Source organism: Pleuronectes platessa, chromosome 15 (genome assembly GCF_947347685.1).
Source record: "Pleuronectes platessa chromosome 15, fPlePla1.1, whole genome shotgun sequence".
NCBI lineage: Eukaryota > Metazoa > Chordata > Actinopteri > Pleuronectiformes > Pleuronectidae > Pleuronectes > Pleuronectes platessa.
In genome coordinates this window covers 2,135,074-2,204,286 of record NC_070640.1, presented here as the reverse complement: position 1 = coordinate 2,204,286, position 69,213 = coordinate 2,135,074, and the positions used below count along the sequence as shown (strand labels likewise).

The 69,213-nt window shown below is 43.9% G+C and overlaps 7 protein-coding genes across 11 annotated transcripts in view; 4 read left to right on the top strand and 3 right to left on the bottom strand.

Moving 5' to 3' along the window:
- Positions 1-15,153, bottom strand: part of pof1b (POF1B actin binding protein) — a 21,318-nt gene extending 6,165 nt beyond the window's left edge. Inside the window, exons 1-3 of the mRNA XM_053441979.1 lie at positions 14,293-15,153; positions 11,066-11,140; positions 357-405 (exon numbers count right to left, since the gene is read on the bottom strand). Of these exons, the coding sequence (XP_053297954.1) occupies positions 357-405; positions 11,066-11,140; positions 14,293-14,811 (643 nt within the window). The 5' untranslated portion in view covers positions 14,812-15,153. The remainder of the gene's footprint in view (positions 1-356; positions 406-11,065; positions 11,141-14,292) is intronic.
- On the top strand, positions 14,856-22,930 carry LOC128457362 (putative monooxygenase p33MONOX). 2 transcript variants are annotated; one of them, XM_053442024.1, is made up of 9 exons: positions 14,856-15,270; positions 15,888-16,074; positions 17,210-17,391; positions 17,548-17,723; positions 17,803-17,917; positions 18,386-18,513; positions 18,783-18,886; positions 19,029-19,192; positions 20,233-22,930. In XM_053442024.1, the coding sequence occupies exons 3-9, from the start codon at positions 17,367-17,369 to the stop codon at positions 20,442-20,444; spliced, it is 924 nt and encodes a 307-aa protein (XP_053297999.1). In that variant the 5' UTR covers positions 14,856-15,270; positions 15,888-16,074; positions 17,210-17,366; the 3' UTR covers positions 20,445-22,930. The 2 variants fall into 2 exon arrangements, with proteins under 2 accessions (XP_053297999.1, XP_053297998.1); XM_053442023.1 differs by having other exon boundaries at positions 20,230-22,930.
- A 1,653-nt stretch (positions 22,931-24,583) lies between these two features.
- LOC128457620 (rho GTPase-activating protein 22-like) lies at positions 24,584-28,491 on the bottom strand. The gene is made up of 9 exons (XM_053442402.1): positions 28,440-28,491; positions 27,440-27,553; positions 27,057-27,264; positions 26,839-26,971; positions 26,631-26,704; positions 26,413-26,534; positions 26,128-26,326; positions 24,937-25,896; positions 24,584-24,824 (listed from the first exon to the last, which is right to left on the bottom strand). The coding sequence occupies exons 1-9, from the start codon at positions 28,489-28,491 to the stop codon at positions 24,584-24,586; spliced, it is 2,103 nt and encodes a 700-aa protein (XP_053298377.1).
- Positions 28,492-38,469: 9,978 nt separating this feature from the next.
- LOC128457327 (dual specificity protein kinase CLK4-like) lies at positions 38,470-43,478 on the top strand. The gene is made up of 13 exons (XM_053441978.1): positions 38,470-38,517; positions 39,529-39,640; positions 39,875-39,960; positions 40,554-40,704; positions 41,436-41,502; positions 41,586-41,699; positions 41,918-42,084; positions 42,176-42,264; positions 42,377-42,497; positions 42,605-42,687; positions 42,779-42,858; positions 42,971-43,061; positions 43,323-43,478. Exons 1-13 carry the CDS (start codon positions 38,470-38,472, stop codon positions 43,476-43,478), a joined length of 1,365 nt encoding a protein of 454 aa, XP_053297953.1.
- A 2,754-nt stretch (positions 43,479-46,232) lies between these two features.
- LOC128457325 (glucose-dependent insulinotropic receptor) lies at positions 46,233-47,467 on the bottom strand. The gene is made up of 2 exons (XM_053441975.1): positions 47,002-47,467; positions 46,233-46,912 (listed from the first exon to the last, which is right to left on the bottom strand). Exons 1-2 carry the CDS (start codon positions 47,459-47,461, stop codon positions 46,233-46,235), a joined length of 1,140 nt encoding a protein of 379 aa, XP_053297950.1. The 5' UTR covers positions 47,462-47,467.
- Positions 47,468-53,339: 5,872 nt separating this feature from the next.
- slc25a14 (solute carrier family 25 member 14) lies at positions 53,340-63,936 on the top strand. 4 transcript variants are annotated; one of them, XM_053441679.1, is made up of 9 exons: positions 53,340-53,526; positions 54,042-54,149; positions 55,370-55,508; positions 56,609-56,703; positions 58,799-58,884; positions 59,198-59,293; positions 59,626-59,750; positions 60,281-60,494; positions 60,696-63,936. In XM_053441679.1, exons 2-9 carry the CDS (start codon positions 54,086-54,088, stop codon positions 60,735-60,737), a joined length of 861 nt encoding a protein of 286 aa, XP_053297654.1. In that variant the 5' UTR covers positions 53,340-53,526; positions 54,042-54,085; the 3' UTR covers positions 60,738-63,936. The 4 variants fall into 4 exon arrangements, with proteins under 4 accessions (XP_053297654.1, XP_053297656.1, XP_053297655.1 ...); XM_053441681.1 differs by lacking the exon at positions 54,042-54,149 and having other exon boundaries at positions 53,340-53,492; XM_053441680.1 differs by lacking the exon at positions 54,042-54,149.
- A 2,168-nt stretch (positions 63,937-66,104) lies between these two features.
- btg4 (B-cell translocation gene 4) lies at positions 66,105-68,486 on the top strand. The gene is made up of 5 exons (XM_053442068.1): positions 66,105-66,277; positions 67,053-67,190; positions 67,711-68,038; positions 68,181-68,254; positions 68,348-68,486. Exons 1-5 carry the CDS (start codon positions 66,105-66,107, stop codon positions 68,484-68,486), a joined length of 852 nt encoding a protein of 283 aa, XP_053298043.1.
- The last annotated feature ends 727 nt before the right edge of the window (positions 68,487-69,213 follow it).

The following is a 69,213-nucleotide window of genomic DNA, read 5'->3' as shown; positions in this document are numbered from 1 at the left end:
TCAAACGTGGTGAAACCTCATGATTGACAACTGACTGACTCTGACTCGTGATTGGTCGGGAAAATCCTTTTCTTTGTGGATCTGGATCCAGGAAACTTCCTCACACTACAGATCCTCTAACACGCTCAATAGAACCTGGACTGAACCACACAGAAGGTCCCGGGGGTTTCCACCTGCCACAGTCTACACACTTCACCTGCAGATGATCTGAGACGACACACCCCTCGGCTGCTCTTATCTGCATGTAGCAACAGAGTCGAGTCAAACATTCACTGAAGCAAACACTCACACAGTTGCATAACCTGTTATCTGGGCTCGGTGTGTGTGTGTGTGTGTGTTTGTGTGTGTGTGTGTACTCTTCACACAGAGAGCACCTTCACTCTCTGCAAACACCTGTCTGTCAAACTTTGACACACATGACAGGTCAACACCAACAGACCTATATTTGTCTTTTCTTATTTACTGACCAGAGGATATGGCTCCTTGGGGTCTTAATGAAATGTCTGTAACATATTTTGGTCAAAATACCACAAGGATCATATTAAACAGCTCCTTTTCACCCTGTCTAAAACAGCCCTCCTCAAACTGACCTGTTTTGAGTGCCCCGCCCCCCCCCTCTCACCCAATAGAGGAACCACAACAAATCTTGTTTTTGTTTTTGGGCCGGTAGACACACCAGATACCCAAATTAACGTGTAGAAGCACCACAAAAGTTGATTTTTCATAATATGTCCCCTTTAAAGCTGCTCTTTCTGGTCACGTGTTGCACTTTAGGACGAAGCTGGTTGTTAAGAACCTTTATTATAACTGATCCCTCGTCAGTTCCACCCTCCAGACTTCAACCCCCTTGTAGCAACACAACCACCTCGCGTCTCTGCCACCTCAGGTTCTATCTGTGGTTGAGGGAAATCCCCGGTGGGATTAAGTTCTATGAAAGAGTAATGAGAAGTGTGTCAGTAGTTTTCTGTGAGAGAGACAGGTTGGCTGGGTTTGTTGATTCAAGCGTTTGGTCTGATTCAACCTGCTGCGTGTTGAACACATGAATCCGAGGGTGCAGCTGAGGCGCTCGGCCCGAACAGGACTCGACCTGTCCCCGTCCCGTCCCTCTGCTTAATGTCTTATAGGTGAAGAGCTGCTGGACGAGTTCGGTGTGTAATGATTTACTAATCGGTTGAGTCACTGATGAGAGTCATTGATGTTTCTAACAGAAAGTTACTATCTTCAATACACCGCCTCCCTCACTGCTACACAAGCTGGACCCGTCACGACAAAACGAAACAGGCCCAAACACACAATGATGTAACGTGCAGGTAGAATAATCTGCACTGAGTTTGTGTCACACTCCTGATTACAGACAAAAAAAATCAGACGCCAAACATAACACAAAATCATTTCAAAAGATTTTGTCTGAACCTGTCCACATTTTACAACACAACTATTTGCTAACTGCTTTTAGATCAGCTCAAAGCTCAGGTTCACTCCTTTAGACACAATCTAGGATTCAAAGCTCAGCTCGGATCTGATCTTTCAGCTTTGGCAGAGACACAAAGACACAGAGACACAGACACAGACACACAGAGACACAGAGAAACAGAGACACAGAGACAAAGACACACAGAGACACAGAGAAACAGAGACACAAAGACACAGAGACACAGACACACAGACACACAGAGACACAGAGAAACAGAGACACAGAGACAAAGACACACAGAGACACAGAGAAACAGAGACACAAAGACACAGAGACACAGAGACACAGAGACACAGAGAAACAGAGACACAGAGACACAGAGAAACAGAGACACAGAGACAAAAACACACAGAGACACAGAGACACAGAGACACAGAGACGCAGAGAAACAGAGACACAGAGAAACAGAGACACAGAGACACAGAGACAAAGACAAAGACACACAGAGACACAGAGACACAGAGACACAGAGACACAGAGACACAGGGACAGTGGGACACAGAGAAACAGAGACACAAAGACACAGAGACACAAAGACACAGAGACGCAGAGACACAGAGAAACAGAGACACAGAGAAACAGAGACACAGAGACACAGAGACAAAGACAAAGAGACACAGAGACACAGAGACACAGAGACAAAGACAAAGAGACACAGAGACACAGAGAAACAGAGACAAAGACACAGAGACACAGAGACACAGACACACAAAGACACAGAGACACAGACACACAGACACACAGAGAAACAGACACACAGAGACACAGAGACACAGACGCAGAGGGGAAACATGTCATCTGGATTCATGTCTTGTTAAAAACTGGGTGTGCACATTCCACAGGAGCCAGAATTTCACATCCAGAGAAGTTCTCACTGTGGTGCTACTGGAGAAGCCTCAGGCCCCACACAGACCTGAAGCGTTTCAATATACTTAGTTTAGCTGATGATTCTCAGATGAAATCATAAATTTCAGTCTTAAAGGCCTCGTGTTTGAAGCCCTACACCTGAAGTCCACACTAATCTGGAGGTTTTGAGCCCCTTAAACTAAAGTGGTGATAAGAGCTGTCGCCGGTGTCTGAGTGAAAATCAAGAACATCAGGTGATCTCCACAGCGGAGTTATTACATCACTTCCTGTCTCTGTCTGCTGCACCCGGCTGCTCCACCTCTCGCCTGAAGAATGCCGAGGATTTGTTGCTGTGCCAGAAAAACCTCCCTCTGTGTTGTGTACTTGTGAAAAGCAAACACTCTACACAACTCTCCGGAATTCACCCGCATGTCATGTCTGAAAAAGGCTGATGTCAGATTTGAAAAACCTTACAAATGTTACGGCTTTCTTTAAAGATGTGACACTGGATGTTTTTTCACCAGTGTCACCAACACTCAGTTCCTCATCTCCTGTGGTTCACATTGTTCCTGAACACCATGGCCCTTAATGCTTCCTCATGCAGCCGAACCACTGGAAGAAAGACTCAACCATTACCTCATCGCTACCAGGAAACACTGGCACAGGAGCAGCATTGTCCGACAGAGAGAAAGAATAAAACAGGAAGCGAAACAAAAAGGCCTGAAAGCTCACAGATTAAACCAGAGAATAAAAACAGGCTGAAAGGAATTTGACTCCTGCTGGGAACCTGTTTTTTGACTTTGGGCCCAGGAGGAAAAAAGAAACTCAGGTAACGTGTCAAGTCCAATCCTGTGTTTTACATGTGTGAGAGAAACCTGACTACACACAGTGTGTGGGAACTCCAGCTGGAGTGTGACCGTGAAATCCCCACAACAACAAATGACTAACAGTGAATAAAGCTGCATATTTAATTTGGGAATAACCTGAGAAGTTATATTTACTTGAGTCAAAAACTCAAAGTGGACGTTTGGGACCAAAAATCAAACGTTGGAAATTCAAAGGACGCAGAGGAGAGGGAGAGACACGCGGGACAAGAAGCGTCCATGTGTGGTCACATGGAGGTGGGTGTGTTCACATGGAGGTGGGTGTGGTCACATGGAGGTGGGTGTGTCCCAGCGCCACAGGGCTGTGGCTGTTACCACAACATGCCGCTCATTCCTGCAGAGAAAGCGACAGACAGACGTGAAGCCGCCCAGAGAGTAAAGCACTGACAACCGGCTGGGTCACGTTTTCAAACTGCGACACTTTACAGGAACAACTTCTACATGTGATATTCACGACAAGAGTTTGGAAAATAAACAAAATCCGCCTGTTTTTTGAGATTGTAATAATTGTTTCCTTTGAATTAGTCGACAACAACAATGATGAATTTTTAAGGTCCCGCTCCAGCAGCTTCTCACGTCCTCCTCAAACTCTCAAAGTTCATCATGAACAATTTCCCCTTGTGGCCTTAAAGTGACTCATATCTTTTCCTTCCTTCCTCATATCATGAATGGATCTTTGAACATGTTAATATTTACTCACCCTGACTGAATGAGCCCCTCCCACGAGACGGGATTGGCTTATTCTGTAAATTTGTTTTACTCTTTACTGCAGTTAAGGTTGAAATACTCATAATTCACCCAAAATATGCCGTATTAAATAAAAAGGCACAAGGAGGAAACACATTAACTTTTATTTTGGACACATCTTGTCCCCACTGACATCAGACTGCACCTGGACCCCAGGTTTATCTCCATCAAGCCTTTCTGCCTACGATATTAAAATAAGCTGCCCACACTTTAAACAATAAAATCTGATTCCACATATTTACGTGTCTGCAACACTCATGTAACTATAAAGTGAATTGTGGTGGACGGGTTCAGGGTGAGGAGGAAGCAGCTGGGCTCATAGAGGGGCCAACGTGCACATGTATCCAGAGCAGCTCTCAGTCAGAGGTCCTGTCGCTGACTCAGCTCTTTTCTGTTTCTGAGACGTCCTTGTCCTGGTCGTGGGGAATTTGCTGACTCGTGGTTTTCAGGACACTGAACCTGCTTCTGTTGTCACCAGGGTTTGAGTTCGTCTCTGTGTTTACGATGTGAGAACAAAAAAATGTGACTCATATTAAAGAGTTTAATTATTAATTATTAGGGTTTAATATGCAGCTAACCTGCAGACAGACGCTAGATTCCAGGTAGCGACTGCAGCACTGAGCTCGTACTGAGGTGAAGAATGTGAGGGAGGATGACAACGACCTCATGATGACAGGGGAGCACAGTGTGAGTGTGTGTCTGGGGGGGGGGGGGGGGGGGGGGGTTTGAAGGAGAAGCAGCAGGACCAGGTTTACTTCCTTTCATTTGACTTTTGACATTTGACCCAAAGTCGGTTAATAAACCTGCTTTTACAAGCAAGTGTCTGTTTCTGGAGAAAAAAGGGAAAGATTAAGGTTTCACTAGATTAAAGTAGAAAAAGATTTGACTCTAATACCTGAAAAAACTCACCCTGCATTTTAAAAAACGGGCTGAAATGGCAGATTTCATGTTGGCAGAGAAAATAAATAATTTTCATAATCTAAGCTTTGCAGGTCAGATGAGTTTAGTCACGACCAGACTTCAGCAGCTCATTATCAGGTTTAATCATCTTGTTCAACCGACAACAACAAATCCCAACAAATACAAACATGAGGGGATCAGAAGTTCACGGCCCCGAGTGAGTCAGTTCACACTCGGCGTTGGAATGTGTCTCCACTCGTGTCTCGAGTGACCACATGTGAACGTGTCTCACTTCCATGCAACTTCATCATCCTCATCATCCTCATCATCATTGTTTGCAAAGACCAAATGTGTTGGTGTTGTTAGCTGGTGCGACTATAAAAGACAAGTCTGATGTCAGTGTGTGTGTGTGTGTGTGTGTGTGTGTGTGTGTGTGTTGTGGGTCATTGAGCCCGGCTCTCAGGGCTCAGGTGACACTAGTTGCCACTGGAGAGAGAGAGGAGAGTCATTCGACCTCACACAGGCTCTTTGTGTGTGTCCCTCTGAGTGAGTTCTGCAGAACATCTCTTTGTGTGTGATTCACTGTGTGTCGCTGCAGTGGGAACATTCCACTTTTAGTTTCACTCTTCTGTGAACATGTGCTACTTGTACTTTTCTTTATTAAACAAAGAAATTAAGTGAGTGAAGAAGTGTGTGTTTTTCCATTAGTTTAAAAAACAAGGAGAAAGAATTCAGCACCTGATCTCAGACATGTCGGAAACAAGAAAAGAGTTTCAATAACTTCAACAAATTCAACTTAGAAATTGTGTTGATTTATCTTGATAACTTTAAGTTGAAAAAGCTTATTTCTTAAATTTTCTGGGGAACAAAATTGAAAAAAAAACAAGAAAGAAAAATTAAGTAATACCACAACTAACGACACACAGACACACTCACTCGGCCTCACTACGCCAACACAAAATCACAAATCGTTCCCGCCTTTATTGAACTGCAGCGTCAGATTCCAAGCAGCCTGTGGGAGCTCAGACCTGCTCCTCCGCCTCGGAGCTACGTCACATTTGAAGCCTCTCGTCTTTTCACCGTTCACACGATGTGTCGACCAAGACGAGCTTCAAAACCACAAACCGCCAGCAGATGATTACACAACAGCAGAAATCCTTCTGCACACAAAAGGGATCAACCCTTTCCCAAGTTGTAAGTCAATGAATGAAAAGAATCGGAATCATCGGTGATTCATTTTTCTCGTGAACAAATTGAGAAACTGGCTCTAATGGAGCAGAAGCAGGTGATGAAAGGCAGATATCATATCACAGACGTCACCATATGAAATAGAATTCAGCATTGAAAAAAGGGAGGTTATATATTTGTGTGTGAGGAACCGTGGTGTGTGTCGGCAGCAGTGTTAATGTGATCAGTAAATCAGTGAGTTGTCCGCCTGCTGTAATCTATAATATTTCAAATGAGCCTGTTTGAACTTTCTGTCATATTGATTTTTTGTTTGTTTTTTGTATTTTATTTGACTTTTATTTTGGCAGCTGTCTTTTCTCTTCTTGCTCGTTAAACCATGTGATCTACAGCAGCATCAAATTCTGAATATGCAGAGAACGAACATCTAACTCCAGATAAAGAAGGGAACTATAACAACACCAGATAAACACACATCAGCAGGAACACAACTTGTATTCTTGATATTTAAAACGCACAAACAGGGAAATGATGATCGACCTGAACCCTCTACTGAACAACACACCGGCCCGGGTTATCACCACAACGTGACCTCCTCCGCCAGCGTCCTGTCATTAACTGAGAATACCTCACATTCCCTGCAGTGGTGACAAAAGCCTCGTGAAGGAAGCAGCTGATCTCACACAAAAACAGAAATACTTAAAAAGGGAACAACGCTTCAGGTTAAATCCTAAATTACAGTTCTTAACATTCACACAATCCTTGAATCTGCCTCCAAGGTGCAAACGCTGAGAAGTCGGCAGATTTGATCTTCACGGGGGAAAACATGTCCGTCAACAATCCTGCATTATCGCACATGAACCATCAACCCGCTCGACTAACATCACACACCATCACTCAGCTCGTCTGACTCTCTTCACAGTGCTTTTGACCCTGACCCCCACTGAGCTGAAGTGTTTACACTGGGACACGTCTGATGGTTTATGTCTGCAGATGTTTAAAGATGAGAAGTGAAGTGTGGAGAAGTCACAGATCAACACAAACTTCACTGAAGCTCAAACATCAACTGAAGCAAAGCTGCTGAACCTGCTGCTGATGAACAGACGTTATGTTTTCATTTCTGTCCATTTCTTTGTCATTTGTCTTTTCACCGGATTATGCAAAAAATGACTGTTCCATCTTTCAGGTTAGAATCTATTTTGGTTGTTTTACATTCAATCCATATTTCACTGTGTGACATTAACATTTTCCTGTGCAGATGATGAACCTGCTGCAGATCCAGATGTGGCTGTGGCCTGTACAGACGTGTAAACATCTGCAAACAGCTGGAGGCAGAGCTGCGGTCTGATCTGTGGGGAGGGCACCGATTGGTCGAATGTGATGGTGTGGCTTTTTTTATTGGGGTCAATTCAGTTTCTCAAACCTGTTGTTTTTCACTTTATTTCACCTAAACTTCCTTTGTTGTAAATAACGTGTGTTGATTTCATCATCAGAGTTTTCTGACAATGTAAAGTGAACATTTCAACATTTAGTATTTGAATTTATACTTAATAACGTTCAGATGTTTGTAGGTTTGTTTTTATGAGCGTCTTTTTACAGGTAGATTGAAAACTGAGTCTCCTGATACTTTAAAACCTCCAAGAATTTATACGACCTGTTCCCATGCTTACACACACACACACACACACACAAAGTTATATTTATAGCGCCTCACTCCTCCTCATGCAAGGTTCTCTTTTCATTATAAACACATGTTGTAAGAAGACGAGAAAAGTCGAGAACCTCCCGTTTCCAAAAATATTAAATCCATCCCAGAGAAGCTTCTTATGAAGTCAGAAATAAATAGTTGATCATTTAAAAACAACACAAGGAGTTGCACGTCTCTTCCTTTCATCCCTGTAGGAACATCGAGAGGCGTGGTTTCCTAATCACCGGCTTTTAAATCTGACTCGTCCTCAGTGGAGATTAACGGGGCCTTTTGGCAGATGATCCGTCTGACAGCACAAACGATTTCTCTGGAGTTGAACCTGACACGAGGCGGATTAGAGGCAGCGGACGAAACCCAAGGAGGAGATCAAAGGACTAGACCCCACATCGTTCAAGGAGGAAGAAGATAAACACAAAGACGACAGACGATCTAAGAGATGAAAACGAGTTTGGATTCAACCCTAAATCTCCGCCTGATCTTTATCTGCTCCTCACTCCTGTTTACTCTGATCTGTAACGGACGTTTGTATCGAGAGAGTCGTTGAAACACGTTCTCATTGTTTTTAAAATGACCTCATTGGCGAAACTAGTATCACCAGCCTGCAGGTGCACGCCTCCACCCACCAGGGCAGTTTCAGTCTCCAACGGGTTTCATTCGCCAGACTCATCGTGACCTTTGACCTCTGACATCAGCTCAGCTTTGAGTCCAAGTGACAAAAGCTCAAAATGTCCCTAAAGTCAGACTTGAGACATCATGTCCACGAGGCAAACAGGGGTCCGTGTTCCACCGTGACCTTCGACCTTTGACCTATAACCAACCAGATCTAAGTGAGTCCAACTCAACCTTTGTACCAAATTTGAAGAAATTCCCTCAAGGTGTTTTTGAGAAAAGACAGAATCTAGACATCTGAGGCCTCGAGTCAGGATTCCTCCTGAGTGCCTTCTATTGGAGGTTCACTGGGTTTACGTCCCCATGCAGCCGGGAGGAGACTCTGGGGTAGACCCAGAACCCGCTGGAGGGCCTACAGATCCCATGTGGCCTGGGGAACACCTCCCCAGACAGGAGCTGGTAGAGGAGCGTCTGGGAAGCCCCACCTCCGGGACCCGAGCCCGAATGAGTGGAGGACAAAGGATGGAATTCAATGGAATAAATAATAATCTGACATCTAAAACAGTTAAAGTAATCAATTAAAATAATTGCAATTTGCAGCATTGCAGGTGACAAGTTGGGACAAACATTTAAGTTATTTCGACACCTTTGTTTTGTGAATCACCTCTTCAGAAGATAAGAGCGTGAACTCCCAGCTCTGATTTCCCCGGCTGGTTCCTGCCAAGACAAACGGCATCAAAGCCGCGCTGAATCCGAGGACCCGCCCTGTTTAGACAACAGTCGTATACATGACGCTGCAGGTTCCAATGAAGAGGAATGCACCCGCCCACCGGGGGTGAAGGCCTGTGGGAAGTGGCCCGCACCCCCCTCCGGGTTCTACACACGCCCTGAGCGGCTCGGCGGCACCGTGAAGTGCTGTTGTAACACTGTGATTGTGGAGGCAGGGTGTAGCTCCCTGTGTGTGTGTGTGTAAGCGTGTGTGTGTGTGTGTGTGTGTGTGTGTGTGTGCAGCAAAACGCCCCTGTTTGAGCTGAGATTTAAAAAAAAAAAGAAAAAGTCACTAAATGACAGTGATTATTTTGAATTGACGTGTTCAGGTTTCTGCTCAGAACCGACAGAAGAATTCTCTTCTTTCTTTTTGTTTCTCACTTTAAAGGAAAACTCTACATTTCAAATCACAGATCACATGGAGATGAGATCACAGGCTGAGATCAGAGAGAGGAACAAACCTTATTATATACTAGAGTTTAAAAACTGCAGCCCTTTCTGACCCCTGCAGAACAAACTGTAATTTCACACCTGTATATCATCCGCCCTGAATTCTGTGCATTGCTGTTGTCACTGTTATTTCTAAGTTGCCTCAGAACATTCTGCAGGAGCACCTGGTTCCATCAGAGACACAGGAGACGACACTCTGACTGGTTTTATGAGCACGTTACGCCCAAACGCAGCTGGGACTTCAATGCAAACCTTTTGATCCAATGCGCCGGGTGCCACTGCTTTAATTTATGTCTTTTCAATTAACAAAACATTTGGGCACCGCTCATAAACTTGTCTTTATGAGCTCAGGTCGTTAAAATTAGGCTCAAAGACTTTCAGACTGGATTAGGACGACTTTTATGTTAAATATTAAAGATTAGAAACATCTATGTTGAATCCTGAGCGGGATCTTTAAACGTTGTAGGAACAAATACTGAAAACTTGTCAAGTTATGAAAGTAACAGCTGCAAGTCTCATCCAATTCATATTCAGGAAGTTACTTATGATTCAATCTGATCTTAATATAAACAATTTACCGTTTTGCAAACCAGCCTGAAGACTCTTTCAGTTCTTAAAAGTTCTTTCACCAGATTTGGGATTACATTTTTTGTATAATTTTGCTTTGCTTTTGCTCTTTGATGTTTGTTTACTTGTTTTTATTTGTCCTCTCTGTAATAGTTGTATTGAAAAGGTGCTATATAAATAAAGTTAGTATTATTACTATTATTATTAGTGCTAAAAGTATTAGTATTGTTATTATTCATTGCAAATAATCTATGACTAAATGCACACATACATTCATTAAAAATATAATCCCTGAATATGTGTTATCTATAATATCTAAAAAAATACACAACTTTTCAACTAAATGTAAAAGTGTAACATACTTGAAGAAATCATTTTCTGCCTCTGAATTCTGTGGACATCTTAATGATGTGACTCGTGTCTCCTGCCTGCACATCAATCTATATCCGTCTCACATTAGTTCTAAAGGTAATGGAGGAGGCGTTCCTCTGCTGAGTTCAGGAGTTGAACTCTGAAGGTTTTCACGCATTAAATTGTTTTTCCTCTTCACTGATCGGTCGCTGCCGAGCGTCTCACTTTCTCTTATCAGTTTGACTGACGTCTTCGTGAGTGGGATCAACTTTAAACTTGCTGCGACAAGTTACAGACTCGTTTCTCTAGACCTGTTCTAGAGGCCATGGACTTAATTTGCATGTTAGTGGAGTATATACTTAAAGTCGGGACTTTTGTGTTGTTGACATTGGATAATTGGCTTTTTCAGCTCAAAAACACAAGCATGACAAGATACAGCTGCTGTTGCTCCAGTAGAGAAAGACACATATTTGTGTGTTTGCCAGATGTCAAAACGCTTGAATTTGTAGTGTGTGTGTGTTTGTGTGTGTGTGTGTGTGTGTGTGTGTGTGTGTGTGTGTGTGTGTGTGTCCTTGCCTCCTCAGCGCTCGGCTCAGGGCTCTTGACAGGACTGGACGACAGGCTGTACATCGACGACTTCCCGCTGACGCTCTGAAACCACGGACAAGAGGACGGAGAGAAAATTAGGATTTAAACAGAAAGTGATGAAACTCAGTCTGCGAGACACCAACATTATGATTCAGTAGAAAAGAAAAAGACTAACTTATCATAAAACCACATTTAATTCAAAGCAAAGTAATAAAACTGTTAAATATCCTGGGTCTGTGTAGTTTTGTGCAGCTTGATTGGATTTAAGAGACTTTTGGGCCCGGAGGTCCTACTGGGTGACATTCTGGTTTCCTGGTAAAGTTAATGGGATGGAACTGTTGACACTGCTGGTCCATGAAGCACTAAGAGAAGAGAAACTGTTTTAAAAAACGTGACGTCAAGCTTGATGAACTCAGGACCTGCGACATGTCTGAAATGACACAAACCAACTCGGGCAGATCTTGACCTGGTCCTGGTTCTGATCGATCCAAGTTGACTTGTAGTTTTCTTGGATAACTTGAGATTTGACTTGTTTTGGAGGATTTGAGACTTTAAACCACTTGTCCCTGACTCTCCCTCATGTTGTCCCTCTAATCTTCCGCAGCAAAATAATAAAACTGTGCAGTATATGAAGTATGAGTTCTGAATAAGCCGTTGTGAACCACGTCTGACGTGAGTGTTGTATCGAGCTCTGACGCTGATCTGTTCAAACTACACTGAATCATTTTATAACTCCAGATATCTGTGTGTGTCTGTCTGTGACTCATGTGCCTGTGTGTGTTGTTGAGCGCCCAAGAAAGTGCACTTTTGAATTTGGTGCAATTCTGACACGTGATATATTTAATATTAATAAACTTTGAAAACACAGGCGACCGATCTGACAGTTTCAGACCTCACCACAGACCGAGAAATATTCTAAATACAAACAGGCAAAGTTTGTGTTGTTGCTCAACCTCAACTACAGATCGGTATGTAGATACTGAACTGAAAACCAGGGAGCCCTGCAGCCAATCACCATGAAGTATTCTCGCAGGGCTTAATATACTATCCCTGAGTCAATGAACCGGAAGACACCGGGAGGACTCGGTGTCCCCGCCCCTCCAGGCTGGACTCTGTCTGAGTATCAGGAGCCGTCTGACCTCTGATCGCTGCCGTGTAATTCAGCAGAGATGATCCATCCAGGTGCAGGAATGTGTTTGTCTTCAAATGTGAGGGTGTGGCACCGCGGCCGAGTCAGAGCGGGCGTGGCACCGCGTCTCCGCCAAACACTTCACGAGCGTTTCCCTCCCACAGAAAACACTCAAACTGCAGAGTTCACTCGATTCATAGAGATTCTTCATGGGCAGTTTTTATAATCTGCTGAGCTCGGTAGAACACTGAGGTTTGATCTGAGGAAACTTGTTTTTAGTTTCTGTTTTTATCTGGTGAGTCTGAAGCAGGTGCAGAACCCGACTGATCAGTGAAAGTGGAAGAAGGAGCCGAGGCTGAAGCTCATGAACAGGTTGAAGGACCTGCAGCACAGATTGTACTGGTGGTTGTGACCGAACGCCACACATCTCATCTCGGTGGTGACACAGCGTCTGGTGATCGGTCGGGTGGTAAAACACAGGAGTGGCTTTTTACTCCTTCACAGACTGTGAGCAGAGAACCAGAGCTCGTAGAGGCAGGAAGTGAAGAAGAGTTCATTTAAATAAACGACCACAGCTTCAGGACTGATACTCTCAGAAGAATAAACAAGGAGAGGGAACTCCTCCTCCCGTTTCTCTACTCTCTGTTGCATCAGTGTTTTATTGTGTTTAAACTAGGGCTGGGCAACAACTACTATCACTAATCATCGGGATGTAATTTGTAATCATTAGCAAGAGTCCAATATACTGATATATTGCTCAATAATACAGAGTTACAACACATAATTAATCGAGTTTAAAACTACAAACTTCACTCAGGGGCAGAAATCTGTCTTTAAACATTACAGTAATAATAAAGAGACATCTATCATGGTAATAATTGATATGGAATTTGTATCTCAAACTGCTCTGCAACAACAAAGAGAAACTCAAGGTGAAATTACCAGTTTCACCTAAAATGAGAAGAATCTGACCAAAGAAGTCCGACACGATTCTTTCTCCTCACATCGTTAAACTTTGCATTTCTCCATGTTCATAAACCTGCTGTCTGGTTAGAGAGGGACTGGTTTAAGAACAACAGACACCAGTAATGTTACTGTGGCTCCACTGGTTTCATTCTGCACTCGACTCTTACAACTCAAACTGGTTCTGACTGACGAGCCCCTGCTCTACTGGAGGGTGTGTCCCAGTTCACTGGCTGAGGCTGGTGCTCACACACAGAAGCTGCAGATGGTGACGTTTACATCGAGACGACCAGAGTGTGGAGGGCTGCTCACATTCAACTGTGAACTCCAGAGATTAAATATTGATTTTAAAAGATCAACAAATGAAACAAGCTGCTTCTGAATCCACGTTGAGGCTGTTTACACACGAGTGAACCAGGAAACTGAACAATTAGACTGAAACTATAATACTGAGATGTAAACCAACACAAAGATGATAAACCTACAGTACAAGCAATCTTTGAATTCATAGTTTCTCATTCATAACAGACGTTTTTCCTGCTTTAACCAAGTTTCAGCCCAAATTGACTCAATTATCTGCAAATATCTGTTTTTCTTTCACTTAATTTAACTATTTTTAGTCATGTTACCTCATGTTTTGTTCGAAATCGATCAGTAATACTTTGATTATTGATCCCAGTGGAAAGAGGGTTTAGAGGATTACAAGAAATATATAAATATTGATAAAACATAGGCCAACGCAAACATATGTATTTGCATTATCACTTATATACGAGTCTATTTTTCTGTCAATAGATTGTGTACATATTTGTTGGGTCTATGGTGGAAAACCAAATTACTATGTATATTAACATAGTCTATGACATTGATCTTCATAATAAAGCAATTGGTAATTATTTAACTTTTCATAACATGCTAATTAACATATGTATTAATAGAAAGGGTTAATAAAGTGGTTTGGTAAATCTAATTCCTTATTCTGTCTGTTGTTATTCATGATCACTGTTGATGGGAGTATGACTCGTGTAACATTCTGCAGATATTATAATAATAACAGTGATGTGTGTGGTTGTGTGTGTTTGTGTGTGGTTGTGTGTGGTTGTGTGTGGACCTCGGGCCTCACCTCCACGGTCTGCTGCTGCAGGTACAGGTCGGACTCCTGGCTGCTGACGCTCAGCAGATTCCGCTGGCGGGGCAGGGTCTGCACGTACATGGGGGACACGCACCGAACCACCTGCTGCATCATGGGCTGCACCATGGGCTGCATCATGGGCTGCATCATGGGCTGCATCACCTGCTGCGGCATCATCACGAAGTTCTGGTGCTGCTGCATGCCCTGCTGCATCGGCACCAGGTACCGCACCGTCTCGTAGGGGAAGTCGTTCTGCGGGGACACGGACCCGGAGGAGATCAGGGTGCCGGTCACCTGCTGCTGCGGGGCCACGTTCACGGTCCGGTAGGAGGTGGTGGACACCTGCTCCTGCGGGGCCACGTTCACGGTCCGGTAGGAGGTTCTGGTCACCTCCTCCTGCGGGGCCAAGTTCACGGTCTGGTAGGAGGTGGTGGACACCTGCTCCTGCGGGGCCAGGTTCACGGTCCGGTAGGAGGTGCTGGTCGTCTTCTGGCTGGTCCGGAGAGACATGGTGGTCGATGGGAGGATCAGACCCGACGCGACGGGGAGAAGAACACCAGCAGCAGGAAGTTTGTCCGGAAGTTCAAATGGAGGTATTCCTCCTGCACAGGTTCCCCGGGATGAGTCGCAGTTTCAGCGGAGAGGTGAGGTGAACCGCCCCGGGCTTCACTTCCTCCTCTGGCGGGCAAACGGGAGAAGAAAGTTCGGTTAGAAGAGTACGTCCATTGAAAGTTCAGCCTGAACTGCGGAGGGAGGTGTCTGCTGCTCGGTTTGCATATAACACAGAGCCCCGGTGAGGAGGTGGAGGCTGGAGGGAGGGACCAGGGCTGAGGGAGGAGGAGGACCCGGGAGTGACGGAGCAGGAGGGCCCGAGAGAGGAGGAGGACCAGGGCTGACGGAGGAGGAACCGGGAGTGACGGAGGAGGAGGACCCGGAGGGAGGGATGGATGGATAGAAAGATAGGGACAGGTAAATTTTTACTTTTGTAGTGCTTTCTCTTATATAAACTTATATTGGAGTACATTTAAATGTGTTTTTGTATTTACTTTTATTAAATCTATTATTTAAGTAGATTTATTAAAATTATAAATATATATATATATACATATATAGTAAAATAGATGAACAAATAGACACTGGAGATAGAGGTATAATAACTAGTCTATGTGATAAATGTAAGGCAAAGGATCAAAAGAATATTTATTTAGTTTTTAAATATTTATGGTATTATAAATATTATGGTATGGTAACATATTAACAGTATGTTTTTATGATAATAATTGAAACATTGTAAGAATATCGTTTTTTTAATGTATATATTATGTCATAGTTTATAATAAGAAAGGAATATTTTAATATTAGTGCAGGATGTTTATTTTGTATTTAGTATTTTATACTTTATACTTTATACTTTAAATTTTACAATTTGTATTTTATATTTTATATTGTTTATTGTATATTTTTCATTGTACCTTTAAGTTTGCATATTGTATATTGTATATTGTATATTGTATATTGAATACTTTATACTTTATACTTTATAATTATATCGTGTTTTGGGCCTTTAACACCGTTTCCCGTTTCAGCTCAACTCTCGCGAGACTTGTCGGGAGCAGCATCGCAGTCTCGTCCCTGAACGAAGAACCGTCTCTAAAGAACCGGACCGTGATGGCGGCTCCTCGGCGGCTCCGTCCCGCTTCTCGTCCCGGTCCAGTAGAGGTCGGATGGTCGCCCGCGGCCCAGTGGTCCCTGTGAAGACGCCATCCCTCTAGGGTGAGAGAAACTAACGCTAGAGCACCGGGAGTATTCAGTGTCGATAGCCGCCGTTAGTCGCCATCTCGCCGGCATCATGTTGTCCTTCATCCCGCACTGACCCGCTTCCTCCCCGGCCTCCAGACCCCATTGACCCGGCACACGATTTAACACCGCGACGCTTCCCCGTCGACGCGTGGAACTGCTACCACTCGATTTGAGCTATTTTGCGAATCGTCCGCGTTCCCTCTTGAATTCGGGATGACACGTTTCAACGAGCAGATGTTGTTTCAGTTAAAACAATAAGGTTTTAAAATGGCTGATCAGCGTTTGCTTCCTTAACACGTCTATCCTAATGGCGTCGCTGACAATAACGTCACGTCATCAACCTTATTGTAAAAATTAAAAACCTTTTTTAAATGACCAATATGTGAATGAGGTTCATCTCGTGCGGGTCCGTGGCCTCGGTCCTGGTCAGTGTCAGGTCCAGCTGATGAGTCACCTGGTTTAATGTGACTCTGAGATGCAGTAAATGATTTATCATATTATATAACTCTGTCAAACAATATATTGGTTTAATAGAAGCCTCAGTGCTTCACGATCAATAATCACATATTTCAATACATCCATATTCCATTCATTACTGTTCATGGTTGGTATATATATATATATATATATTTGTGTGTACTTCATTCATTTATTCAGAAGGTTTAATGATTTAAACATATTCAGATTTAATTGCCTGTATATCTACTGTGTGAATCCTCTTCTCCACCTCAGAGAGTGGAAGTTAAACCTCTGGTGTGTGTGTGGTTGATGCTGCAGCCTCTGGTGTTCTGTAATCTGCCTCTAGTCCTCTGGAATAATCCTGCAGAGCCTCCACTGGTTCAAACACAACATAATCTGCTTTATCTGTGGAAATACATTCGAACATACAAACCTCTATTGTAACATCTTGTTTTAACCAGTATTTTAATTTTTAATTTTATTCTTTTAACGTAAACTATAGAAGATATCTACTCAAATTACCTTTCTTTATTTATACAATTCACATTTTAAACAAATTGTCACTGGATGTTCTCCAAACTCTGCATAACGAGGGTCTGCTAGATGACATCATCTCATGTTTGACCTTTGACCTCTTATGTCTCCACAGTTGCTTCCCTGGCCTTGCTGCTTACCCACAATGCATTGCCAGAGGCTTCTGTTTGTCTCCTACACTCCGCTGTAACGTTGCCAACACTCCATCTTTAGCAGTTCAGTTTCTTAGCAGGAAGGTAAAGGAGCTGGTTCACCATCATCTTTCTGAAAGCATGTCTGGCCCAGGGGATTTACCAGGTGAGGGTTTGATATGAAACTTAAACAACTTTCATATATCCTTTTATATCCCTGTTTCTATTCTCTGGTATCTCGTCAAATGTGTTTTTCCAAAAGAAAACTTTGATTCAGGATTATTTGCTGTTGTTAAGTTGTCATCACTGTTTGTGTCCGCAGCCATTGAGGGCTCTGGGATGGACGGGATGAGGCTTCCCATCGGGATGACCCGGCGGGCCCTCAGCTACGATGACAACATGGAGGCCCCCATGTCCACGCCCCCCAATGACATCAGTATCAACAACCTGTGGAGACGACCCATCATCCCGGAGAGGAAGTTCTCAAAGCTGGCTGAGGTGAGACAGGGCTACACACAGGATGATGATGATGATGAGGATGATGATGAGGATGATGACGTTTCTCTGCTTCCAACAGGAGGATGAGAGCGGTGCAGTGAGTCAGCCTACGTTGCCGGACAGCGCCCTCACCAGGTCACCGGGCGTAGTGAAAACCAAGGCCTCTTCTGTCATCATGCATTCCCTCATCACCAGTATGTTACAGTTATTAATTACAGTTATATACAAGCAAACTTGAACTTTTCCACCCAGTTCCTTTTGGCTGAGAATAAACCACCATTTATTCTATCAGGGCTCCAACTCTGAGAGGAGATATGAGCTTGTAAGACATGAGGTTGACTGCAGTTGTTTTTCTTAAATCACACTTAGACTCACCCAGTGTGTGGTGAAAGCCTGTCAGTCACATCAGCTACATCAATACTGTAAATATGATCTTTAAAAACGAGTGGTAACCCCTAAAATACAGTTTAATTTATAAAGTTTTTATTTATTTATTTTTTAAATTGGAGAAGCTGAGAGATATCTTCTGTAGTCATTGTCTGGAAATGTTTGTCACCTTTCTCTTCAGAATGTCCAGCTGGTTTTAATGTTGGATTTCTGAAATGTACAATGTCTCTTATTAAGGTTAGTGATTTTAAATATTCTCTCTCTGTCTGTTTCAGAGCACACTCAGGATAGCATGTACAGGTTTGAGCAGAGGGCGGGCCTCACCGACAGCAGCTACACCCCCCACAAGGGCCTCACGGCGGAGGAGACGAGGCTCCACCACCGCATGCCCGAGTCCCTCCAGGTGAACATTTTTTAGAAGATGTTCAGGCAGAAAACTCCTTGAAGTCTTATTTAAGTTGGAAGACACAGAAGACAATAAAACTCTTTTCTAAGAAACAGGATTATTCATGTTATCTTTTGATTTACTGTCTGTAGTAATATGTCTTAAAGTATCTGCAGGACATTTAGAAATATGACACCGCAATTCCAATTAATTTTGTGAAAGCCCGGGTCCAGCTGAACTGAACTGAACTGAACTCCAAACTGAAGATTCCTTTTGTCGCTCTTTAGAAACTACAGATCCAGAGTATGGAGGCAAAAGAAGAGCGGCAGAGCTCCTCGGCTCAGTCCACTCCATCCAACACGCCTCACAACTCTCCAAAACATCAACGCAGGTACACACACACACACACATTCTCACTCTCCTGTTTCCTTTATCCTGTTGGAGTCTGTTCCATCCCGACCTATAAACACCTGGACATCTTTAACTGAGTCGACTTTAAACACTGTTTTGTTTCATTTTGTTTTTTTACATAGGGGCTGGTTTGGGAGTTCGGGGTCAGAGGTCAGCATCAGCTCCTCCAACAGCAGCATGGACATGGGAGGAGAAACGGGCGCGGTGGAGAAGTGGAGCGTGTTCACGACTCGTCCCTTCCTCCATAAGTCGACTTCTGACCTGGGATCAGATTCTGCACCTCCAGGTAAACTTCACAGCGAGACACAACTTCCTGTTTGTCTCCGGCCTCTGAAGAAGAACAGTCCAGTTAAAGCTCAAATAAACACAGACTCCCTCCTGTTTGTCCGACCATCAACAGACACTCACCCTGGGGGGGGCATTTTGGGTTAATAGTTGAACAAATGACCTTCAGACCGACTGTAAACACTGAATAACATCCAGAGCTGATGGTCTGTGAACAGTTTGCTTTTGCAGCGGAGTTTCTCAGCATGTCAGAGATTTAAAGTCAGTTCAGATCATTGAAGATGAAACGATTCTGTTGGTTTGGAAACTGAGAAACTTTTTCCCCAGGATGACTTTAGGTAAGTGAATAAAGAGGCGTGATAAAAGTTTGTGTTGGGTTTAGTTTTACGAGCGAAGGAGAAAAGTTTTGTAGACTTTTGAACAAACTAATTTGACTTGTGTAAATAACAAAATTTGAATTTTTCATCTTTTATTATTCACACTGCTGCATGAATAGAAAAATATTAACATTTATATGATAGAAGCAGTGAAGTGACGGAGCAACTAACCTGGTGATGCTCAGATATTGTTAATTATCAGCAGCAGTTTCTTATTCTAACTAGAACACACGGATATAGAACAGATATTTAGTTTGAGGAAATAAAATATACATATTTTTTGAAGAGGTATTATTATTGACTCTGAGACTCTGCTGCCATTGCCTATTAAGGGATAGTTCATCCCAAAATGGCATGAGGTGCATTTAGGGACCGTCGGAAATGCTAACGTCTGCTAGCTTAGCCTGCGTTCCTCCTCTGTGGTGATAAAATAACCTCGGGTGTCTTCTGGGTCTCTGTGACCTCTGAATGTTTAAGTGACAGAACGTTGTGTCATTGTGTTGAACAACATGATAAAACACAATTCACATGATTTTCTACCGAGAATCTCCTGTTTCCCTGATAAACCCAAACACACCACAGAGACATAACAAATACAGGAAGCTGATGGATCTTTGCCAAAAGATTTGAGAATCTGGTTTCTCCTTCTCTCTTCTCCCAGCAGGCTTTGCTCTGCAGGCGTACCGTGGCGCCCAGAAGCCGACGCCCATGGAGGTGATGAAGTCGCAGGGCACGCGGATGACCGACGGCATCGACCCTCAGAAGGTGGCTCCTCCCAAGATGGAGATCCCCTCAGTGGAAAGTCGGCGGCAGGGAGCGCGACCTCACAAGCTCAAACCCAGAGACATGAACGTCCTGACGCCCTCTGGCTTCTGAGTCTGAGGAAGCCGCTTAAGGTCCCATGAAATAAAACCCCCAGTGTGTTGTTACCAGGTATCTCTGAACCCACAGTCACACATTCACCATTTATCTACAACTACAGCAACACTGCTCCTTTTTAACAGTTTTATACATCGTTCCTGTGAGCATGACTCAGCGTATTCACCACGGTAAAGATCTGGGACTGCAGTGAAGTCGGTAAAGACCTGTTCCGAAACCATTGGGACCGCTGGAGTCTTAAACACGGTACACGTTGCTTCCCTGGGTAAATCATTTCTTAATCAGTGACATAAGCTCTCATAAAGGTGGTGAGAAAAGTAAAAGAAGTAATTTCCGGGGGGGGGGGGGAGTTGCACTTTCACCCGGGTGACACTAATATACTTTAGATCTTTGTGCTGGTTGATACCAGAGCATCACAGTGGTCTTTTATACATTAAAGACTGTTTCAAGGGATCTTTAGCGGCAGCACCACACAAACACAGAGCTGACCGACATCTTCACAGCTTTCCCATCCGCGCTGCTTTGACGTATTTACTGTGCTGCTTAGCTGTCAAATCAAACATTTCTCTTACTCGTCGCTCTTCTACCTGGCACATGTGTCTGCAGCATGTTGACGTCACCTGAAAATACTGAACCGAACCCCCCCCCCCCCCCCCCCCCCCCGAGTCCAAACGACACGGAGGGCCACTGTCTGATTTATCCCTGAGAAAAAGTCGAGCTGAAGTTGAAGATGATTCTCTGTAAAACGCACTTTATTCCCACTCGGCCCGACTCACACCTGCTCTCCTGCAAAGCAACGTGCTGCTGGTCTAACGTCTGATCCGTCTCCATTTCCCCTCATCCTTGTTCTTAAAGGGTTCATCTCACTAGGCAGAGCGGAGACAGGGTAGATTCATCGCTGTAAAGAACAAAAAAAAATACTGAAAAAAAATCGTTTGACTCAGGTAATTTGGCAGGTTGCTGCTCACTGACATGTTCCACTGATTTGTTTTGTGTTACAGTTGTTCTCTAATGAGGTTTTAATGTATAGAATTTGTTTGTTTTTTTACCTGCCACTGAACTTACTTGTAGTTTTCGGGACCAGAAGAAGAAAAAAGTTTCCACCTGGTGTGTGAATATGTAAAAGTCTGAGCTGACGAGCTGCTTCTTTAAATAATGCAAATGAAGAAGAAGGTTTAAAGTAGAGTTCAACCGACATGGGGGAGAAAAGGATTTCAGAGGTAATGGCCGATATATTTATTTTTATAATTGGCTCTTGTGGACGTTCAACTCGTGTGAGTTTGACGAACAAAGAAATGTTAACGAGGCTTGGTATTTTATAACTTTACCATAATCTCTAAATAATTGAACCATTATTATAAATAATAACACAAATACAACAAAATGCACTTATTTCCTGCATTTACCCTGTAAAATAAGACAAACGCAGAAACCGATGTGTCGTTAAAAAAAGGCTCATCTCTGATTTCTATCGCCCAACCATTAAATCGGTCTGACTCTATCAAAGCCAACGGAAGCTTTTTGTTGGCTCAGATTTCTGACTGCAAATATGAAGGATTTCTGTTTATGATGATTTGATTTGTGCTGTGTGCACTGACTGGAGAGAGAGAGAGAGCGCCGCTGTGCTCTGCAGTGATCTTTACTTAAATTTAATTTCTTTACTCAAAAGAAGTTTCACACACAAACTCTCCTGCTTTACTCTTTTGATTTTAGAGGTGAATTCAGTCGCCACAGTTCACAGGAAACACTGAAGAAAACAAAATCTCTCCTCAAAAAACAAAAAGAGCAGAAATATATGAATTAATTTATAAACCACCTCATTTTCCAGTGACTGCTCCTGCTGCCGAGGTGTGGAAGGTTTCTACCCTGCCAGCTGTGCAGTTGGTTATTGGTTTTATATGCAAGGTTACTGTCAGATGGTTTATTTGAGGGTTTGGTAGAGTTTGCAGTGAGTTGAGGTTCACTCTGATAATGAAAACACAGATGGGTAGTTGTTATTATTTTTGCACTTTGAATTATTATGGTAGCAGTCTATTTTCTGGTAGTAGAGTCTATCCATGTGTAACGTGACCCAGCAGTGGAAGAGTTTGTGTTTTGATGGAGTGAACGTGTCACCACCTGTTCCCTTTTTCACGTGAACTAAACTAAAGCTGGACACTAAACAAAACAAGCTCTCGAGCCAGCGACTGTAAATAAGAAACTTTCTCCTCAGTTACATGTTTTATAGATTGTGTTCACAAGTGATTTATTTGTGTGTAAGTGAAGCTGTTCCCTTTGAATCTGTCCCTGACTGAAGCGACACGTCTCACTTCCCTCTGTACGATGACGAAGAGATGAAATCTCTGTTTCTGTTGATCTGTTCAGAATCTCTTCCAGTTACTGTTTGAGACATTTTACTTGATTTATACAGTTTGTATTTGGTTTATTTCCCGTTTGCCAAAACAGTTTGGAAATTAAAAAATAAATGTCAAAGTCTCATCACATTTGATAAATGTGTGATTTTTGTTTTCACTGCACCATCACGTCGTCTTCCTCAGTTTGAAAAAGCAAATCAGTTCAAGTTGAACCTTTTCTATTCTCTGATCTTCTGCTTCAGCCTCTAGAGGGCAACAGTTCAACATCCAGTACCATCAGGTCTTATGTATAATTATATATACATTAATAAATACATAAATATAAGTTGTACATTATGACTGATCTTATTCGTAGGAAAAGTTTATGCATTACATTAGAACATGACTTCACCTGACACACTATTTCTTCCTCTTCCTCCTCTTCTTCAGTTTGATGGCAGCTGGCATCCCAAGGGTTGCATTACTGCCCCTTCAGTTTTCACTATTGATTCATCAGACCCACTGGACGACATCATCAGACACATATGACATTATATGCCTTCATAGTGATGATGATGACATCACAATGAAGTGTCTTTAATCGTTTTGGAGGCAGAGATACCCAGATTTTTTTTTTTACTATGCATGAAGTATTTCCTGATGTTAATGATCATATGATTGGGAATAATCTTATGAAAAAATGTGCAGTTTATATTATAATAATCAAATTGTAGTTCTCCCCCCCCCGAATTACCCAGAATCCTTCAGTGATCCCAAGTGACGATATGATCTGTAGCTTTAAAACCAACACGGCTCAAATAGACTGAAAACATGAACTGATCTCATTCTGTGTGGAAAACACTTTCTCTTGTATTTTATTGAAAGTTGTCGTCATGCACAGTGAACAGATGATTGACAGGATCGTTGTACACGTGACGTCTGTTACTCACAATGTGAAAACAAACTGTCTCAGACTGAAGGAGCTCCTGCACTGCAGGTTTCTGGAAAGACAAAACATTTAATGTAGCATCCAGTCAATATCATATTATTATCATTATTATCAAAATAAAAGAAGCCAGTGGCAAATCATCCAGAAAACTTTAAATTCATTTGATGTTTGAACATTCTGTGCATCAAATTGTGATTTTTATATTTTAGTCCTTTATGAAGTTGCTTTCAGCTGTGGATGTTAAATCACTTTGATCACTTTGGTCCTGAGCCGTGAAAAAAAATAAGAACCAGAGATATTCAGATTTCTCTAGTTTTCCCACTTCAGACTACACAGCTTCACTATGAGTTTGCTGCCCCTCACATCTTTTAGAACTTGGACTGAAACCCCTTTTTGTTAGAAAGGAATTCATTCTCTTTTCACAACAGTTCTGAGATTCATTGTCTTTTCTTCTTGAAATGCTCTGGACACCGAAACGGTAAACATCGAATGTTTGATTGTGTTGTAGCCGAGGAACAGCACTTCTGAGTGTGAGCAGAAAACAGTTAATGAGGGAGGAAGTGGACCGACGAGGATCTGGACCTCTGGACCGAGCCAGTCAGATGTCTCCAGGTGTTGCAGTGTGGGCAGAAGCAGTCCTGACATCCAGACGAGGAAGACAATGTCCTATACTGCCGTCTGATGTCTTCAGACTGTCTCCTGGATCACAGCTTGTGTTTCTGGCCCTGACTGTTTACCTTCAGGATTTGAGGCCTTAATGTTCAATGTGAAGTCGACATCTTCTTCTTCTCTCCCTTCCTGTCTATCCTCCTCTGACGATTCCATACATGTCAAATCATTTCTCTCTTCTCTTTCTAGAGACTCCCCCCTCCTCTTCCTTCCTCCCCTCCTCCTCTTCTTCGGATCTCTCCATACATCTGGAAGAACTGCTCCATCTCTCTCTGCATGGTGTCGTTTTGTCGGTCTGCGTCGGCCTTGGCTCGCTCCATGTTGCGTATCTTGATCTCTGTGACGCTTTGGCTTCTCTTCTGCTGCTGCAGACTGACCCTCAGTACCGCCACCTGCCTCTCAAGGACGTCATTACAGCGCTCCAACCTGCAGCACAGACAACACATCACTGACACCGGGTTCTGAGCCAACATGGCTGACACAGCACACGTTTAAAATAGTTGGAGATGTGCCCTTGAGTAAGTAAAGACTGCCTCACCTGTGTATCCTGGCCTGGTACTCGGCCTTCTGCTGGGCCATCAGCTGCTGCAGCTTGGCCAGGCCCGAGTGAGCCTCCCAGGGCTGCGGTGGACCCACAGGCCCCCGGACGCCTGGAGGACCAGAGGGGAGGAACACCTCGGAGCTGCCTGTGCTGATGGGGCTGCCACTGAGGGCAGAGGCTGGGGAGTTAAGATGGTGGACGCTCTCATCATCATCATCATCATTATCTTCATCATCATCATTGTTATTGATGTCTTCATGATCACCCTGATCACTGGTTTCCTCCTCCGCTGCCTGATTGGATGATAAGCTCTCAGGTTTCTTTGGTGAAGTGTCGGTGTGACCCGCCTCCAGAGCCTCGGTGCTCTCGTCCAATGGCAGAACTTCGTAGGAGGAGCATGACGAGTCGTCCCTTCTCTGCTCCGCGTCCTCTGGCTCTTCCTTCTCTTCACAAGTCCCAACATCTTCTCCTGGATCACTGGTTTCAAGAGGTTCACCAGTGACGTCCTCCATCCTTTGGTGTGAAGACACCCTGTCCAGGTTGTCGTAGGCAGAAGTGGTGCTGTCCTCCTGCGTCTCACTGCTCCCCCCACTCGCTGCGTCCTGCACTGCACAGTCTCCATCTGCAGCACCAGAGCTCCAGAAACCAGCTTCTGCCTCTGTAGGACCGGGCCACGGCTTAGTCCAGTCCACCAGCACCAGTCTGGGCTGGGAGCTGTCTGGCAGAGAGGCTTGTAGCTGGAGGCTGGATGTAGAAGCTTGTACCTTTGAGGAGAACGATCCTTCACCAGCTTGATCCTGGTGATAATCGGGTCCGTCAGGTTGGTGCTGTGGGGGAGGACTGCAGGAGGGCGGGGGGTAGAAGCAGTTCCCCGGGTGGGAGGAGGTGTAGCGATGGCCGAGGAGTCTTTTCTGGGCCCAGGACGAGTCTGGGTTGGCGGCTGCACCATAGATACAGCTACAGGAAGGAAGAGGAGATGTCAAGATGATCAAGTCTTTAGTGTCGTGTTTAGAAATGAGCGTGGATGGATGTGGTAAGATGTTGAATGTCGGGGGAGAAGGTTGTTGGTGAGAAAGATCAGGAACAGGAAGGATTGTGGATTCCTTACGTGCAAGTCTTGTAATAGTAGAAATGTACTCTGTCATATACATTTGACCATGTACTGTATGACTGTACTCTGAGTAGTACCTGTGGTTCTGGGCGTCGGTGGTGGACGGTCCTGCGATCAGAGGCATGGACAGCTGGCGAAGACGAGGGTGCCTCAGAGCCCCGGGCGATGCAGCCGAACCCTCAGGTGGACAGGAGGACAAGGGGGGGGACACTTTGGCAAACAGAGACTCGTGCTCTCGGATGAGCTCCAACATCAGCACTTGGACTAAGGCTGCACCTGGAACACAGAGATAAAGAGTTGAGAACCATGTTCCTGGACAAGCCTCTTTGTGTTCAGTGCTGGGGGTCAGCTGATCTCTCTACCTCCCATGATGCTTTGTGGGTCTTCAGCTTTTCCTCGGAGGATGTTTGGCCCAAACACTGTGGCCAGGTTTTGGTCGCTCATCTTGTTGCTGCCAGAGAAACTCTGCACTTCATTCAGAAACCTGCACACGAACATTTACATCTACGTTTAAATCCACTTTTTCCTTCAGTCATTTTTCTAACTAAACAAACAGGGAGGGGGGGGGGGGGGGACTCACTGGCAGATGAAGTTGAGCAGGTTAAAGTTTGCAACTGGCAAATCGTGAAGAAGACTCCGCAGCTCCCTCAAACCCTGAGTGAGGAAGAAGAGGTGGAGAAAAGAGAACAAGATAAAAAGACTTCAGGCTCTGCAGTGAAGAAGTAAATCCACGAGAGCTCATTACAGAATTCTGTCAGGAGCATGTGGACGGCCTCCTGAGCGTTTACCTGTGTGTGGTCACTCTTCAGCGTCTGTCCACATAACAGGAAGTCCTGGAAGCAGCCGTAAGGAACCAGGGGCTCCGGCAGCTGTCTGAGGTAGAGCTTCAGCAGAGACGCCACCGTGTGGACGTCTGTGCTCCTGCTGACCAAACACACAGAGCTGAGCAGACTGATTATTACACAAAACCCTTTTTAAAGAACTCAGACAGAAGGAGGGACTGTACCCGTCGAGCGATGGCCTCTCCCCGGCATCGAACGCCTCCTGCAGCTCCTTCACCAGACTGGCCTGTCCTGGCTGGCGGAACAAGCCCACCTCCTGCAGGCCTCGCTCCCGGATGAAGGTCACACACTGCTCCACCACCAGAGGAACCAGACGCAGCCCGTAGCGCCGCTCGTAGAGCACCGTCTCCTCCAGGCGCTGCCCGAACACCCCTGTCGGGAAAGAACCAGATCCACTTCATCCACTGGAGACACAAGTATAACACAGCAGAACAACACAGGCCTCTGCTGCCGTCTTTTTATATCATCAGATATTGACTCTTATACAGAAATGCATGATGATATTTCTTTGTAAGAATTGTATAAGTTCAGGGAAAGACGTGTGTACCTGTGAAAGGGATCCAGACTCCCTTGTTGAGGCTCTTCAGCCACTCGTCCCCCTGACCTGCACTGTTGGACAGGAAGAAGTACGAGCCTGGACTGGCCAACACGTCTCTGTTACCTGCACACACACAGACACACACACACGCACACGTTCAAAGGGGTCGTCAACTTGTTATGAAGGAAGATTCAATGCTGTCATCTCCGGCTGTTACAGTGAAATAATGGGCATCATGCAAGAACCATAAAAAAGGAGGTGATGACAGATTCTTCTCAGAGGAAAACAGGTCAGAGCATCTAAATTCTCCGATGTCCATGTTTGTCTGCAGGATTATTGACGTTAACAGTCGCCTCCACCTTTGTCTCCTCCTGTAGATCTGAGTGATGAGGAGGAAGACGCTGAACCTGATTAAATGGTTTCTGGAGCAAAGCCATGAATGATGGATCCTAGATTTGCAGCCGGCGGTGCATTTACATTGGAGGCAGAGTTAGTGCAGGATGAGTCATCAGACGTATGAAACCGAATGTAAAGACAGAGATTATTAAAAGTTCTGTAGTATTTATTATGCTTATGATGAAATAAATGAACACGTAACATGTGGACACAACTTTGTGAATTATAGTGATTCTGAATGCAAAATGATATTCAGGTTATTGCATCACCATCATCATCATCATGGATTTGTAGTTTTTTCATGGGCATAGTTTGAAAAAAGCTGTTCACACACACACACTTTCCTCTCTACTCGCCCATGTCCCATCATGCTTCACTTTCTGTCCTCGTCAAAGTCATACATCGAACACACGTGATTGTATGAAACACACACACACACACACACACACACACACACACACAGTCACCTCAGACAGTCTCCTAAATAACCTGAGTCAGCGTTTATCTAATGTCACTAAAGGGCAACACACAGGACTGGAGGGATTAAGAAACACTATGTTGATGGTTAGTGTGTGTTTGTTCGTGCTTGTGTGTGTGTGTGTGTGTGTCTCACCTTTGCGGCCGGTACTGTCATGTTTCCAGGACTTGAAGCAGCTGAGGCCCATGCTGCAGCGACTCCTGCTCCAGCAGTGGCTACAGTAAAGCTTGTAGATGCTCAGTGGAAATCAAATGCAACGACATGAACGTTTGTTTAAACTTTTGAAGGTTCAGAAGGAAACAACTGCATCACTATAGATTATTTGTGATCTTAAAACTTGTGAACTTCTTGATTTTGAACCCCCTGGGTTAGGGTTAGGGTTAGTAGACGTTCTTGGGGAACAACCTTCTTTAAATAAGAGACATTCCTGGTAGAAATGGACCCTTGGTGGTTCCTTGACAGTAGATCCTGGTGAATAGTGTCTTTGTGGTGCAGGGATTTGCAGACAGGACCCTGGAGGGGGGGGGGAGGGGGGGTTGAACCCCTTAATTCTTGGTGGATACTGTCTGATCAAGATCTTGAAACTGAGGTTCTGGTGGATGTAGTGTCTTTAAACGAGATTTCACCTGGATATGTAATCTTATCTTTTCTATGGATCATAAATGTTAAAGTATATTTAACATGTAAAGAGATGTTCCAGATTTATACAGATCCCAATGGATAGTGGGAATTCAACATCTAGGCCCATGTAGGAAGTTCAGCCAAACAATTTGTTTCATCAAAAGGTTTCAGAAGACTTTCCTTCAAGAAAAAGAAGAGTTCCAGAAGGATATTCAACTTTTAAAGAAGATCCATGTGGATATGAAACCTATCCGAAACTCAAGTTGGACAAAAAGCCTTGAAGAGAGAATCCTGGCAGATACAGAGAAGCTGCAGTAGATTCACTTTCTTATAAAAAGCAGCTCCTCCTCGATGTGTTTCCTAAAGAGAGCTTTCCAGTGGATGGACGAGTATGGAATGGGAACCCAGCGTTAAAGAGAAGTTCCCAGTGGATAAGAAGGGACCTTGAAGAAGGATTCTTGTTGGATCCGAAAGTAAAATCCCAGGATGTCGGAACCTCACCCCGACCATCAAGCAGACTCCTCCTCTCTCACGACTCCTGAAATCCTTTCGCCGGCTCCTTTCAGAAATCTCCATTTGCCGGCACAGTCGATTTATTTCCTGGACGAAGACGACATTGTCCAGCCTCCTCTTCTTCACGGAGCCGCTGAAAACACCACTGACCCACTGGTTTCTGACTGGTTTCAAGACAAAAAGCTAAAAACCTGTGAGATAACGATCCCAACCTGTTTTTTAAAGGAATTTAAAACTCATCTGTCCTTTCGATGCTTTCATGAGGACAGACTCCAGGTTCGTCTCCCTGTGCTTTGTCTCTCACTGTAGTATTTCATGACTGTCTTACACACATGATCGGCACTGGTTCATCTATTTCCCTCTTCTCGTGTTGGATGTTCTCCCGGCAGATGATAACAAGTGAACCCATCCTGAAGAAACCTCTTAATCTTCTTCTAATCTCGTTTCTTTCATCCCCCTCCGGTCCCACCGGTCCATGGTCCACGAGAAACGAGACGATCTTGGTATTTCCTCCTCTGTCCTCCCACCCTCCTCCTCCTCCTCCTCCTCCTCCTCCTCCTCCTTGTCTCCCTCTCTATGTCCTTTGCTTTATGAGCTCTCCGGCTGGACGTCCTGCTCCATGTCCACGAGACACTCTACATGTCTGAGTGTCGCCGTCTTTGTCTTCCTCCGCCTCCTTCTTCCTTTTCTATTTGTCTCCCCTGATGTCCATCTCTTTGTCCCCGTCCAGCATGTCCTTCTCTCTCAGTCCCACTATCCTCTCCCTCTCTCTTCCACTCTCTTATTCTCCCTCTCTCTCTCTTTCTCTCCATTTCCCAGCAGAGTGTGTGCCCCTTGTTGCCCCCCTCCCCATTTACCTCATCAATAACCGTGTGTGGGTCTGTGTGAGTCTCTGAGTGTGTGTGTGTGTGTGTGTGTGTCTGTATGAGTGAGTAAGTGTGTAAGTGAGTGTGTGTGTGTGTGTGTGTGTGTCAGGCTGTGCATTAGGAAAATTGGTTCTCTGCGACGCAGCGCTGTTTTACCAAAGTAATCACCACTGATGGTGAGAGAGAGAGAGAGAGAGAGATGGAGAGAGAGAGAGAGAGAATCTGGCTCAAATTCTGCTGCTTCTGAAGTATGGTCCACACACACACACACACACACACACACTCACACACACACAGTCACCATGATTCAAGTGGACATAAAAGTGAGAGAGGCCGGTCAGCCCAGTCAACTTTTGAACTCAATTAAAGTATGAGAAACCTCTCTCTCTCTCTCTCTCTCTCTCTCTCTCTCTCTCTCTCTCTCTCTCTCTCTCTCTCTCTCTCTCTCTCTCTCTCTCTCCCTCTCTCTCTCTCCCCCTCGCTCTTGCTGTCTCTCTCTCTCTCTTTCTCTGTCTCTCTCGCTCTGTCTCCTCCCTCCCTTGCTCTGTCTCTCTCTCTCTCTCTCTCTCTCTCTCTCTCCCCAGTCCAAGCCTCATTGGTTTAAGGTACAAACCAGTTTTAAAGCATTTTCCATATAAGTAATCAAGTATTTTCTGTAGTACTGCCTGCAGGTGAAAATACACACAGACATGTCATCAGAAGTATGTGGACATGTGTATTTAACGGACGTGTCATCCTACATCGATCCGCTGTGATCACGACCTCTGTCCATTCTTCTGATTTCGATATTCTGGAGGATTTATGAACGCTCTGTGATTTGCTCCAGTTCAACCAGTGGAGCATTAGTGAGGAACAGCTCTGGTTTCTAGAGCGACCTCCAGGTCCAGTTCATCCCTGAGGTGTCGGACGAGGTCGAGGCTCCGTGCAGGGAAGTCAACTTATCAACAATTAGAATGTCACTTAGTAAAAGTTTAACCTCCGTCTGATTACATTCTTACATTCAAACAAGCTGCACAGACATCAGTCCCCTGAATGAGCCTATAAACAACAACACAACAACAAAATAAACACCAATAAAAGAGTGACAGTATATTTAATATTTGGTCCAAAAACAACTTTATGACTTTGAAGGAATTTATTTTCTAAATAGAAGTACACTTTGCATTTCTTTACAAAATATCTTCCAAGCGAGTTTTGTGTAAATCCATTCTGTACTTTTTACGTCCTGCTGTCAAACAGACAAACAAACAGACAAACAAACAAACAAACAAACAGACAAACAAACAGACAAACAGACAGACAAACAAACAGACAAACAAACAAACAGACAAACAGACAAACAGACAAACAGACAGAGAGGTTAATTAACTGGTCACAGTAGAAAAGGTCAAAGGCTTCGATATTTGTGTGTTTTTTTCACACACGTGATTTATCAGGTCACTCACACAAATACAAACACAAACACAAACATGAACACAAACATGGCAGAACGGAGCCGAGATGATTTGTAGGAGCTCACGAGTTTGATTAACACATTCAGGAGGAAAACGTTCGATAAAACAATTAAATCAAGTTATCTGGAACATACTGCAGGTTATTCCAACTCAATATTTATAAATGTTACACTGTAAGTTTGTGTGTGTCTGTGTGCGTCTGTGTGTGTCTGTGTGAGACGGACTGAGGCCTAATCACAGCTGAGAGCTTTCACATCTGTCTGTCAATACAACTGGCACCAGACTCTACTCTTCATTACAAAGTGCTGTGTGTGTTTGTGTCTCTGTGTGTGTGTGTGTGTGTGTGTGTGTGTGTGTGTGTGTGTGTGTGTGTGTGTGTGTGTGTGTGTGTGTGTGTGTGTGTGTGTGTGCTCTCCTCTTAATTAAAACCCGTCACCCCCCTCTTTCCTTTCACTTCACGTCTTTGATAAATCACTCGCCCGTGAATATTGATAAATAGTCGCAGTCGGCTTCTGAAAGATCGACAACATGCATCTTCTGCAGCAAACACAAAGTCCAACAACAGCGCCAACAGGTGGCCACTCACAGTAACTACACTCTGTCCAACAATGGAACAGATCCCACACAATAGGAACTTTTAATATTGTGTAAGTGAGTTCAGGTTAATCAAGTTTTTAATGAGCGTTATCGTTTATCTTTCTGTAGTTTCCCAGTTTAATTGCACAGAAACATAAGACGATGAGCAGTTAAACTGGGAACATTTGTATTTTAACCTGTTGGTTGTTCATCGTGTGGAGAAAAAAGTGACGTCTTCTATGTTTAACAGTTTTTATTGTTTTTTCTGGGTAATCAATACAAAACAATACAATTATACAATTACAGCTTACCCCATGCAGCAGAAGTACACACGTTAAGATAGACCTCAGAATGTATATATATATATATACATACACATATATATATACACACAAGTACATAGGAATATTGAATTATAACAATACATGTAAATACATCTTGCTGCAAGACAAAGCAAAGACAAGGAAGAGAGAGGAAAATTGTATTAAAAAATAAATAAATTTAGAGAAAAATTTAAAATAAATAAATAGCTAAATAAAGTAAATTAAAACAATTAAAACAATTAAATAAAGGAGGGGGAGGGGAGGGGTTGTTGCCCATAGTATGACAGGGAAGGGGTCCAGGTAATCTCAAAGTTCTGTGTGGAGCCTTTCAGAGTGTATCTTATTTTCTCAAGTTTCAAGAAGGACATGGTGTCTCTCATCCTCTGTTGACGTCTTCTACGTGTGTATCTGTGTGTCTTCCTCCTCAGATATTTGTCTTCTTTGTGTCTTTTGTGTTTGCGTCTCTCACTTAAAGTGAATTTTAACGTTTTCCTGCCACGTTCTCTGGAGACTGTCACAACCACACAACCTGACTAACAGTTCTATTTACCCACCGAGGCAACTGGGTTCCTAGATACTTTTTAAAAGGAGGATCAACTTGTCAAATTTTAGTGACACTAACTGATTTGATTTATCTCTAATTTGTCAGCGAGTAACGAGGACTGGATTTATTTTCGAGCCTGACGCAGTAAACTTGTTAAAAATACCCAGTCTATAAAACCGTGTATTCGGTGGAGGGACATGATCCTGGACGTACAGAACATAGTGTTGGAGTCACCGCCGCCTGCAGCTGCTGTTGTGACTTCAGCTCTCATGTAACTGCAGGAATTTCACTTCACAGCCGATGGGGAAAAAAATACATAAAAATATATATTGCGATGATCTGAGCCAGGATTTAAAACGGCCAACTTTAGCTCTGCTGTCAGATTTAACGTGTACATGTTGTATAGCATGTTGTATAGGACAGATTAATCCATAGTCTGTTTATAAACATGTGAAGTCACAGACTGCGTAGAGACGACTCGTCCTTCACCTCCTCCCTCGATCCACACACATGATCATGACACTTTTATTTAGTTCTGATGATGATACTGTGAACTATATGAGTTTAATATGTTTGTTCTTCACTGGACGGGTGTGACAGAAGAAATCAGGAGCTCAGATGAATGTGTCACAAGAATCAAACAGCTGTTCCTGTCCTGGAGGAGGATGTGTCCTCTGCTAAAGGAGATGAGTTAGGAATCATCGAAGCTCCTTTCCTCATCGCTGAGAGAATTCGATCGAACTCTGGTTTTACTGTTTAAGTTGCAGACGGACTCAACACATTCAGGGTTCTACACCTGGTTCTTCTGATCTCAGGAGTCACAGACTGGTCTTTGTCCTTGTGAGGCGCTAACACCTCGCTGGGAGCAGAGACCTACATATCTTGTTAAGACCTGGTATTAACGTGTTCTGTCCTCGAGAGGTTCAGTCACATGTGAGCAGATCTGAATGCTCCTAAATACGTCCTCAGCGCGGCGCTGTCCACGTTGGACTGGATCTCTGAGGACGGACGGACGGACAGTCAAGTAAAGACAAATCAACAGAAACATCGTGTCCACAAACACCAGTTGACAGATCCTGTGAAGGCCTCCTGGCTTCAGTTGTGGACCTGGATCTCTGTCCCACACTTTTGTTTACATGGACCCAACAGTCGTGCAGGAAGTGTGGGCTGAGCGTGTGTGTGCAGCGTGCCCCCCCCCCCCCCCCCCCCTGTATCACTTACTACATCACACAATCTCCTGCATCATCCTGCATCAACAGGTCCAGATCGGACACGGTACACTGTGTTTTCTCCGGGGCGATGAAAGAGGAGCTCCTGCTGGGTCGGGCCAAAGGTCGGGTCCCCCCCCCCCCCCCTTCATGGCTGAAGGTTTTACAGCCCAGAGCTACACAGGAATGTCTACGTGTTGGTCTCCTGTGGGACATCGTGTATTATTGCACCTCAGACACCATTTCTGCCTCTAGGTGGCGCAGCAGTGAGTGTTTGCATGGGGGTGGGGGGGGGGTAGGTTGGTCAAACAGAGCAGCGGGATCCCAAATGGCTCAGAGTCACTGTAGATGAGCAGCAGAGGACATCACAGCTTCAGTGATACAGACAGGTGAGTGGAGACATCACAGCTACATCCAGAGTCTAGTCAGATTTAATATTGATCTCAACTGGAGCAGAATGTTTCAGAAATGGTTTATTATACTTTTATTATACGATAACTGATTTTTAATCATATTTGCCGATAACTGAACATTTTCATGATGATATCTTCTACTATTTGCTTCAATGCTGCTTTACCCACCTGTCTATTAAGAGCTTTGTGGTAATGGGACGTCTCCATTTAACACGATGGTTCAGTTTGTACTGATTCATCAACGAGTCAACGCAGGACCTGTACTGCAAATTAAAGTATCTTCAAATATTGTATAATCGTTTTAGAATATCATATTTGACATGAAGGATTTTCTGACTGTGTTCTTATATTAGCTTTAGTCTTTAGAAAATTAAGAATGATTACAACTAATACTAATAAAACTAATAATATTTTTTTTTACGTGTACATTTACAAAGCAATTTCAGGTCCCTACACCTGATCATTTACATTCAGCAAAAAGAGAAGCTATATTCAGATCTTCTCATTTTTTACATCCTTGTTTCCTGTTAACGAATCTGATGAGATCAGTGTCAACACTTAGAGTCAGAGATTAAATTGTGTTGAACAGTTTTACAGCTTCACACTTTCCCTTTGGGACGGTGACTCAGTGTCCCCCCCCCCCCCCCCCCCCCCCCCCCCCCCCCCCCCCGCGGTGTGGTAAGCATAGTGCTAATTGTTGGAGCCGGGTCCGTTTACAGAGTCGAGACTGAGATTTCCCCCCCCCCACAGTGTATTTTCAGCCACATCAGATGAACTGTTAAACCACAACTGATAATCTCCCTCAATTAAAGCTGTCACTCAGAGATCTCAACCATCGGCCTCGAATTCCATCCTCTCACTTTTCAATTAGAGTCGAGCCAAAGGTCAAAGAGTCAAGATTCTTTATTGTCGTTTCACTGCTGCGGACTTGAACACAACTCGATCGGAGAACAGAAAAAGATTATAACAAAAAGAAATGAAGAACTTTATATCCAAGTGCGTCCAGCGGAAATACAGCAGGAAAATGTCCAGAGGATTCTCAGCGAGCGAGTGGTCGTGTTGACGATGATCAGAGTTAATGAACCTCAGGGTGTAATAGAGGAGTGTTGCAGGAAGAGGACGAAGACGTCCACTTGGAAAGACGAGGAGATTCCTGAGCTTTTTTCTGATCAGGGATGACGCTGGTGTCTACGTGCTGGAAACAAAAACGAGTCGAGTTTACACGTCAGATCCTCACAGGCTCCTCCTCCATCGCCTGAATGTTCCTGCTGTTGTGAATTCGTCTGACCCTTGACTCTTTAGTCTCCAGGTTTACAATTCTGCCCCCGTACGTCACTGATGGTGAAATTAAAACATAAAACAACATTAAAAAAACATAATTTTAGAGTTTAAAAGTCAAGGGGACAGAGATCGATCCCTGTGGGACGCCACACAGAGCATTTCCTGAAGAGGAGGAGTCTCTTACCCAAACAGAGAAAAGTCCTTTATCCAAGAAAACATGTTTAAGATCAAATATCCGCCCGATTCTGAGAGAAATCATATAAACTTCCCAGTTGGAGACGTGTCTGCAGCTGAACTGGGCCGCGTCCGTCCCTCGTCTGCTGAGGGACCCCCCCCCCCCCCCCCCCCCCCCACACACCCCTGGCACTGGCCTGTGATTAGTGAGTGTCGGAGCATCTTAAGTGAGTGACAACGGTCCCGCAGGTTGTCAGCAGCAGTGAGTCGTCCTCACAGTGATTTACAGCTGAGCCCGGCGCCATGGAGATACTGGTCTATTCCTGGGAGACGGGGGGGGGGGGGGGGGGGGGGGGGGAGAGATCCCAGCTCGGGAGCCACCAACACCCTCTCACATTGTTGGCTATAAAAAGGAAAGTCCCTCTGCAGCCAGTCAGCTTAGTGCAGATACTCCAATATTCAATCTATGTGCATTCAAATACAAAAAAAAAGCTGTAAATACTTGAGTTTAAACGTTTAAGAGGTTCTGCTGACTCTTTGCTTTCTGCTACTGGTCTGGTGAACTGGTCAAACTGGTAACTTGAGCAGGTTGTTGGAGTCGCGGATGTCAAGTCTCACTTCTGACGTGATGACGGTGAATGTACAGAACAGAGCCGGAGCAGCAGGTGATGAAAAGTGGATAAATAACCTGGAGAGAAAGAGAGAGGCCTCTGCTGTGGAAGGCATGTCAGCTATTTGTGGACGAGGGACGGACGGGTTGTCCCGGCATGAAGACGCAGCGAGGGGAGTGGGACGCACTGACAGGGTCGCTGGCCGAGCTCCAGTGAATGTGACCAATCTGCGTTCCGTCACGTTCTCTAGAGCAAACTGTAAAGCTGTGGACGAGCTGGTGTTGAGGCGTCGGTGTGCAAGGGACATTCTGATTTAGCTACTTGAAGTAAAAAGGTAATATTTAGTGTTTTTCATATCTTCAGACTGGAACCATTAAAAGCAGTGATTTGATTTGACTCTGTTATCTTTAGTCTGAAACTGGGAAGCTCGTTCCTCTTCGTCCCGGAGTCTTCATCGTTGTCCAGAGAACCTTGACGGCTCCTGGAGGAACGTTCCTTCATGACCGTGAAGTTATTTTCAGCTAATCCCATGAACACAGGAACTAAAGGCTGGATATAGGTCGTTAAAAATACAGTGACAATGAAAAGTATGTGAGCTCTGAGGAGTCACCTGGTTCTACTGCTCAGAGACTTTACTTCTGCTGCTCAGGAGACAAACGTGTGATTCTCCAGAAACTGTCTTGAGTCCAGACGTCTTCCTGAGTTTTCCTTTCACGGGAGATTGTTCAGGTCCGACTCGTTCAGGAACACGTTGGGAACGTTCAGGTGTTTTCTCTCATGGACTCAATCAGACATTTTACTTCAGGGCTGCAGGAGAAGTTCTGGAAAACATCTGAAGCAACTGACTCCATGATTTATATTCTCACTTATACAGCCGCTCTGGAAAATGTCAGGAAAAACCCAAAGTTCAGTTCAGGTCTGAAAGCAGCATTTACATGTAAGTGGCTCTTTTTTTTTGCTTTGGAAAATCAAATATACAGGATATCTGTGTCTCGTAATTTTCAAGATTAATAACTTTATTTTGATTCTAAAATACGATAAAATTAAGAACATTGTACAGTAAACTCTTAGATTAAAAGTAGATTATCTCAGGGAAAACAATACAGATAAAGGAAATAAAGTAAATTGTTGAATAGATTGAATAGAAGAAATGGAAGAAAGAAACAGATAAATAAATGAAATTCAATTGAAAGTCGGGTTAAAATTAAACCAGACTTTTCAGGTGCAGAAACAACAAGCGTCCTGCTAATAAGTAATAAGTTATAGTAATAAGCTTTAAACAAATATTTGCTCTGTGTTTTCAAGTGTTAGAAGCCAACAGACATTTCTTTCCTTCTATATTTGACTTTTCTAATCTTGTTTCGGGCTTTTTGATTAAATAAAAAAATACTCTAAAAACCCAACATCCCCACAGAGATCATCAAGGTTTCATGTTTTCTTCTCACCCTTGTGGACGCTGCTCCTCTAAATGTGGGCTCGTAACTCAAGCTTCTCCAAAGACCAGGGGAAGCCTGGAGATAGAGACCAATGGGTTTGGGCCGGAGGGGCCGGTCTCTATGTTTAGCTCTGAAAACAGAGATGATGGAATCAGGGGCTGGACGGGGGAACCTTCGCCCCCTGTGGATGAAGGTCCGTGGAGGACGGAGGGTTTGAATACCAGGCGGAGCTCAGAGGACGAGCTGTGAAGTTCCTCTGAGGCCCAACGTGACGGATCAGTTTTGTGTTTTAGATCTTTCGACCTCTGCACAGTGTGACCGAGCTTCAGAGAAGAGGAGGAGGAGGAGGACGCCGAAGAGTTTGTGAATCCTTCAATCAGCTGCTGCACCCGGACAGAACAACAGGTTAATAGAGATTTCATATTTAACGAATGCATCTTTCAGTCTGTAAGATTGTGTCTTTTCTGTCCAGTTTGATCCAGATTGAAATGTCTTGATTAATCTCTGCTTGACTTCCATGATATTTGCACCAGATGGAAGAACAGAATGAATCCTAGTGATAATCTAATTATGATAAATTACATGCTTTCAAAATATCCTTTATGTTGCTGGGGGTAAAAAAGAATAAATTCTAGTACAGATGAAATACTAGTGGTAATTTTAGACTGTAAATAAAGATGGAGGACACGTCTCCACTTCCTCTCTCTGTCCAGAATGAGGCTAAAATTGACTCTGACTCTTGGATCAACAAACACTTGAACATACGTCGTATGATGAGAACTTTCTAAAATGACAGAAATCATAAACTGGTCACATCTGTTAACATATAGACTAGACCCGCCCCAACATGCATATATTTGCGTAATAATACACAAACATACATAATGTCAATGGATGAATATTTAATAAATAACGATGTGGACACATTATGTACACATCCAGAAGTAAAACTACTTCATTAAGCCTACGAATAGAATCCAAAAAGATCTTGAATACTACATGATCTATAGAAATATATACATAACTATAAGTGCTGAGAAATATAGATAAATTGTAGATAAAACAGATTCCAGAGCCGAGTCTGAGTAGCGGAGGATAAATCCGCCTGATTTCTTTCGGTGTTGCTCTCGGGCCAAACTTTCTTTTTTTACCTCCCTCATGCTTAAACCCTCTGTCCCTGTGATCCGGTGTCCTCCCTGTCCAGTCCTCAGCAGACGTCCCGGGTCTGGAGACGTGGGAGCAGAGAGAGGAGACACAGCTCAGCGTGGAGATCTGCACCATGGGAGTCAAAGAGGACGACTGTAGCTACAAGAGAGGTAGAATCACTTCCTCTTAAAGACTCAACATGATTTCCCTTCTTCTCAGTGGAGGACACTTTAAGAGGACGCATGAAATGAGAACAGGTTTTCGTCGACTCGGTATAAATAGTGTGTCGTCAGTTATCCGGAAAGAAAATCTGACTCCTGCAGCAGTTGTAAATGTATTTATACATCAGGAACTTCTTCTTCTTCTTTTTCTTCTTCTTCTTATTCTTCTCTCTCTGCTGGTAGAAGGTGACGAACCCGACCTCCTGCAAACTGAAGGAAAGAGAAGAAGCTTCAACAGCCTCCACGTGACCTCGAGGACAGAAACCTCGGTACAACAGTCTTCTTCTTCTTCTTCTTCTTCCTTCTTCTTCTTCTTCTTCTTCTTCTTCTTCTTCTTCTTCTTCTTCTTCTTCTTCCTCTTCTTCTTCTTCTTCTTCTTCTTCTTCTTCTTCTTCTTCATCCTCCTCTTCTGGTTGTGAACATGATAATAAATCTCAGGGACCCGACTGGGCAGTATTCCATCATTCACTCTGAGGGTCCGGACATCCATCATGTCTAAGTTTAATACAGTAAATGTGTCGTCCCTCACATGAAACATGGGACGTTTGTATAAATTATTCTTTTGCTTTCACTATAGAAATTATGAATATGAAATTATTTGTGTGTTCTTTATATTTGTGTGGTTTTATCTTAAAACATAAGAGGACAAAATGAAACTGATGTTAACCTTATGTTTACGGTTCTTTTATCTTAATTCCAACATTGCTTTAACCCTTTTTAAAGATTTTTAAATAATTCTAACGTCTTTACATGTTCTGTTGTTTTATTGTCCCTCTTGTCTTTGTCCACATGTCGACCTCAAATGTCTCTAATGTCGACCTCCACCACCGACACGCGCTCCGTCACTTCACCACCGACTCAGCCGGACGACCTGGAATCTGCTTCCCTCGGTGACAGCGCTGTCAGTGCCGGCGGTGATGGAGTGAAGAGGAGTCAGGAGGTGCCGAGCTGTGAGGAGGACGAAGAGGAGGGACACCTGGTCTATCACGTCGGCCTCGTGATGAACGGAAGATGTATTCAACGCCTTCATTCGTCTCTAAGTGTCTTTTTGTCCTTGTTGTGTCTTCGTTGTGTTGAGTTTACGTCGGATTTGTATTCACACCAGCAGCAGAAAAGTTGTCATTACTCTCACGTCCTAAGGTTTCTACAGGAAGTTAGTTCTAGACTTGTTTCTATAGAAGTCTATAGAAAGTGACTTCTCACTTTATAACACCAGGAAACATGAAGGAGTTTCTGTCTCAGTCTCTATTTTCAAGTCTTCTTCAAACAGCTGATGTTCATTTAGTAATTTATGATAATTTCAAGTCAAAAAGACCATAAAGCACCGGATGTATAGGGGGGTGGATACCACAGTGTGAGTGACAGCTGGTAATATCCAATGGGTGCAGGTTGCAGGTGAAAGTGGGAGTGCAAAGTCTTTGAGGTCTCGGTTAGGCTCCACCCCCTGCTCCTCCAAATATGGTTATATCTGATTTAAAAAAACACCAAAAGACAAAATGCAAAACTCAAGCTTTTAAAACAGAAGTTCACAAACCACTGACGTATCGTTGGTTTTCTACTCATTGTTTTTAATTTTTGGAATCATGTTGCAGCCTGATGCTTAAAAGTAAATTCCTGACCATTGAAAAATATTAAAGATAAATAAAACTGAAATTTTGTGTATAGAAATAAAGGGACAAGTAAATCTACTGAAAGTATGAAACATGAACTTTTCAAGTGACTCCTGTGACTTGTTGTCTTCCAGACGAGGTGGTTTCTACTCTGGGAGCTGGAGCCTTTGGAAAAGTGGTCGAGTGCATCGATAGAGAAAAGTAGGAAAAGCAGATTTAATAAGTTTAGTCCTCGTGGAAACCGAATGCAACATAAAAATCCACGTTTTGTGTTTCTCCGACAGAGACGAGCACGTGGCTGTGAAGATCGTGAAGAGCATCGAGTGTTACCGGGAAGTCGCCCGGTCGGAGATCTCCGTCCTGGAGGAGATCAACAGTCTGGATGAGGAACACAGATTGTGAGTGAAGCTGCAGATGAGTTCATCTTGAATCATGAATCAATAAAACAAACATCTGTAATCTGGTGTTTGTTATTTAAATCAATTTGCTGTAGTTGAAGATAACTTGTTTTTTGAAGTGATAAATGTGGAATTAAAGTCGTCAGGATCAGTTTTGTGTTTTACTTCGTCAGCGTCTTTGGTTAATTAAACGTTGACGGGTCACTTCCTGTTCCCAGTGCCTGCGTGCGGATGCTGAACTGGTTCCAGCACGAAGGTCACATCTGCATCGTGCTGGAGCTGCTCGGCCTCAGCACCTTCGAGTTCCTGAGACAGAACCACTTCCTGCCCTTCAGCGTGGAGCAGATCCGCCACATGGCCTTCCAGATCTTCAGAGCCGTGTGCTGTAAGTCCAGTGTGTGTGTGTGTGTGTGTGTGTGTGTGTGTGTGTATGTGTAAGCACGATTACACTGTGTGTGTTTCTTTGTGTGTTTCAGTTCTGCACCGTAACAAACTGACCCACACGGACCTGAAGCCAGAGAACATCCTGTTAGTTTCCTCCGACTGCGAGTTCAACGACGAGGAGGTAAAACTTCTGTTCATGTGTGTGTCAGCGTTCAGAAAATAAGAAAGTAGAAATAAGTGTGTGTGTGTCCTGTGTGTGTGTGTCTGTGTTTGTGTGTGTGTGTGTGTTGAAGGAGAGGAAACTGAGGAGTCTGGATGTGAAGGTGGTGGATTTCGGCACCGCCACGTTTGACCATGAACACCACGAATCCCTGGTGTCGACACGGCACTACCGAGCTCCAGAGGTCATACTGGGTACACACACAACTCTCACACACTCACACACACACACACACACACTTTACCATTCCAGAGAAGCTGCATGTCAGTGTCTATTAGTAAGTGTGTGTCTGTGTGATCAGATCTGGGCTGGAACCATTCGTGTGATGTTTGGAGTCTGGGCTGCGTCCTCATGGAGTTTTACCTGGGACGCACACTCTTCCAGGTACGCATTCACACTCACACACACAGACACACACACAAACACACACACACCAGACACAGCAATACATTGTTCTGATGATCTGTCATTTCAGACCCACGACAGTAAAGAACATTTGGCCATGATGGAGAAAGTCCTGGGACCGATTCCCCCGCAACTGCTGAAACAGACCAAGTAACTTCACACACACACAAACACACACACACACACACACACACACACACACACACACACACACACACGATCCAGGTCTAACTATAACCCACGTGTCCTGCATTGTGTGTAGAAAGCAGCATTACGTTCACAACGAGCAGCTGAACTGGGACGAGAGAAGCTCCTCTGACGATCACATCTGGAAACACTGCAAACCACTGAAGGTAGGTGTCACCTCCTCTCTCAGCCAATCAGCTGCTGACCTGTGACCTCTCATCTGTGAGAGGTCACTGATGAGAGGTCTGTTTGAACCTTCGCCTCCCGATCACTTCCAACAGCTGCGAGCTGATCTGAGGTGACAGGAAGTGGATGTTTTATTCCCACTCCTCCTCGTCTCTCACTTCATATTGGAAGTGAACAGGAAGTGAACGTTTGTAAACGTTTGCGTACGTGTGAACGTGCTCCACCTGTCGTTCGCCCCTCAGCAGTTCATGGAGAGGAAGAGCGAGGAGGAGCGGCAGCTGTTCGACCTGCTCGGCTGCATGTTGGAGTACGACGTGTACCGGCGCATCACCCTGGAGGAGGCGCTGTGGCATCCGTTCTTCAGCCCCATGAGGACACAGGGGCCCCAGCGCAGTTAACACACACACACACACACACACACACACACACACACACACTCGGGATCAACCTCGGACTGTTATTTAATGTGATCACACTGCGTTTGGGTTTATTTTTTCTGAATCGTTGACGTGGAGGATTTGATTATTTTGTGTTGTGGGAGACCATTCCAGTTTATTAGAAATATGACACATTCACAGTCTGCGTGTCATTGTGAAGAAATCAGAGTGATTCCATGTTTCCCTTCATTGATTCTCAGTCTCCTGTGTCTGCAGCTTGTTAATAAATATTTTTGCCTTTTGATTTCTCTTCATTTTTACACTGTTTTCCACATCTTGTTAAATTTGCTAGACGCAGACGAGCAGCAGCGGATTGTCCATCTCAATGTTTATCACCGAAAATAATCAAATGTGACTCGTTGGTTAATTAAATCTAAACTCAATATTTTCCAACCTGATATTTGGTTCAGACTTAAGACTCTGGTTGTCTGGACCAAACAAGGAAGGTGTGAAAAAGTCCTTTAAGTTTCACAAACTCTAAAAAACAAATAAAGAAGGTCGAGTGAAATCAGAAATGTCCTTTAATGTGTCCTTTACAGTGACAGAAGAGACGTCTCAGTCCACGAGTCTTGTCTCACTGTTTGCACAAGGGACCAAAAAAAAAAAATGTCAAACCGATAATGTGACACACGACAAAACAAGCAAAGATAAATCAGCTGCATTTTCCACTTCTGCTCCCCTGATTACACTTTATAGACTCTTCACAAGCCGGAGTAAATGTTTGCCGTGTGATCCCCTGCGTAGAAATCACAGAGCTCATCTGGTGTGAGTGCTTCGTCGATACACTCGCTAAGTGGACGGTAATCATTAGCCAGCGGCAAAACAAGTCGTGAGCAGACCAACCGCTCGTCTGTTATCTGAGCAGCATCGGCTCAGAGCTACTTAATCACAGGGATGTAATAAAGCAGCATGAGGGGAAGCGTCCGAGGGTCTGGGCTCCTCACTCGTGTGTAATGCTGCAGGTTCCAGTCTGTCTCCAGACCTGTTGATTCACTCGGCTCTGCACAGACGAGGAAAATCAGAAATCTTTAAAAACCACAAACTGATTCAGGAAACACTGGAGGAGAACGTTCTTCTTTTGGTTAACCTGGAAATATCCATTGTTTTCTGATGCATCAGTGAAGCTCCTGCACATTTTCATTATTTCAGCTCCTCACTGTGTTAAAGTCTTTGTTGTTGTTGTGTTACGTTGTGTACTGTTTGCTGGTTGTTGCTCTGTGGTTTGTTTTGTGGGGCTGTGTTTATTACATATTTCTTTAGTTTTTTACTAATTTTACTTTAGTCAATTTTTTTTAACTGGCTGCGTTAAATGTTTAATATCTTTTAATTTAAAGGTGTACTATGTGTTTAATGGTTTTCTATTCAGCAATGGAATCTTGAATTATTTATGGTCAATGTATAATTTATGCAATAAATGTGTTTGAGATGATTTTACATTAAAGGTTTAAACTTTGTCTCTAAGTTGAGATCAAACCTGAACTAAGGCCCAACAAGCCCCTCAACAAAAACACATTTAAATTCACTAGATCCAGATTTATATTTGTATCTGTCAACTTAATATGTCATATTCTTTTTATCAAGATCCATAAATTTATCTCTGGTAAAATAAATGAAAATGTTGAAGAAACAAATCTCGTTAAACAAGATCATAACGAATCTGTACTTTCATTTGGGCGGAGGTAAAAACTCTAAGCTCCATCAATCTCATTCATTCTTGTTAGACAAGTGAAAAATAAATATGAATATTGTCTAATTAGTTTTTTATTTTGGTGGAAATTGCGCACATGATGAAAAGATTAATAAACAGTGGCTCAGAAATCTGCCCGACCACAGCAACAGCCACCTGCTCGGAGGCTTTAATTAACGCTGGACTCTCACATTTACGACTTTTCACGTGCGTCATCGGTCACCTGACGACGCAAAACTCAAGAGCCCGTAATGTGAAGGACATAAATACTTTTCATGGTCGACATATCGCGGCGCTCATTGAGTTACCGCAAAAACAAACACGCAGTTCTCCATGTTTGTTTGTATTTTCAGATATTTGTATATTATTTTCGCGCCAAATCGGATTCATTACAGCTGTTGTAAAATGTGAGACCCGGTGGATGACGTGGATGGAACAGATGCACTGAAGCGTCAGTGTAAATGAGACGAGGTATCGGGGGGGGGGTTTCCTGGTTAAATTTATAAATAACATTCTGGAAAACAAATGGCTCAAATCAAGCTGAGGCTCAGTGGCACTGTGAGATATTATGAACAGTCTCAAATACAATTATTTATGTACTTTAAGTACTTAAAGGTTCAGTGTGTAGGGTTTAGTGACATCTGGTGGTGAAGTGTTGTGTTGCAGCCGAACACCCCTCACCTCACCCTCTACTTCAGAACATCATATAGAACCTGTGGTAGCTTCAGTTGTCATAAAAACTCAAAGGCTGTTTAGTTTGTCCAATCTGGGCTAGGACAAGAAACATGGCTGCCTCCATAGAGAAGACCACGACAACGTTTTAATGCCCAATGGTTCCCTGACATGTGAACCAATGAACCTTGGGAGAGGTTGAACCAGGAAGGTTCCGCCCTCTGGAAGGACACATGTGTCGGCTGCTTGTGAAGGAGCCCTCGAAACAGGAAAGTCTAGTTGTGCCCCTGCGATCATCGGTCCCCAGAGGATTCAGCCCCTGAATTGAGACACAGCCATGGCTTTACTGGTTTCTTTCATAAGCTGGTTGTGTCAGATTGTTCCGCAGCCTGAGCCTCATTGTTGTTGGTACTTTGCCGCAGCAGAATGGGGTTGACGGTGTCTCCACCACAGACGTAGGCTTGAGTCTGCCCAGCCGCCTGAGAGTCGTGTCTTCCTGTGACTCCCGGAGGTCCGGCAGCCAGCGACCTGCACCTGAAGCAGGAGAACATGGCCGTCAGCTGCAACCGCACCTCCCTCTGCCAGAAGGCGTACACCAGGGGGTTGATCAGAGAGTTGCTCAGCCCCAGCAGCCACAGATAATTCTCCAACACCACAGCGAGCTCACAGCTTTGACACAGAAGATGCACGATGCACACCACGAAGAAGGGGCACCAGAGCACCGAGAAGCAGCCGACGAGCAACGCCACCGTCCGCAGGGCCTTCACGTGACTCCAGTAGCCGCTTCTCAGCTGCTGATGGTGCTGATGGTGCTGATGGCCATGGTCGGTCGTCCGGGAGCCCGCTTGTCTGACCTGGAAGATCTGCTTCTGGTGGCTGCAGGCGATCTTCAGGATGTCCAGGTAGATGTAGATGAACATGGAGAGCACGGGGAAGAAGCACACGCTGAACAGGACGATCACGCCCACCTCGTGGATGACGGAGAAGAAGGCACAGAAGCCGTTGTAGCCCTCGGCCTGCAGCTGCCGCACCATGACTGGGTGGCAGGAGACACCAGTTAACTTCACAGGTTATCAAGTTCTCAGTTCTTTCAATCGTTCAGTTTTTGACATTTGTAAATCTCACCTGGCGAGAATCCCACGGTGAAGGAGCTGATCCACAGAGTCAGCAAGGACCCGACCGCCGTGCCCCTGCCCGACAGCAGCGAGTACTGCAGCGGCCTCTTGATGGCTGCGTACCGGTCCAGGGAGATCAGGAACATGGACATGATGGAAGCCGTGCAGGGCGACATCACAAAGGCCATCCGCATCAAACAGCGGCTCCTCCCCTGAGCCGGGGGCGTGGCGTTGGCGGGCGGGTCGGCCGGGGCGTGGCTGTGTGGGCCGTGATGGACTCTGTCGCTGTTGAAGTCCTCCGTGGCCAGGCCGGTGATGGCCACACCCACCAGGGCGTCGGCCAGGGCCAGGTTGAGGACGAAGCACCAGCTCTGGCTGTTCTTCTTCAGGAGCAGCTTCAGCAGAGCGACCGCCACCAGCAGGTTGGTGGAGACGATGAGGCAGGCGGCGGAGCTCAGGATCCAGCCCATCACCCGAGGCCTGGTGTCACAGTGGGCGTCCCCGCAGTCTGGAGTCAAACTCACAGGAGACTCAGTCTGTCCCGTCAAATACGACATCCTATCAGAAAGCTAAAGATCTGAAGGTGAAACCCTGAAGACACAAAGACAGGATTGTGTGTTTTATCCGTCACAGCCGTCGTCCATCAGGTGTAAAACGGTGGAAACAATATATCCCCAAAATATCAAATAACTTCCAGTAGCTTAACACATAACTGCACTTGAGTAGAAAAGTGTTTTCATGGAGAAGTTCAGCTGCTAAAAATCGTCCTGTCACATTTGTCTCTTTCCTCATGTTAAGGTTTTTTGAAAAGGAGCTGGTTCCAGTCGATCTCATCCCAGAATAACAAACACAGAAACACTCACTGGACTATCAGCAGCTCTCGCTCGTCCCCTCCCCTCTCTCTCTCTCTCTAACTCTCTCTCTCTCTCTCTCACACACACACACACACACACACACACACACACACACGGGACTGACCCTTGCCCCAACAATCCTCCTGCTCACTCTTGTCCGGGAAGATTTCTGTTTTTAGAATCAATTGACTGTATTTATCATTTAAATATAACTTTGGTTATGGTCTTGTTACATGTGGATAAATGAAATAATGAATCAAAGGAATCTTTTCATGGACGATGTAAATCCTGTTTGAGTCTTTTCTCCTTTAAAACCAAACCATCACCACCATCAAGTTGATTTTCAAACTTTCCCAGTTAAGCCAGTGGTACAAGGTTTTTGCAACTTTCTCTTTTTAATGCTAAACTTTCCTTTCAGATATTTGTATGTGCAAAATTTAAAACATGGACAGAACAGATGCAAATGCATATAAGCATATAAAGACGAGGTAATAAAACCCTTCAACAAACCGACTGTCTTTGTGCACATCACATGATATTTGTATATTAAAATAGTTTTCACTGATAGAATCACAAAGCTTTATGGTTTTATATAAACAGCATCCTGTAATAGCATCATATCACCGTGTGCATTGCAGGAAGCTGTGTGCAAGTTGCAGTGGAGACGAGCACAGAGGCATTTGTGTTAATGGTGACACTTCACTTAGCATCATATTAAAATACAGTTTATAAACAGTTCATCTACAGTTCATTAATATTTGAATGAATTAGACTCAACACCATCTTCCTGAGGATCCCTGAACCTCTTGAGGAGCCCTCCTGACATCTGAGCTGCAGCTTGTGTGTGTGTGTGTGTGTGTGTGTGTGTGTGTGTGTGTGTGTGTGTGTGTGTGTGTGTGTGTGTGTGTGGGTGGGTGCAGATCTGAGTGGGTTTAGTTAAACTCTAACCCTGATGGCTGCCGTTCTGCTCCGGCCCCACGAGGGACATCTGGCACGACAGGACCATTTTCCACCAGGATTCACACACACACACACACACACACGCACACACACACACACGCGCACACACACACACATCTGGCTAATGACGCTCTCTCACTGCACACGCTCAGAAAACATCGACTGACACCGCACCAGCTTCTCAAGGTGCAGAGCAGCAGCCACAGGAAAGATTAAACTTTGTTTTCAGCTTTAACTCATTTACTCAACATTTCACTTTCACTTCTATATGAAATCACAAAACACAACTGAAGCTTGGGGGTAAAATTGCCACAGAGATTTAAAAATAAACAACTCTTAGTCCCTCATCCTAAAACCTCAGCCCTGAGCAGCAGAGCCCAGTTTCACAAGGTTCAATACAAGTCCAGATCCCCCCCCCCCCCTCCCTGAAAATAGCTCCAGCAGCCACACAATGTCCGAATGTTGTTCCCCCCCTGCTAGACCTTTCAGGAGCTTTCAAAACAAAGCCTGGGTCAGCAGTTATTGTGCCCGGTGCCCGGCAGCGCCCAGGGAGCCGGGGTCTTGTTTACACCTCTGCCAACGCCATCCCCCCCGCCGGCCGTGACGGGACAACGTGTGACTCCACCGCGGCTCCGGGGATCTGGTCTGAGGAACGTCTGAGAACCTGAGGAGTTCTCCACTTCGGGAGGTTCAACCAGTCTGGAAGCAAAAGGTTCCTCAGGCAGGTTTGTTCAGGTAATGGTGGCGTGATGTGGTGGGATGCTGTCATGATGATGTGTGGTGGGCACCAGTAACAGGGTTTGGCTGCTGGTGATGTCACACATCCGGGTGGTCCTCTGCTCACTTCAAGGTCTCTGGGTTGTTGTAAGATTACAAAATAAATCCAAAGTGTTAAGTTTCTTTTTTAACGCTGTTCATCTCAGGGATAAAACACCAAATCTGTAAAATAAGAATTCAGGAAAGGATGTTATTTATTTCTTTGTGTCTCCAATTAACTTAAATTGAATTGATCCTAACTGTGTGAGGTTTCCTGTCAGAGAGAAGATGTCTTTGAAGAGACGGCTGCTGTCCATGTTGTTGTGCTGTGTTTACTGCGTGGCCTCGCTCTTCTGCCTCCAGCCCAACCGCAACAACTGCTTCTCTGCCGGAGCTCGGTGAGTCCGGGTAGTTTCTGTAACTTTCAAAAGATTGACTGATGATGACTGAAGGAGACTTAGACCTTCGTCTCCATCGAGAATGGAGGAGTCATTGTGGGATCCTGGGAGATTTATACAACTTCACCCAGACCAGAGAAACCAGGGCCTTCTGCTGACCCACATTTCTGAGTGGAGCTAGACAGTGAGGATCTGGTGACTGGGCCTGAACCCATGAGGCCCAGTCGGGTAACGGCAGGAATATAGTTGATGGGGGCTACATCCTGTAAACCCACCCCTGGCAGGAATAGGATAGACAAGGCAAAGGCGAGGATATAGTCTGATCCCTGTGATCCTAGACCAGTCCTACATGGAACACTGGCTTTGACTGGGAAGGAGCCGATGCTGATGACATGAAGATGGAACGTACCAAACCAGATATATTTAAATTTATCTCCAGATGGACTTGGCCCTTGGATGATTCTTATTTATAGAAGGAGGAGCTAAATGGTCGTCACTGAAACTTTCCCAAGTTTCAGGAGTTTCTTTGGGAATTTCCTCTGTGGCTGGAAATTTGCACAGATCTTTGCCGTTATTTTATAGTTATTAACAAGATATACCTTATATATACTTATATTTGAATATGAGTCCAAAAGTTCAACCTGTCAGGTGTCACAGTTTTAAAATAGTCAGACATTATTGAACCGTTAATAAAGCAAAGACTCCTTATCCACCGGGGGGCGCTCTCCAGGAGGTCTTGATTTCATATTGATTAACAAACTAGTGAAAGATATCATTTATACAAAAGATGAGCTGATTAGCATTGTAGTTTCATATTTATTCTCAGAACACATGGTGCAACACTTGATTTCTCATTATTTACTCAGTACTCTTAGTTTCCCACTCTCTGCTGCTCTTTCCTATAAGTCGCTCTATATCTTTTCACCACTTTCTCTCACTTGTCTCTCTTTAGGAATCTGGCGTCAGTCGTCCAGCAGCTCTACCAGCGCGTCATCCGCCTGCTCCGCACCACTCTGTGATCCACAGCGCTTCCTGAACCCTGAACGCCTCCTGTGGTCATGGCGGCTGTCGTCAAGCATGTCCCCCTGTAGTGCACGGCCAATTAGAGAAGACAGAGAAGAAAGAGAAGAAAGAGAAGAAAGAGAAGAAAGAGAAGAAAGAGAGGAGAAGAATGGTGTCACACCTGTGGACGACGTGGAGCTTCCCTTTACTCGTTATTCTCTGAAGTGCAAGAACCATCTGCCCCTGATCGACTGCATTTCCTCTGAGGAGAATCTAAAAATGTCTATTTCTTCTGCAGATGAATGTTCACATTATGGATCTTTGCAGTGCGAGGTGGAGAGGAACCCTTCAGGCCTCTTTTAGATGCATATCGAGGGTTCTCACTGTTCTGCTGTTTGCTGCACAGGCTGTGATCTGAAGGATGGAGGCTGTTTGAAACCCCTGGACAGAGCTCGGAGAATTTGAAGGAGAAAATTCTTCTGTCTTCTCTACAACAGAGGTTTTCCTGTTCTGTGGGTGGCAGTCGGACCCGAGGTGTAAGCAGGGTGTTCAGAGGGTAGGCAGAGCAAGCAATTACATTCTTAATTTTAGAGATTTGGCTTGAAGGGTTGATCTGTATATGTCGACATAGCCCCCCCCCCCCCCCCCCCCCCCCCCGTCTTCTGAAAGGCCCCTGGGTGAGGGAGGGACTGTTGTAAAGAGTGAAGCATAAAAACAAACAAATCTGAGACAAAACCATAGACTGTAAATAAAGATGCGACTCAGCCATCTTGTTCTGATTACATGGAGCCAGAGTCTGTGCACTAACAAACATACTTCAGTGTGATAAGAATTATGGAGGGGACAGGGTTTATGACATGTGACAGGGGGGACGGGGATCAAATCCCCGACCTTCTGGTTTGTGGATGACCCGCTCTACTTCCTGAGCCTCAGCCGCTCGATCAAGATTCTTTGGCTTCACTTTTGAGAATCCGTTATGTCGTCTAAATTCATGCACAGTCTGTGGGTTAAACCAAGAAGCACAAATTAATTTTAAAGAAAAAGATCCAAGAAGAAATCGGATCAGAATAGGGATCTGTTGAAAGGCTTGATTGGTCTGAAATAGTCGAGACAGCGAGCAGATGCTTTACCAACTAAGTGTCATTTGCATCAGTCAAAGTTAAGATGCAAGAAGAAAACTATTTTGGTAACTTCCTACAGAGAAGGTTTGTGTTGAAAGAGCAGATTTTATTTGAGTTGGAATGCTTGAGTGAAGTGAATGGAGGTTAGAACTCAGTGTTCCTGCGTCAAGAGGAAGACTCCTGTGGTGAATGGGCTGTGAACATTTGTCCATCGAGGTGAAACGAATGATGACTTATGAGGACATTTATTTATTCACCTATTACCTCTCTAACTCGGTTATTTGATTTATTTCCACTGTCGACGTGTACGTGCGAATAAAACAATAATAAACTTTATAACCTTACAACAAATCTGAGTTGTTCAATTACATATTTTGAGACATGATGATGTAACAAATAGGATTCACGTCAAGCTTTTATTCTGAAACCCCCGCTGTGTTTCCATGGTTACGGGTGTGCCCAGCCCTGTGTCCTTTACAAGAGCGTGATGCGTTCAGGGTGTGTGGGAATAAATCCTTCACATGACCTCAACGCGTGTGAAGGACAATGGAGAGAAGAAATAAAACCAAGATGTTATATTTTAGATTAAACAATATTAGCTTTTAATGAAAACTTTGAAACTTAATAATTATATTTATTAAATGTGAATTAAAATAAATAAACAATATAGAATATATAGAAATCGTCACAATATTAATAATAAAAATAGTAGAAATTATTATCAAATTTAAATTATATTTTTTAAATAGAGGTCAATACAAAACACTCTCATTATAATAATAATAATGTAGATCATTATCATGACATCATAATACTAATTATTGCTAGTAGTAGTAGTAGATGTAGTAGTAGTTGTATTAGTGGTAGTAGTAGTATTATTATTATTAGTAGTAGTAGTAGTAGTAGTAGTAGTAGTAGCAGTAGTAGTAGTAGTAGTAGTAGTAGTAGTAGTTGTAGTTGTAGTCGTAGTAGTAGTAGTAGTAGTAGTAGTAGTAGTAGAAGTAGTATTAATAATAGTAGTAGTAGTAGTAGTAGTAGTCGTATTAGTAGTATTAGTAGCAATTATAGTAGTAGTAGTACTAGTAGTAGTAATAATAGTAGTTGCGTTAGTGGTAGTAGTAGTAGTAATAGTAATAGTAGTAGTAGTATTTATAATATAATGTCCATTGTGACCTAACACCACAGCTCGTCAACCGAAGGTTTTATTTTGAAGGTTTCAGCGGATATCCTGTTCCGGTGACTTGTGTGTGTGTTGCCATTGGCAGAGAGGCTAACCGGAAGCTAACAGCGGGACAGAAGTTTGTGAGCAGGTTCTGCACCGGAGTCGCGTCACATGTTGAGTGACGGAGGATCACGTCAGATAACAGGTCGACACACCGGGGACACGTGACGCCGCGGCAGGACGCACCGGTAACTAGTGACTCATCGTTAACCTAGTCAACAGGTAACGTGTTAGTGTTAACTAGCCGTTAGCTTAGCACGAGCGCTGCGCCTCGAGCTGGAGTCGGCTCGGTGACATCACAGAGAAAACACGTAAAACTGATTTTATTATTTAAAAACAAACTCGGAGTTTAGTTCGTGTTTAACTCCGCGTTGATTAAACTTCATTTGATTGTGTTTGTTATTAACTTTAATTCTCGTGACACTGTTGCTGCCGCTGTCAGTTTCTCTCGGTTGCTCCTCCCCCGACGCCCCTCTCAGCCAATGGAGTCGCTAGGTGGCTCGATTGACAGCACTCCCGACCAATGGCAGCCCCGAATCAGACGCGCTGGCTCTCTGAGCGGCTGGCGTCAGTTTCCGGCGCAGGAAGCAGCTGCTGCCGGGGCTGATGATGCTGAGGCGCGTCGCTGATCTGTAGCATCTCTCCCTCCGTCGCTCCGATGTTCGTGGACATGTTGTGTTGTGTGCGGCGGCATCACTGTGTTGACCTGTGTGTGGGCGTCCTCCTCCTGTTCCTAGCGGGGCTGCAGCAGGTGGAAGCAGCCGCCGCCGCCACCGAGGGGATGGACCACCTGAACTGGAAGCCGTTCATCTACGGAGGCATGGCCTCGATTGTCGCAGAGTTCGGTACGTGATGCACCACAAGCCCGCGGACGATCACCGTCATGTGTCCCGGCTGCTTCTGCACGCTTCAATGCGGTGGTTTCACACATGCATCATACAAACAGTGTTTTGTATTTAGAGCAATATGCAGCCATGGTGGTGGGGGTGGGGGGGGGGTGGGGGTGGGGGGGATTGTGCACCTGCTGCTGCAGGGTGATGCTAGTGAAACACGGAGATGATGCATCCAGCAGAAAGAGATCAGATCTCCTGTCACTGCAGATTCACTTAAAGATCCAAGTGTGTAAGATTTATGTGAAATGATCTATCTGCAGACATTTAATATAAAATAATCCTGGTGATAATTAATCATCTAAATGGTCCCAAATGTGCTGTTGTCTTTACCTTCGACTGGGGCTTTATATTTATATACTTTATATTTACATCAGGAGTGAGTCCTCTCTACGGAGGCAGCCATGTTTTTTACAGTATTCCGAACTTAACCTTATTGACGTTTTAAGACAACTGAAGCTACCACAGGTTCTCTTTCATGTTTTCATGGGAGGCTGACGTGAGGGGTGTGAAGCTGCAACATGCAACATCTCCACTAGATGTCACTAAATTCTACACACTGGACCTTTAATCCAAAATATTTATTCAGCCCGGTTGTTGGTAAATGTCCACATTGTTTACTTAATATTGAACACTACATAAAATAGTCTGTTTGTTCCAGTTTGTATCTCCTTGCTCTTATTATCTCTGCCACATAACAGAGCTATTTCAATAAATCAATCAATTTAATTTGTCTAGCCCATATTCACAAATCAAAATTTGTCTCATAGATCTTAACGAGGTGCAACATCCTTTTGTTCTTAACCCTCAACAAGAGTAAAACTGTCACAAAATTACCTTTTAGTGCAATAGATGCCGCAGATTACGGAGAACATCAGCAAAACAACAACATTGATAAATTGATAAACGATATCTCACCTATTTTCTTTTAACCTACTTCAGGACCTAGGCCGGAATTAAAAAATGTCACTAGTTACTTTTTCGATAATAATGTTTCTGTCTTTTCTGTTGTCATATATTTTGTGTTATAACTGAACGTTACACACCACAGTTAATATCCTCTGTGCCTAATTATTGTCGACTCTGGTATTTCTGTAACTCTACCACATTAGTTTCCTTTTAAAAGTTAATCTTTCTTCTTCTTACTGTTATTATTTTGATTCTCTCATTCTCAGGGACATTTCCCGTTGACCTGACTAAGACCCGGCTGCAGGTCCAGGGTCAGTCCCAGTACACAGAGGTGCGCTACAGAGGCATGTTCCACGCCCTCTTCAAGATCGGCAAAGAGGAGGGAATTCGAGCGCTGTATTCTGGGTATGGAACCTTTTAATAATAACAATAACAACCTAATATCTGTAATTCCTGCCTTTGCTCAATTTAAATCTTCCTAAAAACGATTACATCTAAACAGTTTTTCAGCTGAGCAGCTTGATTGAGTTCTAATATGCTGCTAATGTGCACTAATGACTAAGGAGCGCCAAATTGGAGCATTCACCAGTTCACCCATGTCCCGTTTTCTTATTGGAGCCAATTAAAACTTGTGTGTAAGTCATTTGACCATCGGGTGAATCCGATTTGATCCATTCCTATTGCAGACAAAACCAGATGTTAGTGGTGACTAGTGTTTTTTTGTCTCAGGCTTCAGGCTCAAGTTTAAATCCTTGAAACCTTCATAAGGACTTCCTCAGACGTGCTGTAGAACTGACTCTTAGTCATAGGAAAGTTAATTAAATCTAAGATGCCTTGCTCCCTCGGTGGTGGAGAGATTTCCGTTTAAATTCTTAACGTGCTGTTAGATAAATTTACTTGCTTCTCTTCTCTTCTCCCTTGCAAGTTGTTCCATGCTGACACAAACAGCATGTGCTCAATACAATATGCAGTAATGAGCTACTCACAGGGAGCTGTTAAACTTGGTGGGAGGTTGAACTGTGACTTTGAGGAATCCGACTCCAGCTCTGAAAGAAGCCCAGTGGGACACAACATGTTTTGCATGTTGAAGCAGATGAGCTTTTCTGTTTTTTAAAGCAGCGGGTGTGATTCAAGTGTTTGGTATTTACACTTGTTAAGATTAATTGTTGCTTCCGTGTAGAAGACAAAGGAAGGCAGAGACAGGAAGTAGCATATTCCACTGCAGAGATCTTGTTTACAGCCCATTGAATCCAGTTTCAGCCGTTTTCCCCAAAAGTTCTCTTGACATCATCTTGGGTGATCATCAATCACAAGCTCACAGTGAATCCTCTGGAGAATCTCCTAATGTATTCTCACCTGTGATGCTTCGGACATTATCTGGAGGTTTTTCTCGGGGGGCTGACAGGAGAAACTCCAGAGAAAGTCCGGAGGCCCTCAGGAGAATGTCAGGAGATGATCTGGAGTTCAGTGCATGTCTGAAAGCTGTGATGTACCTCTCCTTTCAGGATTTCCCCCGCGCTGTTGAGACAAGCTTCTTACGGGACAATCAAGATCGGGACCTACAACACTCTGAAGAGGCTGTTTGTCGAAAATCCAGAAGGTGGGTGTCCTGTCGTCTTCTTCTCTTCTGCTTACTGCTCATATTCTGTCTTTCATCTGAAGGTTCTAAACTTACAGTCGGGCAGCAGGGAAGGAGATCACCTTCTTTAATTCACCGGCTTCCATTAATCTGTCACACGAGTCACATGAAACCTTTTTCTTCTTGACAGAACCGAACACACGTGGACAGCTCGTCATTTAAGTCCTGGTTTTAAGATGTGTCCCCTGTGTTCTCTTGGGATCAGATCTCACTTCTATTAAAGACCAAATATGGTTTTTAGTAGAACCTGACCAACTTGTATTTTTCGAGGCAGATGCCGTTTTAACCTCGGGCCCGACTGAAACTGGAAACAAGTCTGGAGCCAATCATTAGAATATAAGTGACACTTCAAACATGACCCAAGCTATTTTTATTTCAAGGATGCATCCAGCAAAAGTATATTAAGTAAGTTTATCTTATTTATAGGACAACAAATCAACTCTGCAGATCACCAGAGGGCTTTGGTGCCTTTAGTGCTTTTACGTTCTACTGTGGAATCATAAATATAAAATGTCTTCTTCTTCTTCTTCCTCTTCTATCGCATTTCTTCTCTTTCTGTTTGGACTCACAACACATTTTGTGCTACACAACACAAACGCCTCACAAGCCTTCTCTGTTCTTTGCGTTGGGGAAAATGCACACATATGCATGTTTTGGTGGCAGGTTGCTTCTGTTTACAGTGCGGACAAGAAAGTTAACGACATTTAGTTTTTTAAATGGCTTCAAGCTCAAGATGCTTTGACTCAAACATGATTCAGATCAATTCTGAGATCTAGAAAAATACATTTTAATGTGAAATCAAAGCACAAACACAAGATTTGCTGGTGATATTGGATCAGGGACATTACCCAGATTTCTGTCTGCAGCAGGAACACTGTATCTCAGTTGAGTTTATTTCTGTAAACTGTTCAGAAACGTGATAGTTTGCTGTTTGCACTCTGCCCTGTGCCTCCATGGTGCCACTGTGCTTTGGATGCTTGTTTCGATACAGGCTTGGGTTTTCCCTGTGGTTGTGCTGGGATCGAACGCCCGGTCCCTGGCCCCTGAAAGAGAGCGGAGCGAGGACCGCCACACTAACTGTTGGTCAGATTGATCTGGGATCACTGTAGCTACTGTTCTAACCTCTTTCTCCTGTACTTACTTTACTGTAGACCTGTTCTGGGTTATTACTAGTGAGATCCACCACTTTCTAACCCTGACAAACTCTGGTGACGCTAACGGCTAACACTTGCTTCTGCTCATTTAACACCCTGTTCCCAGTGGTCAGTCTCTTTAGCAACATTACAGCTTAGTGTCAGTTTGTTTTGATCTGCTCAGAGTGTCACATGGGTGGAGTTTGAAACATCAGGAGAGAGAGAGAGAGTAAATAAGTTTGTAGGCGTGACCACGTAAATTCACGTAAACACCCGTGTGTTCCTCCAGGTGGATACAAACAAATGTAAACTTGTGTTTAGACAAAATGATTTCTAATTACTGACAATAACAATTTATGATTTAAACAATGCACTCTTAAACAGCTGTTGTTATTAGAGATTGAATTTATAAAAATGATCACTTCTCTTGCTTTGATTTGATCTTAAAGTTCTATTTTCCGACTTCATAATGATCTTAATTCTGTGACTTTGCGAGGATCAATCAGGATGCAAATTTAAATTTGTTTGTGGACTCTTAACGTGTGACTTTCAAAACGTTGTCTTGTTTGGGATTCAACGCAAACTGATTAACAAGAAGAGTTATGTTTGATTTTACTGATGAAGCCTTTTCCTCAAAATGGATTCAGTATTTGGCATTGACAGTTACGATCTGTTAGTTATTTACAGACATAAATATGATTATCTGTATATTTAATAGAAAGATTTTATCAAAGTAGCTCAGAGCCATTTGTCAAAAACACCCGGACATGATCACGAACGAGATCAGGTCGTGTTTTAAAAGTGACACACGAGAGTCTCTATAATGTTTTTTTTGATTTATGTGAATTTAATAGTTTAAATCACAGCTGATCTTGGCTCCGTTGTTTATTAGTTTAATTAATAATCTGTCTCTCGTCTGTCAGATGAGACCATGGCCATCAACGTCTTCTGTGGCGTGGTGTCTGGAGTCCTGTCCTCCTCTCTGGCCAACCCCACCGACGTCCTCAAGGTGACTCTCTCAATACTCAGACTCATTTAAACCTTTAGTAAACAGTAACTACAGACTGCTGTACTTCACCACATATCTCTGCTTGATAACTTTAATCTTTATGCTCTGACATTTTTGATTCTTTATCAAATAACCTTTTTAATTCGATGTTAAACACAAACAAATCTTCAGACACAGAGTGAAGTACTTTTGTGAATCAGGGGAGATCATAGGTTTTATATTTACTCTGTGTGTGTGTGTGTGTGTGTGTGTTTGTGTGTTTGTGTGTGTGTGTGTGTGTGTGTGTGTGTTTGTTTGTGTGTGTTTGTTTCAGATCAGGATGCAGGCGCAGGGCAGTCTGCTCCAAGGCAGCATGGTGTCCAACTTCTACAACATCTACCAGACAGAGGGCACCAGAGGGCTGTGGAGAGTGAGTGCTGCTTCACTCTGTGTGGGGATGTGTATGTGGCTCACCAGGTGCTGAAGGAAATACACTTTTCATTATTAAATTTTGTATTAACCCAGAATAAAGTCTCATTGCCAACGTTTAAAAAGCCTGTGAAGCAGGTGGAGACATGAAATTAAAGCATTTGATAACTTTAACATCTGGCTTTCATTGTAAATCATTTCCTTAAACTTCATCTCTCCAGGGTCCAGGTCAAGTCTAGGTTAACGACAGAGCTTGTTTTATGTTCTGGTAAATGAATTGTCTTGTAATATCATAACAATCAGACTTATTGTGTTCACCCTCCTTTTCCTCAGGGCGTCATTCCCACAGCACAGCGAGCCGCCATTGTCGTCGGGGTGGAACTTCCCGTCTATGACATGACGAAAAAGCACCTGCTCAGCTCTGGGGCCATGGGAGACACCATTTTGACCCATTTCATGTAAGTACAGTTGTTTCTTAAACTCTCTTTTAATCCCATTAGGGCCTAAGGCGCTGAATTAATATTCCAATAGAGACTTGAAATAAAAGGATTTAATGTCTTAAACATTGTTCTTTCATCCTTAATAATTTCCTTTTCCCCAAAGTTCATGAGTATTATGTTTTTAAAACAATAAAACTAGACAACTCAGGAACATCCCCTTCATCTTCCTCCTCCTCAAACATGTCTCATACCGACGGCTGGTCCTGAATCTGCTTCATTAGTCTCATTGTTGGTTTTGTCAATGAAACTCTGCTGTAATCTGTTTCATTGTCGTTCCCCTCTGATTGTCAGCAAATTGTCTGAAACTGTATTTTTAAAAACTCTGTGGAGGCTAACAAACAAACAACATTTTCCAGAATGCACGTTTCCTCTCCCACAAGTATTTGATCAGTCACATAAAACTGACGTCAGCTGCTGTAGAGTGAGTCTCCACAGGCACATGATGCATCTGAGCTCAACGGGTTTCCACATCTCTTGTGTTTGAACAGTTCCAGTTTCGCGTGCGGCCTGGCAGGAGCCCTCGCCTCCAACCCCGTAGACGTGGTCCGGACTCGTATGATGAACCAGCGGGTTCTGTCGGGGGCCCCCATGTACAAAGGAACCCTGGACGGACTGATGCAGACGTGGAGGAACGAGGGCTTCTTCGCTCTCTACAAGGGCTTCTGGCCCAACTGGCTACGACTGGGGCCTTGGAACATCATCGTATCCTTTTTTAAAAACCCCACAGGGTTCCCTCATAGAGACGGATCTCCAGATCAAAAGCCTGGAGAGTAACTGCTGTTAATCTACCTGCTAGTTTCACACACGTCCTAATAACAGCATCGGTAAGTGTCTGTGTCGTCTCCAGTCTGAACTCTGTTGTGATTTGAGTCATGGAAGTTCTCCCTTAACTTCACTTCTCAGTTCTTCATCACCTTCGAGCAGCTGAAGAAGCTTCCGTTTTAACAGGGAACAGGAAGTGGGACTGCGCTGGTCTGTGCTGGTCTGTGTCGGGGAGAGACCCCCCCCTCTGAATCCATACACACGATACCACACAGTGTCCCTCATCTGCCCATGCTCTTCACCACCTACTGTTGATTTCACCTTTTCATGTGATTTATATTTATTGTCACTGGTTTGTTTATTTAAAGCAGTTTTGTTTTGAACTGTCACCCTCGATCCCCCCCGACGCTCCCCAGGCAGCTGAATGTCGGAATGAAAGTTTGAGTCCTCGAGCTGCTGAGAGAGTTTAACTCTGGATTGGGTCGACTCTCATGAGAGTCGGCTTTGGGGGAAACGAACCCAGAGGTGATGCTTGTGATTGTTTGCTCAGGATTCATTCACAGAAGAAACATGGGAAATGTATTAATACACACAGGAAATGTCGGGTCAGACACAGTTTGTGGCGTTTGATAGAGAAAGAAAAGAATATGAAGGTCATCAATGATTAACGTGTAGGAACCCTGTACTACCTGGACATAAGCACTGCATGAACGTGAAACCTGTTCAGTAAATAACTCGATTTTCTGTTGAATGTTGAGGAACTGCATGGAAAAAATATTCAAAACTCCAGTTGACTGTTACACGTTTTTGTTGTGGAAATCTCAGTGTTTTGTGTTTACAGCAAATCGACTCCTGCTTCAACTCCTCGTTTTCACCCCGACATTCATGTTCTTTTATTTTTTTCTGTTTTGCCTCCGTTACTCGCTCTCTGTGAATTTCCCAGACTTTCTCCTGCTGGAGTCTCACCTGGTCTCACTCATTTTCCAGACATGTTACCGGGGGGCTGCGGGGAAGGTTCCACAAAACGTCTGAGGCAACTGACTCACAATCAGTTCCTCTGGAAAACTTCTGGGAAATGTTGAGACTTCACTGCAGGTCCGAAAGCAGCTTTAAATTTATTTAGTTGTTTATTGGAACATAAATTTATTGATCTTGATCTATTTAAAGAGAAAAATGTGAAATCTGAACCAAAGCCTCTCATGAGAAAGGGGAGAAACTTCTGTCTTAATCATTCACAACCAAAACAACTCTGTTTTTTATTTATATTTGAGGGTTTAAATGTTTATTTTTTAATTTTTTAACGAAACACTGACAGACACTGAATCCAGACAGGTGACAGACATTGAAGTTGTTTTGTTTTGTTTCTGTTTTGTGTCGACATTTCATTTCCTGCACCTCCAGTCGGTTCATGTCATTACTGACCCACAGTGTAAATGGCTGTGTATTGTATTTATAGCTCTTTTGTTGTCTTCTTGAAGGTTTGTTGAAGGTGGTCAGTGGAAGGATTCTCCATCTGGCCGCCATCGTTGTGCAGCGTTGATCCGATGTTTGACTCTAAATTGTCTTGAGATCGACACAAATCATCGCAGATTAGTGAATTCTTCAATTTAACTCGTGCACTTTGAAAACAGCTCCTCGACGTGTGGCTGCTGTCGGCAGTGATGCTGGTGGATTTTACTGTTCTGTTGGACGGACCCGGGGACGCTGTGGTCTTTCTATGTGTGATTTGCATGTTCTCCCCGTGTCTGCGTGGTTCTTCTCCAGTAATCATGTGCAGCTTACGTTAATTGGAGACCTTGAATCGCCAGTTGGTGTGAATGTTTGTCTCTGTACGTCGGCCCTGTGATTGGTTGACCTGTACCAAGGTCTGCTGTGATTGGCTCCAGCCTGCCAACACGTCACAGATATTTTATTTAGCCTTTTTTTTCCACTTTTAAGTGTACTTCACTTTTGTCATTTTTCCGGTGTGGATCTACAACATCGTTTTAAAGCAACACTCTGTAACATTACTGAGCAACAGCGCCCCCTGTAGCCACATCAGTCAGTTCTTGTCACAGGAGATGGACCCCCCCCCCCCCCCCCCCCCACCAGAGTTACAGACCTTCAGGGAGTGAAGGAGGAAACTTTCTCCAGGGTCACACTCACTGATATGTTAAGGTCAAAAGAAAGTTGCAGTGTTGCTTTAAATAGTTTGGACGTGGATCAGATCCTTTGCCAGTGAAGAGCTGTGCTGGTTCGAGTGGTCGTTGTGGTTCTGAGTGTGTGTGTGTCGGACTCCAGAGAACTGTGTGTTGTGGGTCAAAGTGTGTGTGTGTCAGCTGTGTGTTGCTGCTCTTTCTGACGGACCTGGTGTCAAACACAGTCCTGGAGTCCCGGGAGTCGTGCACTGTTACAGCTTTACACTTCTTTACACTTTGAGTCGATCACTGGTTCATTATGTGAGTTTGTCATTTTACTGTCCACAGATTTTACTTTAATTTAAGATGCTCCACTCTGCTGTTGAAATTACTCCTGTGAAATAAAACGTGGCTTGTTACTCTGGTACGGTTACAAATGTACTCTGTTAATATTACAACTTGTTTTCTTGTAATAATACTTCATGCTTCTTGGATTCTGTTTTCTTCAACATGGCCGTTATACTCCGTTGTATTAAAAAAAAAAACAGACGGAAGAAGGAGACTTTTTTTCTGCTTTTGTGTTGTTTTTAATTCCAAAAGTTGATCGACAGAATATTAAGGTTTTATTTATCAATCAAACATGTTGAATCATTTCCTGTTTCCTGCGCACGTGGTTGTAAAATGTAAATGCAATCATGAAACTTTCATTGTACTTCACTGGTACTAGATGATTTTATTTCATCCACTAATATGGAGGAGTGATTGTGTAGCGAACATCAGATGATTCAGTTTTATTTATGATGATTATGAGATGATGCTGATTTAGATCGATGGATCTATTCACTGTTCGTGACCTTGAACACGACTCAGCTGAGGCTGCTTCTCCTTCCTGCTTCGATTCCTCTCAGATTCCTGAAGTGCTCCGAGTCGACCACATTCAAACCTGCTCATGAATTTAATAATCTGTAACAGGACAATCTCAAGTGAAGTCCAACCTCCATGAAAACCAAAAGAAAAGAACATTTTCATGTGTTTAAATGTCACAGTGAGTGAGGGTGTTTCACTGAGCAGTTCTCATAATCACTTTTTTAAGGCCTAAGGAATGGTTTGATCCACAGAGCTGCTCTTTGGACCAAATCACAGAACACGTGACATTAAAGCCTTTAAAACTATCTGTTTAGGGAGAGGAGCTTTTTCCTCTACTCACCATAAATGAACTGATTGTGATGATGTGATTGTTTGTGTTTCTGAGCGAGAGTCCCCCCCCCCCCCCCCCCCATCTGTGCCACGTGTGTTTTATTTTATTTCAGTTTATTTATTTTTTAACCTGAAGTCAGTGGACTTTTCTGTATGTGGTGTTGTCTTATGGATATTTGGTACTTTTCAATTCTGTTACCTCAGAGGTAATTAAACATCTGGCAGATTCTAAACCCGTGACTCTCTCTCTGCCTGTGACTGACACTACTTTGTTTAAAGCTTTCTTTGCTGCAGCTACTGTAATATTACGACATAACTCCAAATGACCCAGCATCACTAACTTCAGACGCTGTACTTCACACTGAACATCCTCTTTGTTCACACGTTATATCCTCATAAAGGAATCTCGCTTCTTTTTCTCCTGATTGTTTTTAATGCTGTCTCAACTCCCTGAAGTCGGTTTTGAAACCAGTTTGGTTTAGAGCCATTCTCATAGAAGCCTTTCACTACGGTATTTACTTCTGGAGGAAACTGAGGCACCGTTCACACCTTCCTTGTTTATTCCAAACCAAAGTAACGGGTGTGAGAGGCGCCTCGGACTCGAGTCCAGACCAGGAGTCCTGACCTGAGGAGGCGGTCTCGACCCGGATCAGACTTCTACTTTCAGACCAATCACAGGAAGTTCAGACAGCAACAGAACAAGACAACAAAGCCGGTTGATTGAACATTCTCCACAGAAATCCTTTCTCCCACAGACTTGGTGCAGGTTTGTTTGTCGGTGTCCGGCCTCCATCTACTGTTCTGTTACAGAGACTCGACTTCAGTGGAAACCAGGACCAGGAAATCTATAAATCTCTATTTTTCTCTTCCTCTAGTTGTTTGCAGCTCGGTGTTCGCTCAGCTTCACGTTACTGTCTCTAACCTCTTTGCTTGTTCACTGGATCAATTTCTCTGCTGGAAGTTTTACGTTGAGTTCTTTCTTATTTATTTTCTTTGACAGAATGGGTTTATATAAATTCAATGTTCCCTCAAATAAAAATATATGCTGTGATTGTTTCAGTATCAGTGTGTTTCTTACTTTGTATTTCGTTATGTGAATTGTTTTAAAGGAAACAAGATGCTTTCTTTCCTTTAGTGTGTGATAAACACTCAGGTCTATAAGTAGTTGGACTTTCAGCTTTAATTCAAGAGGATTAACAAAAATATCACATCAACCATTTAGGAATTACACCCATTTGTATATAGTCCCTCCATTTTCAGAGGCTGAGGAGTAATTTGAGACTGACTGACAAATCATAGACAAAGTCCACAATGAAGAGACGTTTAAAATAAAGTTATAAATTATGGAAGAGAAGAGTAAGACAAAATATATATAAAAGAATGAAAATGTTTTATTCAGACATTTTATTTTGATGTTTTTAAAATGCAAATTTCTAAATTTGTTGTGTTAAGAACAATCACTTTATCTTTAATTTACTTCTTCTTTGCTTTTTTGATATTGATCGTGTTTCTCTACCTTTCAACTTTATTATCCATATTACTGATCTCATATTATGAAAACTAATCTACATCCTTCAAAATAAAAGGCACAAGAATAGTAAATAAACCAAATAAACGCACATTTGGAGAAACAACAAACTTTATCTAATTAAATGCACTAATATGTAAAGATCTAGTCGACTTTGTGTTTCCTGCTCCATGGATGCTTCCTGACTTGGGACTTGGGACAGAACTTTATTATCCTAACTTGTCTTCCACTTTCTGGGACATTTCATCTCCCGCGCGTGCTCCAGCGAACTTCCGGTTTTATGGGCTGTCACGGCCTCGCCCCCCCGGAGAGAGAAAGCGAGGGAAACCGAGCGAGCAGGTGATTAAGTGAAGCGGCCTCAGGTGCGAGCGCTCGTCACACACCTGAAGTGAGCAGCTCTCGAACCTCCGGACAAACTTCTAGTGTCTGACGGCCTCTGGTGCACGTGCGCTTCCCGCTGCAGCTTCACGCGCACACGCAGCTCGTTGCAGATTCCCAGTGGAGATTTTTGATTTTTCGTTTCGAGCTCAGTTCTCTGCAGAGCTGCAGCAGCAAATATGTTTGCTTGAGTTGACTGGTTTCCAGTTAGTATCCGTTGGTTTTATTTCTCCCGAGTTCCTTTAACTTCCAGTAGGTTCAGCCTGCGCAGGTTTTATTGTCAGGGGGGATTTTTAACAGGTGGGAGGTTCCGGTGAAGACAGGGAGGCCATGAAGGAGGAGATCGCCGCCGCTGTGTTCTTCGTGGCTCGGCTGGTGAAGAGGTATGGATGTCTGGATAACCGCGGCAGGGAGAGGTTCGCCACTGCGCTGACCTCTGCCCTGTTCGAGAGCTACAAGAACCACTGGCACCCGAAGGCTCCCAGCAAGGGTCAGGCCTACAGGTCAGTCCCATCCCATCATCAACCGGCTCACTCCTTCCTCAGGCCGTCTGGACTGTCCTCTATAATATACTGTTCTTTTAGCTATTTAGTGATAATGAACAATCAAAGATGGAGATTCCACTGGAGGAGACTCAGTAACTCTAAATACACACCTGAGAATAAACCAAATGTTTGGATGAGGCCTTGGATGCTTTAATGTCACTGGAAACTTTTATCCTTCTTCACATAGTAACATCCAGAGAGTTCTGCTTTAATTGATTTATTTCCTCCATTACAATATTAACTTTCTTTCACAAATTTAAACTGGATTTTGAATCGTAAAATCCACCATTGCTTTGTTAATAAGACTTGAGAGTTTGATGAGGAAACTATTGATTCCAGGTGAACGTGTGAAAATATAAAATAGACAATAGAGAACATTAATAAAGAGAATATGTACATAGGAGGATGTTTCTGAAAAAATGCATCTTACAGATTTCTCCCTCGCTGCTGGGATTACAAGTTAGATTGAATTTGAACAAATTAGACCAAAACTTTACACACAGATGCAAGAGAATGTATTTTCAAATCAAACATTAATTTCATGTTTCAGCAGGACTTGTAAAGGTCTTGTTTGGTTTCAATCTCACAGACTCATGGGTCTTCTCAGCCTGTATGTTCTAAATAATGCTGCATCCACACAAGGAATTGCTGTGTGACACTTTGCGGTTTTTCGTTTCCTGATGGTGGACCAAGCTTCATAATCTCCTGCTCCTCTCTCCCTGTGGTTCCTCAGGTGTCTGCGTATGAACCGTGTGCGGCTCCAGGACCCGGTGCTGCAGCAGGCCTGTGAGCGCAGCGCGGTGCGGTACCAGGACCTGGGCCTCCCCCACGAGCTGACCGTGTGGGTCGACCCTGGAGAGGTGTCCTGCAGGTCAGCCCGCCTCACTCTTGTAGCACCATGATCCGAGTGTGAAGCTGAAACCGACAGATCTTACCTCCTTTTACATCGAGGCAGCTCCAGGGGGCAGTTCAGGGAAGAAGCCTGATCTGGAACCAGTTGTTTGTGTTTCAACGACCAAAGAACTGGCTCTTGGCTAGAAACTCTGGTTTAAAGGCACCAACTCTCAGCTGGTCCACAAGAAAGAACTGCCTCCAGCAGAGGTTTGAGGCAAGATTAGCGTGACCAACCAAAACGTTGTTGTTACCACCAATTTGAAAAAAATCTGGCACCAACAGCATATTGTCTACAGTGAAGAAATGGCTGCAGCAGATGAGGTCCAAGGTGATTTAGAAGAAGCTTTGAGGATGAATCCCGTGTTTGAGCAAATGCAGTGAGAGACGGCTGCTTCTTAGAAGGTTGAGCCAGGCCTACGAGTGACTTATGATGTCCGAGGCCACAGATGATGAACGTGTGATGAACTGGTGTCAGAGTATTTGTTTGTTTGTCTCAGGTACGGTGAACGCAGCTCCCCGTTCTGCGTCTCCGTGGTGGACAGCTGCCGGCGCGACGGGGGATTCTCCAGACGGGTCCACGACGCCGTGGAGCGGGCGAGCCTTGACATCCCGTCAGGAAGCTCCGACGACGAGGAGGAGGCCGGTGGAGACTTCAGCATGAGCAGTATGAGCAACAGCATGAGCAGCAACAGCATGAGCAGCAGCAGCGGCAGTTGTGGCGGCGGCAGCAGCGTCCTGTCGGTTCTCTGCCCGGCTCCGACCCCAGCCAACAACCTTGAACCCAAAACCATCCCAACTGTCAGCAACCCCAACAGCGTCTACCGGGTAGGTTGAACCTGACTGACTTATCACAGGCTCTAGATGGTTTGATCTAATGCAAAGAATAGTGTTTTATAAGCATATTGTATGTGGGGGGGTGCAGATGTCTTGTCACCGCCTGCTATCCATCATCTCTTCTCATCCTCAGTTCAGCGAGTATTCTCCCGGCGCCCCTCAGACCTGGGTGAGGGAGAAGCGGAAGGCCTTCGCCGGTGACTCCTACCCTCCTCATCCTCCTCCCCCTTGTCATCCTCCTCCCCCTTCTCATCCTCCTCCCCCGTCTCACCCTCCTCACCCTCCCCCTTCTCACCCTCCCCCTCCTCACCCTCCTCCAACCGGAGGCCCAGGCTCCCAGTTCTCCATCCAGAAAGGCTTCAAGTCCTATCGAGCCACGTTCACCTTCACTGGGCCTCGGGTGGACAAGTACCACTGGGTCAGCAAGTCTCGGTCCTGATGCTCGGAACCAGGCTCGGGTTGCTGCTCTGGAAAGGAGCCGCGATGTCATGAATGGGGGGGGGGGGGGGGGGGGGAGTGTCCGGAGAGTTTGTCTGTTGTCTTTAAAAGTCTAAGTTTATTATTCATATGTGGTTTAAAGTAGTAATGGTTTAAAAAAAGTGAATGCTATTTCAGCACGTTTTTAAGCTTTGAAATATTCAGGTTTTAACTAAATTCTTCCTTCTAAATGTGTTTTTAATTAAAAATGTATCTAAAGTGTGAATAAAGTAATATTCAACTGTGATTGAAAAGAAATAAAACTGGTTATTCTAAAGCGTTTGCTTCATTTCACGTTCACATGTCCACCAGGGTTCTCTGACATGGATAGAATTATAAGTTTCTTCACCCAGAAATGAAATACAATCAATAAAGGTCACACTAAATGAGAACAAACACAATGAACAGTTAAAATGGAAACAGATGTATTGTTTATGACGACTCTGGTAAACATGGATATTACATCAGATGGACACAGATTATAAGGAACTGCTATGAACCTTTCAAAGACATGTTGGTATAGATATGAGAGCTTATTTTACAAAACAAAGAAATGTGCATTTGTTTTTAGACTCGAGTCCTATTTTGCCTCATTTCATTATTCAGGTTTGATGACATCTGATAAATCGGGTGGTTGAAGGACGTAGTGTGAATCAGAGAAACATCCATTAAACTTTGGTGTTATATTA

Excerpts from the sequence above, each read along its gene's own strand:
- LOC128457362 (XM_053442023.1), top strand. The coding sequence starts at position 17,367 with ATGTCTGGCCCAGGGGATTTACCAG. Across the intron at positions 17,724-17,802 it reads AGTTCTCAAAGCTGGCTGAG|GAGGATGAGAGCGGTGCAGT; the intron begins GTGAGACAGGGC and ends TGCTTCCAACAG. Across the intron at positions 18,887-19,028 it reads TCTCCAAAACATCAACGCAG|GGGCTGGTTTGGGAGTTCGG; the intron begins GTACACACACAC and ends TTTTTTACATAG.
- LOC128457620 (XM_053442402.1), bottom strand. The coding sequence starts at position 28,491 with ATGGGCCTCAGCTGCTTCAAGTCCTGGAAACATGACAGTACCGGCCGC. Across the intron at positions 27,265-27,439 it reads AGTCTGGATCCCTTTCACAG|GGGTGTTCGGGCAGCGCCTG; the intron begins GTACACACGTCT and ends CTTTCCCGACAG. Across the intron at positions 24,825-24,936 it reads TACCAGGCCAGGATACACAG|GTTGGAGCGCTGTAATGACG; the intron begins GTGAGGCAGTCT and ends TCTGTGCTGCAG.
- LOC128457327 (XM_053441978.1), top strand. The coding sequence starts at position 38,470 with ATGGAATCAGGGGCTGGACGGGGGAACCTTCGCCCCCTGTGGATGAAG. Across the intron at positions 40,705-41,435 it reads CCTCGTGATGAACGGAAGAT|ACGAGGTGGTTTCTACTCTG; the intron begins GTATTCAACGCC and ends GTTGTCTTCCAG. Across the intron at positions 42,688-42,778 it reads TGGGACGCACACTCTTCCAG|ACCCACGACAGTAAAGAACA; the intron begins GTACGCATTCAC and ends CTGTCATTTCAG.
- LOC128457325 (XM_053441975.1), bottom strand. The coding sequence starts at position 47,461 with ATGGGCTGGATCCTGAGCTCCGCCGCCTGCCTCATCGTCTCCACCAAC. Across the intron at positions 46,913-47,001 it reads CACCGTGGGATTCTCGCCAG|TCATGGTGCGGCAGCTGCAG; the intron begins GTGAGATTTACA and ends CCTGCCACCCAG.
- slc25a14 (XM_053441679.1), top strand. The coding sequence starts at position 54,086 with ATGGACCACCTGAACTGGAAGCCGTTCATCTACGGAGGCATGGCCTCG. Across the intron at positions 55,509-56,608 it reads ATTCGAGCGCTGTATTCTGG|GATTTCCCCCGCGCTGTTGA; the intron begins GTATGGAACCTT and ends CTCTCCTTTCAG. Across the intron at positions 59,294-59,625 it reads GCACCAGAGGGCTGTGGAGA|GGCGTCATTCCCACAGCACA; the intron begins GTGAGTGCTGCT and ends CCTTTTCCTCAG.
- btg4 (XM_053442068.1), top strand. The coding sequence starts at position 66,105 with ATGAAGGAGGAGATCGCCGCCGCTGTGTTCTTCGTGGCTCGGCTGGTG. Across the intron at positions 66,278-67,052 it reads AGCAAGGGTCAGGCCTACAG|GTGTCTGCGTATGAACCGTG; the intron begins GTCAGTCCCATC and ends GTGGTTCCTCAG. Across the intron at positions 68,039-68,180 it reads ACCCCAACAGCGTCTACCGG|TTCAGCGAGTATTCTCCCGG; the intron begins GTAGGTTGAACC and ends TCTCATCCTCAG.